The sequence below is a fragment of the Alosa alosa genome, chromosome 23 (assembly GCF_017589495.1).
Source record: "Alosa alosa isolate M-15738 ecotype Scorff River chromosome 23, AALO_Geno_1.1, whole genome shotgun sequence".
Classification (NCBI taxonomy): Eukaryota; Metazoa; Chordata; class Actinopteri; order Clupeiformes; family Clupeidae; genus Alosa; species Alosa alosa.
Window position 1 is genome coordinate 6,389,922 of NC_063211.1, and position 70,022 is coordinate 6,459,943.

At 42.6% G+C, this 70,022-nt stretch overlaps 5 protein-coding genes, 1 long non-coding RNA gene and 1 other non-coding gene across 11 annotated transcripts; 4 read left to right on the forward strand and 3 right to left on the reverse strand.

The window, feature by feature from the left end:
* Window positions 1-3,661: 3,661 nt before the first annotated feature.
* On the forward strand, window positions 3,662-8,458 carry mtrf1 (mitochondrial translational release factor 1). Its single transcript, XM_048235024.1, has 9 exons — window positions 3,662-4,400; window positions 4,569-4,666; window positions 4,770-4,851; window positions 4,972-5,079; window positions 5,401-5,573; window positions 6,580-6,697; window positions 6,948-7,084; window positions 7,275-7,373; window positions 8,033-8,458. Exons 1-9 carry the CDS (start codon window positions 4,031-4,033, stop codon window positions 8,180-8,182), a joined length of 1,335 nt encoding a protein of 444 aa, XP_048090981.1. The 5' UTR covers window positions 3,662-4,030; the 3' UTR covers window positions 8,183-8,458.
* Window positions 8,459-8,782: 324 nt separating this feature from the next.
* On the reverse strand, window positions 8,783-13,654 carry wbp4 (WW domain binding protein 4). The gene is made up of 10 exons (XM_048235025.1): window positions 13,512-13,654; window positions 13,209-13,281; window positions 13,059-13,121; window positions 12,628-12,751; window positions 12,115-12,300; window positions 11,772-11,845; window positions 10,809-10,878; window positions 10,243-10,433; window positions 9,773-9,975; window positions 8,783-9,489 (listed from the first exon to the last, which is right to left on the reverse strand). Coding segments are annotated over exons 1-10 (1,194 nt in total). The 5' UTR covers window positions 13,514-13,654; the 3' UTR covers window positions 8,783-9,281.
* A 207-nt stretch (window positions 13,655-13,861) lies between these two features.
* Window positions 13,862-13,933, forward strand: trnae-uuc. The gene has a single exon. It is a non-coding gene; the product is annotated as a tRNA-Glu (tRNA).
* A 1,848-nt stretch (window positions 13,934-15,781) lies between these two features.
* LOC125288750 (SLAIN motif-containing protein 1-like) lies at window positions 15,782-30,514 on the reverse strand. Of its 4 annotated transcripts, XM_048235358.1 has the most exons (11): window positions 29,857-30,514; window positions 28,175-28,311; window positions 22,525-22,674; window positions 22,039-22,149; window positions 21,236-21,385; window positions 20,501-20,845; window positions 19,980-19,991; window positions 19,211-19,360; window positions 18,342-18,624; window positions 18,180-18,230; window positions 15,782-16,836 (listed from the first exon to the last, which is right to left on the reverse strand). In XM_048235358.1, the coding sequence occupies exons 1-10, from the start codon at window positions 30,303-30,305 to the stop codon at window positions 18,218-18,220; spliced, it is 1,800 nt and encodes a 599-aa protein (XP_048091315.1). In that variant the 5' UTR covers window positions 30,306-30,514; the 3' UTR covers window positions 15,782-16,836; window positions 18,180-18,217. The 4 variants fall into 4 exon arrangements, with proteins under 4 accessions (XP_048091315.1, XP_048091314.1, XP_048091316.1 ...); XM_048235357.1 differs by lacking the exon at window positions 18,180-18,230 and having other exon boundaries at window positions 29,857-30,511; XM_048235359.1 differs by lacking the exons at window positions 18,180-18,230; window positions 22,039-22,149 and having other exon boundaries at window positions 29,857-30,510.
* Window positions 30,515-30,888: 374 nt separating this feature from the next.
* LOC125288141 (cell wall protein DAN4) lies at window positions 30,889-38,427 on the reverse strand. The gene is made up of 20 exons (XM_048234256.1): window positions 38,159-38,427; window positions 37,075-37,138; window positions 36,855-36,948; window positions 36,592-36,642; window positions 36,412-36,444; window positions 36,260-36,304; window positions 35,721-35,789; window positions 35,548-35,610; window positions 35,323-35,406; window positions 34,430-34,507; window positions 34,118-34,162; window positions 33,627-33,710; window positions 33,107-33,187; window positions 32,928-32,969; window positions 32,631-32,705; window positions 32,437-32,514; window positions 32,146-32,217; window positions 31,847-31,955; window positions 31,430-31,532; window positions 30,889-31,218 (listed from the first exon to the last, which is right to left on the reverse strand). The coding sequence occupies exons 2-20, from the start codon at window positions 37,106-37,108 to the stop codon at window positions 31,202-31,204; spliced, it is 1,257 nt and encodes a 418-aa protein (XP_048090213.1). The 5' UTR covers window positions 37,109-37,138; window positions 38,159-38,427; the 3' UTR covers window positions 30,889-31,201.
* A 2,347-nt stretch (window positions 38,428-40,774) lies between these two features.
* fbxl3b (F-box and leucine-rich repeat protein 3b) lies at window positions 40,775-46,917 on the forward strand. 2 transcript variants are annotated; one of them, XM_048235141.1, is made up of 5 exons: window positions 40,775-41,049; window positions 42,701-43,173; window positions 43,724-43,846; window positions 45,185-45,356; window positions 46,078-46,917. In XM_048235141.1, exons 2-5 carry the CDS (start codon window positions 42,724-42,726, stop codon window positions 46,716-46,718), a joined length of 1,386 nt encoding a protein of 461 aa, XP_048091098.1. In that variant the 5' UTR covers window positions 40,775-41,049; window positions 42,701-42,723; the 3' UTR covers window positions 46,719-46,917. The 2 variants fall into 2 exon arrangements, with proteins under 2 accessions (XP_048091098.1, XP_048091099.1); XM_048235142.1 differs by having other exon boundaries at window positions 42,723-43,173.
* Window positions 46,918-56,986: 10,069 nt separating this feature from the next.
* LOC125288679 lies at window positions 56,987-60,094 on the forward strand. Its single transcript, XR_007192516.1, has 3 exons — window positions 56,987-57,655; window positions 57,784-57,857; window positions 58,995-60,094. It is a non-coding gene; the product is annotated as an uncharacterized LOC125288679 (long non-coding RNA).
* The last annotated feature ends 9,928 nt before the right edge of the window (window positions 60,095-70,022 follow it).

Genomic DNA, 70,022 nt, shown 5'->3' on the forward strand with positions numbered 1-70,022 from the left:
TCTTTTTTTTTTTATAAAATTGACAAAATCAGACTCAACATATCTGCTCAATTACAAATTCAACAACCTGAACTTCCAGCAACAAACAGAGGGAAACTAAACTTGATGTCAGAGTTCAGCTTGATAGACTACGAAACACTTGAAAAAACGGTACAGAATCTCAGCCCTTCCACATGTGTCTTAGACACTCTGCCTACCAATTTCTTCAAAACTGTTTTTCACCTCATAGCGGCGGATGTCCTTCAAATTGTAAATGTATCATTGCTGTCTGGCACTTTTCCTAAGTCACTGAAAACAGCTGTTGTAAAGCCACTTCTCAAGAAGAATAACCTGGATGCCTCCATGCTAAACAATTACAGGCCCATATCCAATCTACCTTTTATTGGCAAAATTATTGAAAAAGTAGTCTTTAATCAATTAACCACCTTCCTAACATCAAATGGGTATTTTTGATTACTTTCAGTCTGGTTTTCGGGCAAATCACAGCACTGAAACAGCTCTCATTAAAGTTTCCAATGACATACGCCTCAACACAGATTCAGGTAAAACATCAGTCCTAGTGCTACTGGACCTTAGTGCAGCATTTGACACTGTTGATCACAATATTTTACTACACAGACTAGAACACTGGGTTGGATTTACAGGCATAGTTATCAGCTGGCTAAAATCATATCTACAAGAAAGGAGCTTCTTTGTTGCCATCGAAACTGTACCTCAACACCAACGTCCTTGACCTGTGGTGTTCCCCAGGGGTCGATCTTGGGGCCACTATTATTCAACCTCTATATGCTCCCACTTGGACAAATCATTCAAAATAATTTGATTTCATATCATAGCTATGCAGATGACACACAAATTTACTTAGCTCTATCACCAAACGACTATGGTCCTCTTGAATCTATGTGTCAGTGTATAGAACAAATCAACACCTGGATGTCTCAAAAATTTTCTTCAGCTGAACAAAGAAAAACTGAAGTAATTATATTTGGTAAAAATGAGGAAAGACTTAGGGTTGCCACTCTCCTTGACACAAAAAGGGTTGAAGGCAAAGGATACTGTTAAAAACCTTGGTGTATTAATTGACAGTGATCTAAATTTCAACAGCCACATGAAAGCGATAACTAAATCAGCTTTTACCACCTCAAAAATATTGTCAAACTCAGAGGGCTGATGTCAAAACATGACTTAGAAAAAACTCATTCATGCATTTATCTCCAGCAGGGTTGATTACTGCAATGGACTGTTCACAGGCCTTCCTAAAAAGACTATTAAACAGCTTCAGGTGATACAAAATGCAGCAGCTAGGACTCTAACAAAAACTAAAAAGAACTGACCACATTACTCCAATTCTTAAGTCCTTGCACTGGCTTCCAGTAAGTCACAGAATTGACTTTAAAGCACTATTGCTTGTTTATAAATCAGTAAATGGAGCAGGACCTAAATACTTGTCAGACATGCTTCAGCAGTACACACCTTCTCGTCCTCTCAGGTCCCAGGTGAAAACCTGCTAGTAAAACCTACAGTTAGAACTAAACATGGTGAAGCAGCTTTTAGCTGCTATCTGCGACTCAGCTGTGGAACCAACTTTCGGATGACATTAAAAGGCCCCAACTGTAGCCAGTTTTAAATCTAGACTTAAGACCAAACTGTTCTCAGACGCTTTCTGCTAACTGTGCGAAGTTACAAATTCTGAATCTGCCTCGATAATTATTCTACTTTGTCTTTTATTACTTTTTTACTACTTTTGCCTTTGTTTTTGCTTACTAATTATTCTTTATTTTTAAATGATTTTACCTTGTGTTTTATGTTTTCTTTTTATTATGATCTTTACCTTTTAACTATTCTTTGACTATATTGCCCTTCTATGCTTTTATTTGTTATTATCGTTTGGTTTTGTTTATGTAAAGCACATTGAATGACCTCTGTGTATGAAATGTGCTATATAAATAAACTTGACTTGACTTTACTTGACTACATCAGAAGTCATCCCGCGACTTCTAGCTTTGGACCACATGCTCAGAGTTCCAATGAACAGCTACCAAATGCAAATCAAAGGAATGAACTCCAGACTTGGTTTAATTTGTCATGCAATAACACATGTGTACGCATGTGCTTTAGTGTGTGGGAAGGCTGAATAAAATAGGCTTAGGCAGGAAGTGATCTCTAGTGTTATCGCCATAGCAGGTAATAATAATAATAATAATAATAATAATAATAATAATAATAATAATAATACGTTTATTTTATATAGCGCCTTTCTCAAACCCAAGGTCGCTTTACATAGTAGGAAGGCAGGGAAACACAATAACAACAAACAAAACAATACAACAAAGACAAGTTATCTGTATGGAGCTATGTGTTGGGTGTGGAGGAGAAGTGATCATTAAACAGAAAGGTCTTGAGATGTGCTTTGAAGAAAGGAAGAGAAGGACAGGAACGAAGAGGTTGGGGGATGGAGTTCCAGAGTTTGTGGGCCAAGGCACTGAAGGACCTGCCACCCTGGGTGGAGAGTCTGGAGCGGGGGATAGTCAAGAGGGTCAAATCCAGCTGATGAGTCTGGAGCGCGGGATAGCCAAGAGGTTTTGGTCAGAGGATCTGAGTGAGCGGGAAGGAGTGTAAGGGGTCAGGAGGTCGCGGATGTAGGGGGGAGCAAGGTTGTGGAGGGCTTTGAAGGTGAGTAGTAGTACTTTGTATTTGATCCGGGACGGAACTGGTAGCCAATGGAGTTGATGGAGAATGGGGGTGATGTTGTTGTGATTTAGTGGGGAGACCAAGGAAAAGTGAGTTGCAGTAATCTAGTCGGGACATAATGAAAGAGTGAACCAAAGTCTGTGCATCACTAGCAGAGAGGAAGGGTCGGAGGCGTGCAATGTTACGGAGGTGAAAAAAAGGCAGTCTAGTGAGTGATTTGATATGAGGATCAAAGCTAAGGGTGGAGTCAAGCTGAATGCCAAGTTTTTTAACAACAGGGGTAGAGTGGACAGGTGAGCCATCAATGTTGAGAGTAAGGGCCTGTCCACACGGAGACGCTTTTTAGGTTAAACGCATGTTTAAGACGGGGAGATTTGGTGAGGATGCTTTTAGGTAACCTGGCAATAGCCAGATGAATTTCGCTCCGCCTAGCTCCACTCATCCATCTGGAACCGATCCATTGAAGTGTTGCTTCAGAAGGCTGGGCCTAATCAAAAAATGCTTGCATATGATTGAATAAGCCACTTGTCCGTCATCTATTGACGTGCTACTTCAACCACTCACATCGAAGCCAACCCGCGGACGCTAATAACAGACTCACAGTCGCTTCACGCTATGTCACATCTATGAAACTCCCGCCCTGCGTCCTGATTGGCTAAACCATAAAGTTGGTTGGAGAAATCACTCTCAATGGAAGAGGTCCCAGATGGATGTGAGTGAAGCTAGGCGGAGCTAAGCGGGTCAGGTTAGCTTTTAGGGCCAATCAGCAGAATTTCAGTTTTGTCTGTGTTGAGCTTGAGAAAATTGTTTTGCATCCAAAACGTTGTAGCCTAAGTATTCTATTTAATTTGGGTGAAACTAGCTATCTCTTTCTATGGCTCTAACCTATATGAAACTGTCAAAGTTCTCAATGCATTCCAACCAGTAATGTCATGAGTGAGCTACAAAGAACTACATATCCCACAATTCTAAACCGGCGTCTCCTTCTCTTCCTGAAAATGGCAGAACAGCTTTCATCACACTGCAGCATGGTGGAAACATTCGGCTACTAGACTGCAAGTAAAATCGTGATTTGTAGTGTTTGGAGATATTCAGAAAGCTCCAAGCAGACGACAGCCCGTGCAATTTATAAAAATCTGGATGGACTTAGAAAGCAAAAGTTGCCTTTTGTGTTTTACGCGTAGCCGAGCCTACACCAGTCCTCAACGTTAGGTTGTCGTCGAGGGGCATTTATCATGACCTTCAGTAGGCCTAAGTTGTAGACAAACTCCAAGAGGTCCTGATACTATAATGTCTCAAGGAATTTGTTGTTAGACTTTACATAAGCCCTATACTCCTGATGACATTAAGATGGACCATATTCTGGAAATCGTGTGTACCGCTAAGACACCACGGCATCGCTGTCAAATTGACTGGAATCCTGGGTAATCAGCTGATCTCCCGTTCACAAAACCACAGACTCCAGCCATATCGGAAGAATCATAAAATGACAGTACATTTGCTTAAGGATGAAGCTGTACAGAAGTACATACACAGGCTTAGGAATGAATACAAAGTTGTCACTGGCACGTTACAAAACGCGAATCTAAGTGATTCTGACAGGCGACACTGTCACCAAAGACGAGTGGAACTGTTGCCTGTGGTAAACGCATTCACATGCACCGAAGACGCTGCAAAAGATCTTCAAGAAGTGGAGTCCTTTCTTCAAAGTACGTAGGCTAGGCCGTCGCCTGATAATCTCATGTAAAATATTAATCTGAACACCCAGAAGTTCGCATCATAGGCTTGTGTTTATGGCGAGGATAATAATCACCCCAAGGTGGCGCTGTCTATATAGTGATAGTCGTCTTGACCTGTTCTGTTCTCAATTTTGAAAGGTACTATAGCGGACCCTACCCAAGACGAGCAAATGGTTGAGCTGCTTAGAAAAGAACAAGCTGAACTCACCAGAACACTCCAAGACTTAAATAAAGAAGTAAGAGTTTTTCTATAGCCTACTATCCAACTCTAATGTAGTTTAGTTATCACCTAATTTAATAGCCTCTAATTGATTAGCATATTTGTTTGAATTTATCCAGTTGATCCAGGCTCTGGTTCCACTAGATGAGCATGACGACAGCAATGTCATATTGGAAGTAGCATCTGGCAGGACTACTGGAGGTAACTGAAAGGCTATTTAACTGAACACACTCTCTGACAATAATACATTTTTATGTATTATAGAGTTATACATTTGTGGGCTTTTCTTTCATAATTATGTCAGCCTGTTGCTGTCACCAGGTGACATTTGCCAGCAGTTTACCCGTGAGATCTTCGACATGTATGAAGGTTTTGCCAGCTACAAAAACTGGCACTTTGACGTCCTTAATTACGCTCCTGCAGACTATGGTAAAACTCACATCTCTCATACATTTTACACACACACACACAAACAACGACAAGGTGCTTGTGGACCTTCTGTGAGTAAAGTACTTAGACTTAACGTCCTTTGTTTTTCCCCTTGCTTTGAATACATATACAAATAGGCCTACAGTTATGTGAACAAGGTTTCTTCCAAACATCTTGCTGCAGGGCAATTTCTCTCAGTTACTGTGCATCTGAACTTGCATTCTGTCCCTGTCGCTGTGTTGTGGTTCCTTGTGTAGTCCCTGTCACAGGGTTGTGGTTCCTCATGTAGTCCTTGTCACAGGGTTGTGGTTCCTCTCGTAGGTGGACTGCACCATGCGGCAGTGAAAGTGTCTGGTGAGGCCGTTTACAGATGGCTGAAGTTCGAGGGGGGCACCCACCGGGTGCAGAGGATCCCTGAGGTGGGGCTGTCCTCGCGCATGCAGCGCATCCACACGGGAACCATGATGGTCATCGTGCTGCCTCAGCCCAACGAGGTAACTACACTTCATACTTTTACTACACTTTTCAGCTAACATATTCACGCCAGTGGAGAATTACTGCAACTATGTATAAGTATAAGTGTATATATACTCTTTTGATCCCATGAGGGAAATTTAATCTCATTTATCCCAATCCGTGAATTAGTGAAACACACTCAGCGAACACACAGTGAGGTGAAGCACACACTAACCCTGGCACAGTGAGCTGACTGCAACAACAGCAGCGCTCGGGAGCAGTGAGGGGTTAGGTGCCTTGCTCAAGGGCACTTCAGCCATGCCTATTGGTCGGGGTTCGAACCGGCAACCCTCCGGTTACAAGTCCGAAGCGCTAACCAGTAGCCCACGGCTGCCCCTCTAGAGCTGCATACAAAATTGGATATGTTGCAAAAGGGGTTTCTGATGAGGAGTTACCCTTTGAGGGAGTCGAGAGGTTGGATTTGAACTAAAATGTGGATGTAATAACCAAATTAACCAAATAACAAACAAGCAAACAAAGAGTGTGAGATGGCATCATGTAAGTTGTCAGTAGTGCATGGATGTATGTTTGCAATGTGTCTGAATGCTGTGTTGCAAAGCAAGAATGGCCCTCTCAAGGTGAGAGGAAGCAGCCCTTTAAATGTGGACACCTGCAGCTCATTAGCTCCTGAGGCTTCCCGACACCTGTAGACACAGGCCATCACACCCACATAAATATTCCATTTAATATCATCCATTTCAAGCTGCAGTAGTCTACATTAACATGTACCTACATGTCTAAGCACTTTTAGGTTATTTCAATGAAAAGGTGTGAAATAATACAAAGGCACTCTTGAACTTTTGAAGTACGTGGTGGTGGGGGTTTGTAGAAAATGTAGAAGTGAGTGGTAATATTCCTAGTTGAGATTCTCCTATCAAAGATGATTTAGTTTGAGATGTTTCTGTAGTGCTGTATTGTATAAAAATGTATATGATTTGTTTGAAGTTGTGTTAGCTCAGCTGTGGTATCAACTACATTCTTTAGGTGGAGATTCAGATTGACCCGAAAGATTTGAGAATCGACACTTTCAGATCAAAAGGGCCCGGGGGTCAAAGTGTGAACACGACAGACAGTGCTGTCCGAATTGTCCACTTGCCCACAGGTAGGAACATTTCATCATTCCTTGTTTTATTTTAAGTCAGTGTCATCCTGCCATCATTTAGATTTAGCTTTAAATAATGAATAAAATGTACTGATGACCTCACTGACTCAAATATCTGAGAGATACTGTACGAGACAGAAAGCCCATTTTTGATGGTTGCTACAATTTTCTTCACAAGGACTTTGGTCACTAAAGAGTTTCTGTTACAGGAGAATGACAAACCCTCTCTCTTTGTATGCTGCATCCTCAGGCACAGTGTCTGAGTGTCAACAGTCCCGTTCCCAGATCCAAAACAAAGACACAGCCATGCGGGTACTCAAGGCCCGTCTTTACCAAAGCATCATGGGAAAACAAACAGAACAGAGAGACACAGCACGCAAGCAACAGGTACTAGCGACCACTGCACAATACACACACAACAGGTACCAGCGACCACAGCACAACGCACACCATCACACACACACATACAAAAAGACACAGTGCACAAGCAACAGGTACCAGCGACCACTGCACAACGCACCTAACACAAAAAGAAAACAGCGCTGAGTGACCACATCCATCCTTTTTTCTCCTGTAGGTGGGCACTCGGGCCCAGGCTGAGAGGATTCGCAGTTACAACTTCAGTCAGGACCGAGTGACAGACCACCGCATTGGCTACATGACTCGGGACATCAAGGTGAGACCGGTACTTACCTTTCATCCTCCTCTTAGTGCATTCAAACTACATCTCAGATGACCTCTTCAGAAATCAACACAGACTATGAATGTGTGGTATTAAATGCGTATGGAAGTCTTAACTATAAAAGATTTATCACTTAATTGCCTCTTTGATGTGACGGATAATCTGGAGTTGATATCCTCTTATGTGGCCAATCTGAAACCTCTCCAGCCCTCTATTGTTAAAGGTGCAGTCAGTAATTGTGCAGGAAGTCGCGTTTGTTTGTGTTTATATTTAAATTTATTAGTAGACGCTTTTGTCCAAACGAATCACAGCAGAGAAGTAGCCCACCCCTACCTTCATTATTCCCAGAGAAACTCCACGCAGGGTTTTGTTTTTTGGTTTGGAGGACAGGCTGCCCCCACTTTATTTGTTTCCAGTGTTCGGAGCCTGGGCTGCCTACAGAGACAGTGTACTCACAGAATGGGCAGGTTGTGAGGAGATGATTGATAAATGTGAACAAAAAAATCTTATGGACTTGATTGTTATGAATCGTGTATGATCACAGACTGCACCTTTGTAAGATATGTGCTTGCCGATCACTGACTGCACAAGACTTGTGCGTGCTTGCTTGCTTGCTTGTCAGTATGTGCTGTTGACCAGCTTCTGTGGTGCAGGAGTTCATGAGGGGTGGAGAGCAGCTGGAGGAGCTGATCTCAGCACTGCTGGAGCACAGTGACCTCGAAGCCTTGCTGGAGCTGGTGGAGAGCGACCGGCTACCGAGGAGGGAGACTGACCCAGGATCAGCTGCCGAGGAGGGAGACTGACCCAGGATCAGACCCGGTGGGCAGCTTCAACTGTTAACAGTGACAGACTCGTATGAAGTTACCGGACAGGGAAAGGGGAGGTTACTACTATACAGTCTCCAGTTTTCCCTTTACCTGAGAGACCTACTTTAGACAGCTGATGGCATGACCAGGACGTTGTTCACAGATCAGGAAAGTCTGCCTTTCAAATGTAACCGGCTGGAAATGACTTTTGAATCTGCAGAGATAACGTTAAAGTAAGCTATAAAATGAAATGAATAAAATGTAATGGCAGCTGCTGTGGGTGTGGCTGAATGTATCTGAAAACACAAATGGGCGCACACACGGAGGCAGGCTCAGAGCCCTATCTCACACTAACATGCTGTTGGCAAACCTGGCAACCTGTAATGGCAACAGTATCTCTTTGACACACAGTTGATATGAGACAGCTGCCCAAATGAGTGGGCCAGTTACCCAATTAGTCCTGACTGGGTCCTCTATCCTCCTCTCAGACATGTTGAGTACTGAACTGCATTAAACTATGTAGCCTCCCCAATCAAATTAGTATTTAGGATGAAGATGAGCCTGTAAACAGACCAAGGGCTATTAAATAGGGACAGCTTTATCCACAAAGGGAGATTTTACTTTGACAACATGAACTAAACAGACTAATGTCACTTTTCAAGCCAATCATAGAAAAATACCTTCGCATAAATACATGACACACTAATGAATCTATAACAGGGGGGGGAGGGTTGATGCCAACCAACAACAAATAAAAAAAAATACAAATAAAAACCTCCATAATCAAACGTGTAGAGGAATTAAAGATGTGAAAGGACAAAAACTCCTTATAAAGAATGTGTACTTATTAGCTCTTTGTTTCTCTGTGAACAGAGCTTTCAACCCTGGATGTGGCAACTACTCCTGGAAAAGCTGCTTGAGCTCATCCACACATAAGCAACTACAATTTTGCAAAGACGTTTGAGTTGACACTACACAACTCACACATAAACATGCGAGACTCCAGGGTGTGCCAAGAGAGCAAAAATAAATGTCAGCCTGCTGATTTCCTGAGCGTCCTCCACATGTCCCGTATAAAAATGTCCAGCGGAGGCTCCTAGTCGTCCTTCCCCCGCTGGCGGAGGCTTCTGGACTTGCCATTGTCTGTCTTCCTCTTGCGGAAGGTGGCCCCCGCACTCCCCTCGTCCCCCAGGGAGGTGATGGTGCGCTCCCTGAATTTGGGCTTTGGCTCAGGAGGCAGCTCTGTGGGGGGGGGTGCACCGCCCCCTGTGTCCACCTGAGGCAACTGCAGATCCACATTCTCACTGTCGGAGAGGGGAAGGTGGTTAATGTAACAAGTGGTGGTTAACACCCCTTCCAAGCAGTATATAATATGTACACTAAAGCACCAAGATACTGTCCTCCGTGACCCCTAACGTGACATATCCACTTGATCACAAGTACAACTGCATCAAAACAAATACTGCAAGCAGACAACACTGACATGGCCCATGGTGCACAGCATTTTATGATAAAGTAAAAGTTGTGGCTTTCCCATCACTAGTTGTTGTGTTGTGTGCTGTATATTGTTGTGTGTGTTGTACTCACTATGGGTCCTCCTCCTGTTGGATACTCTCCCATAGTCCGTAGGGATTGATCCGGGGTTTCTTGGCGGGCGTTTCCTTCTCTTCTTTTGCAGGGTCACGTTCGGTAGAGCCTCCCGCACCTTCCTTCTCTCCTTTGGCACCAGCGCCTCCTTCAGCTTCGTCTTCCTCCTCGTCAGAGGCCTCAGACTTCTCCTCTTTTCTTTTCTGGGGAGAAGGGTGTGTTTATCGTGATCAGCTCAACAATGTGAGGAGTTCTCACATTTGCTAACACACAATTTAGATGAAAAACAAAAACGCTGTACATGCTGTCATTTCGAGACTATGACCACACATACATGGATGTAGGCCAGTGTGTGTTGAACTCAGTGCGTGTGTGTTGCTCGGATGATGCATAGCTGCTGTGACAAAGCAATTTTCTGTAAAGGATTAATAAGGTATCAATCAATATCTAGTGTCTGACGTGCATCTCACCCTGAAACTGATTTTGGGGACTCTGGGCTGTTTGGGCTCGTCAGCATCCCCAGAGGTCTTCTCTCCGTTGGAACTGTTCTCGTCCTCAGACAGGGGCTCTGGCTTAGGGGCAGACGGCTCATCCTGGTCCTCCACCTCGGCTGCGGCGTTCCCTTCTGAGGGGAAATCTGCAGGTTTTTCCCAGCTTGACTCTGGGTAGCGAGGCGAAGAACACAGAGGAACAAGTATAAGTATATATGCTCTTTTGATCCCTTGAGGGAAATTTGGTCTCTGCATTTATCCCAATCCGTGAATTAGTGAAACACACACAGCACACAGTGAACACACAGTGAGGTGAAGCACACACTAATCCCGGCGCAGTAAGCTGCCTGCAACAACAGCGGCGCTCGGGGAGCAGCACATGTTGGGCCACTGCGGTCATTCAAAACCATTATGATTCTGACACACGGTCAATCTTTATGTTATGTTGTGTTCCACTGGTCTCTTCAGTTGTGCTGCCCTAAGTACAGTACTTTCAGCTTTACACAGATCTTTATGCCACTGAAGGTCATGGTCACTAAACTCACCACCGGTTTCTGTGTTGTAGTAGTAAGTGAATCCATCTGGACTCAGTGCCTCCATCCACGGGGAGCCCGACTGCATAGTGAGAAAACAAGATGAATCCAAAGAAAAATAGATTTTCACAGACCTGTGGCTAGTGGCCCTGTGGCTACTTGGTTGACTGATAACTAGGGCTGTTACCTCATTGAATGCCAAGCTGTTTTCTGAAGCTTTGTCCTAGAGTGCCAGCAATCTAGACCATTGTTGATGATTTTTGTACAGCCACAGCATATTCTGTGTTATAGCTATGAACACATACAATGGCTCGTTTAAAAGGTGAGACTTAAAGCTCTCAGTGGGTGCAAACCGTGTATTTCTACACGCCTCTGTTCCTGAGAAATCCCAAGCTAAATAGTGGCTAGTTTTCATCAAAATCGCTGTTTTTTTCTAGAAATGGAGATATAACGTCTTTCATGAAATATTAAGTGTTGCCTGTAAACTTTCCGGGAAGTGATCAGCGAGACCTGGTGAGACTACCACCTAGTGATAGACCCACGAAAATGGCCTGGTTTTGAGATGACGTGCATGCGTCACTGATTCGACCCAAAGCGGCAACCGAGTTATGATAAAATGTCTAGATAAAATGTCTATATATACGATAGTCATATATTTCATTTCCATTCATCACAGAGTTCCCAAAATCACATATCAGGTGTGTTAGAGTGTCTAGTTTCGTAATTTAAAAAAAAAGCTAAAAACGTAATATTACGTTTTTGGCACTCAATGAGTTACTAACAATCATTTTCATAATCTCGATTCTCATTTTCTTGATTAATCAACTACCAAAATAGTTGCCAAATAATTTAAAAATTGACAACTAATAATTGAATCGATTAATTGTTGCAGCCCTACTGATTACAATAAAACTGAATACATTCATACGCGTGTACTCGTATCACATCATATGATATTTGTGTGCTCATACCAACCTCATTCTGTTGTCCATCTTGGGCTGAAGCCTCACTCTGACCTTGGAATCCTTCTGGCTTATCCCATTGCGAATCTGCAGGCACACATACATAACCATTGATCTGTGGTTGAGCCTGTGTTGTAGTAACAGACCCTCACCTCCTGTGCCTGTGTTATAGTAATAGACCCTCACCTCCTGTGCCTGTGTTGTAGTAACAGACCCTCACCTCCTGTGCCTGTGTTGTAGTAATAGACCCTCACCTCCTGTGCCTGTGTTGTAGTAATAGACCCTCACCTCCTGTGCCTGTGTTGTAGTAATAGACCCTCACCTCCTGTGCCTGTGTTGTAGTAATAGACCCTCACCTCCTGTGCCTGTGTTGTAGTAGTAGATAAGTCCGTCATCAGTCAGGCCTTCAACCCAAGCGGCTTCACGGTTGCTGCTGGCCTCTGGACTTGGCCTCCTCTGCTTCTTGCTTTGTTGTTGAGGTCGTCGAGTTTTACTCTGAGGCTCCATGACTGCTTTACTCTGAGGCTCCACTTCAGTAGCACCTGTATCATCAAAAAACAAAAGACCACTGAAACTGCTATTTGCATATCATGATTATATCATCATATGAAATTTCAGAACAGGTTCTAGCCATTTCTGTTGTACTATTTCTTGTATGCCTTTTTTACTGATGTCCTGTGATCTAGGGCTAAAAAACAACACACAATACACACAAAATAGCCTTTGTAACAAAAATATGACCTAATCCAGGACTGTGGAGCTAAGAAGGCTATTATGCATTATAATAATAAGCTATATTTGTATGCATTTTACATTCCAATTGTTTCATACATTGAGAACAGTTGGTTTTCAGTTTGTTTTTATATTACCCGATTCTGTCTGAAGTCTTTTCATGTCCTCCTCGTATGCTTTTAGAGCTGCCTCCTCCATGGCTGCAAACTCCTTTGACATGCGATCCTCCTTCTTCGCCTGGTCAATGCTCTTCTTTTTAATCTGCATCAGCACAGGGTGGAGGGTGGGTATAGGGCGTCATGCACCAATAAAGTTGTCTGCGTAACATGCCAACTCTTATCTCCACCGAACTCAGAGCAGATGGCACGTCAAATTGAGTTTACTTTTTTTCCCCTTATCTGAGACCTCAATGTTTTTTATACCAGAATACAGCACCATCTGTTGGTATTTATAAGCAACATCAAGCTAAATATATTTTTTATGAGTTGCTACCAACTTCTGGACAAGTAAATTAGTATTGAGTGCAGGATGAGGAACAGAACAGCCTACGAAGGAAATATTACTTCACCTCTTCGATTTTTGCAGCCACATTTTGCTTGTGATTCTTCCCCCTTTCGTGAAATTCAACACTCTGTAGAAGACAATGTATAGAATACTCATATTTAGGATCAATGGCAAGACGTACTCTATCGTTATCTCTGACGGAAGAAACACTCACCGGTTTGTTGTCTGCTATCCAACACTTGCAGTACTGACAAAATTTCTTGGGCTGAGACTTCCAATAGTCAGCCCTAAGGTTTGCGATTGCCACCACGTACAAGGATAAAACATGCATTAATTCATACAAAACAGGCGACGGTTAAATATTTCAAAACGGTGCGTTTAAACAAACTAGTAAAGAAGGTGTGATGTAAATAAACTAACAACCAGTGTTCAACAATTAGGCTAGCCTAACAGTAGCTACTGTGAACAGAGTCGTGGTGGTATACAATCATTGTTTAACATCAGTAATGTTACTTACATTTTATATTGTCTTGGTCCTCTGTACTAAAACAGTCTTATTTGCAAAAATTACTCAAACGTTTAGAAGAATGAAACTGAAGTCACCCCTTTTGGCCATGGAGCTCGAGAATTTCTGTCGCTTAAACATGACGTCACTATGCAATGGCTTCGCGTTTTGAAGTCATCACACAAGAGAGACTCCTCAGTCTTAATGTGCAGCAAAAATACGTTTTTTTTTACTACCATCATAGTGATAAATGATGCTGTAGAATGATACATCATATGTTCAACAGATTGATTGACTAAATGTGGAGTATCTTTTTGATATCCAAATATTCTTATAGTCTTACTTTTACATGTTGTGCTGTGTCCCATATGGTCTAGCGGTTAGGATTCCTGGTTTTCACCCAGGCGGCCCGGGTTCGACTCCCGGTATGGGAAGCAATATTTTTCTTGTCGGGAGTCTCAACCGACAACTAGAGATGCCGAGAAGTCTAAGTTAGAGTCAGTCAGTAGATGGCCCAATTGATTGCACTTTGAGACCATACTGTGATTATTTTAGTGTTGTTTATTTTAACATTGACGCCTGTTCCCAAACTAGCCATTTTACTGCTTCCACTGGTGTAACCAAGTGAAATTAAACTTAAATTTGTGCATTAAAGTCTTACAAAATCCTTTCAGAAGTGCAGCAAACATATATTTATTTTTAAATGCAGTTGTTTACTGAATTCTAAAGTAAATAAAAGTAAAACATGGGCTCCTTTCCAGACCAACTGATTCAAATTTGCAAACAGGTTAGTCTTGGTTCACCCAGGCTAGTGTGTGTGTGTGTGTGGTAAAGTATGTACTCTGCAGTCTGCACACAGATGTAAATGCCCACTTCCAGAAGCTGTGATCAGGTGTTAGCAAGCTATTGAAATGTCGACATTATGTCGTTGCAGCGCCCTGGATGCAATTTTAAGAAATTTGGCATGCATCTAAAAAATGTGGTAGCAATGCAACATGCAGTTAATTTTGAGCTTTCACATCACAACATATTTTGTGCGTTCATTTTCAGGTAGCTGCTTACAACGCTGAGCATGCTGGGATTGACAGGCTCATTTTTTATGCAGATCTGGCTCAACATGATGCATTGCACACTGGTTTGAACACAATGCATGGTTAGAAATACTGTACATGACCTTAAGACCTTGTGGGAGCAAAACATCTGCAGTCAGCTTGTACAGTTGCTCACCACAAACTGCATCAGACCTCATTAGGCCTACATCAAAACATTACGCACAATGCTGACCTGATAAATGTGTGCTAACAATGGTTTATCAAAACATCATAATGATTTATTTTGTCAGTCATTATGCTAATTTTAATTAAGCTAATAGGAAGGGCATTTAAACTGTATTTAATGCAAACAAATTTCTGCAATACCTCCTGTGAGTTACGTCAGAGACGACTTCGTCCATAGAAATGCATGGGGTTAGTTTGCAACGCCAATATGGCCGTTGTCTACACATATCCCACCCGTTCCACGACAAAACGTCGACATGTGAATACATTGAGCCAATCATGTGGTGTGATGTGAATACATTGAGCCAATCATATGGTGTGTTGTGCAGACATCGTGCCAATCATGTGTTGTGAACTCGCCGCTGGAGTAAGGTTGGTGTCGTGAAGCCTTGCGCACGCGCATTTCTGCCAAATAGGATGCCCGATGAGTGCCCAAAAAGTGTTGCATTATCGCCGCCGAGTGGAGGGACTTGCCTAAAAGGACTTTGGTTATGTCAAGTTTAGACTGCAGCTGGAGTGTTCAGGCAGCCTGCCATCTCCTCCTGGCCAACACTGGCAGATCAATACATGTACATTTACATTATTCATTTAGCAGACACTTTTATCCAAAGGAATCACATAACATAAGATATAAAATCATATAAAATCACGTTTGAATGTGCTTAATGCCAAAATACATTGTATGAAGGACAACATACATTGCTTTAAGCAGCTACTTGCATTGGTCAGACAGGCGACACCGAAGGGTGATACTCCAGGAATTTGCTCCCAAAAGAGTCTATTCTTTGTCAGCAGGCCTTTGAATAGGCCTACATGCCCATCAGGTTTCATGTGCATCAGAGTTTCAGTATCCCAAGAATAGTTGATCAAAAATTGATGAAAAAAGAAAGCTTTGACAAAACCTCTAAGAGCGCAATGCGCTAGTCTATTGGCTTTATGTGTGTCTCTGGCATCATCCGGTCACAAGAATCCAGCCTGCACCAATAAGGCTACTGTACTAGTTGCTGAAAGTTTAAAAAGCCTTTATTTTTAAATGAAACACACAAACTTGTTTCAATGACTGTGCTTAAAAATACAAACAAATAAACAAACAAAAAAAGTAATACCTGTATTTTAAGTGCAATTGCAAATATAACTTTTTGTTATTCTTGTTGGACACATTAAAACCTTTTTAATTCAGTGCTACATTGGTCATAGTGAACTTCTATACAGTGTCTTTTCCAAACAAACAATATTGAAAAACAAATAATTTAATAGTGAAAGTGCAGTACCAAAACACTTCATTGACACATTAACAATAGGTGCAACAATAACAAAGATTTCTTACTTCATCTCAGTGTTCCATGATTTGAAAATTAAGTGTATGTGTGTGTTTGTGGGTTTAAAAACATCAACGTGTTAGCAGTTTACTCACCTTTACCTGTATGTAAACACTTTCAAGCTGGTCAAATTTGGTTAAAGTTTTCCATTACAAAAGAGTATTAATAGGACAGACATTACAGTTCAATCCCTTAAAAAGCGTCACGCAATTGCAACGACTTCTTTCTCTTTTTCTATGTAATATTGTTTAAAAACAACTTAAGTGGAACAGCAGAATAATGATTAGCAGCATGTTTGGAGTTCCTCACACATCAAAAATGATTTGATTAAAAAGAAGCTTTACAGGGCAGTGAGTCGATTATTAGTAACTAAGTCCTGGTCAGTGCATTAGAGCAAAGCTGGGGGCTTTATGAATGATGAAAACGTGACATGAGGATTACCTTTATTTTTTGCATAATACATAGATGCAAAAAACACCCCCTTAAAAAGGAAGCACTAAGTCCCAACTCTGGGCTTTTCTCCATAGCATGGCAACTTCCAGTCATTCCCGTTCACATTCTAAGATTGCTTTATCAGTGGTAGCCCACCCCAACCAGCAGGGCGGCGACATGTGACCAGATCACCACTGAGTTGAGCTGTGCCCTTTTCCGATGTTTGCCCATTTCTAGTAACAGCCATCCTTCCAACTGCCATCACGCAGGGCACTGAGGGTAGCCAAGCTCTTTGGCGGCGTCAGTAAACTGGTTGGAAAACACAATCGTAAGTCATAGATATTCTTATATGAACTGGAATTTACACACAACAGTGACTATATGCTTACGTTGTTACATATTTTATACTACCAAATACAACAAATCTACATGACATCACAGTGTTGGTTTCTAGGACAAAAACAGTAAACAACTTTGGCTTAATTTTTAATATAAAATGAACAGTGAAAATGACAGTTGAAACTATTTGAATTGATATCTTCTGTTTGGCCTAAATATCGACTTTGCTCAGGAAACCAGCCTGTAAATGTTTCAAGTCCTTAAAAAAAAAAGTCACTATAAATAGACCTCTAGTTGGCACAAACTGCACTCAATCTAGAGCCTACACACACAGCACAGAGCAATACAACTTACTTGGGTTTGCTCTATTAAACCTGGGTCTACACACACACACACACACAGAGGAATACAACTCACGTGGGTTTGCTCTATGGCAGGGGTGTCCAAACTTTTTGGGTTTTGAAAATTGGCCGGCGGGCCACACACACAAAAAATAATATATATATAAAAAATACTGTTAATTTGATGCTGTTTAATTCGTTTGTAAATGGTGCACTGTCACTTTAAGTCTCTTTTGCCAGCTCTACTCAAATATAGCCTATGGCTAGAGCTGTGCCTATGGCTGCGCCCTCTCACAGTTTATAAATGGTCAGTAGTGCTACTGTTGCCATCGCAATTTCCTTTTAAAAGTTTCTAATAAAAAGGAGATATCAATTATCAACAATGACAAGCCAGCTGGAACCTGCCAGGCTCTCTCCCTCTCGTGCGCGCTCAAATGCGTTCCAAATTAGCATAACATACTTAGATCTGCCGCAATGGAGATACTATGTATCTCAATGTAACAAGCTGTTTTGACATTGACATCGTAAACATTCTCTAAGAAGAGTGTAAAGCAGTTTGCAGTAGCCTAAAGTTAACCACAGCGTCGTCTATTGCTGGAAAAAAATAGCGAGCGGCCTATAATAACCTAATTAATTGCTCGGCAGGCTGGATTAAAGTGCGTGGCGGGTCGGATCTATGATAAACGAATAAATGCTCGGCGGGCTGGATTAAAGTGTGTGGCGGGCCGCATTTTGCCCGTGGGCCGTAGTTTGAACACCGCTGCTTTATGCTAACTGGGCCTACACACACACACAGAGAGCAACGTGTGTTTACTCTATGGTAACTAGGCCCACACACACACACACACACACACACACACACACACACACACACACACACACAGAGAGAGAGAGAGAGAGAGAGCAATACAACTAACGTAGATTGCTCTATGGCAACTGGCCTACACACACACAGAGAGCAATACAACTCACGTGGCTTTGCTCTATGGCAACTGGTGAGGAGCATGTTATCAAGGTTCATCCCTTTAAAGAGCATTTCAAGATGATGTTTACATTTCTCTCTCTCTCCGGGCCATTTAAAATGCAATCATATTTGTGATGAGGTCTCCGCATCGTCCCATCTCACCCTCTTACCTGCGCACAGGTTGGGCTATCTTGCTCCGGGGAGTAGAGCTGGTTCCTATGAAGGAGGCTGGGCGAGGGAGGCCGCTGCGTCCTGATGCCTGGCCACTGCCTGGTTTGCTGGGTAGCGGGATGCCACTGCTGCTCAGGGACTGTAAACTGGTTGACGTCGTCACGGTAGCAGGACCCTTGACCGTGGGGCTGACGTAAGCAGTGGCCTTCAGGGGTTGCCGGGACGACACAGAGAAGTTCCCCACACTCTGAACGCGGTTCTGGAGCTGGCCAGGTGATGGGACTAACAGACACAACCACATGGTGTTAGCAACATCCACATTTGAACTCTTATTTTTGGTGTTAAACAACATCCACATTTGAACTCTTATTTTTCCTCATATCTCTATGACGTCCAGACCTGTGTTGATTTGACATGTTTTGATTGTTATATGTGGTATTAAGAATTTGTTATCCTAACACTTATCTATTACAGATGTTCAGCATGGTCAACAATAGCTTTCGGTATTGTAATGGATAGGGCTGTCAAACGATTCACAGAATCTCTATAGTTAATTGCGATTCTAGAATCTTTGCTAGGAAGTGTTTGTGGCAGTTTGAGGACAAGAAATGGTGCATCAGAGTCAAAATAGTAGCAGCAAAAGGGGATTGTTGATAACAGAACAAGTGACAGTGTAAAATAAAAAAATCATTGGCGGCACACGATTAATGCGATTCAAAAAAATGCACGCATTCTGCTTGGTCCTTATTCGCATCGTGATTAACGCGTGAACGCTGACAGCCCTAGTAATGGAATATAATAAAACATATCCAAAGCCAGGCTTGGGACACTCAGCTGATGTTTGTGCAAAGGAAGTCAGGTGTCTTACTAGCAGACTGCAATCTGGCCAACCCGTTGGAGGAGTCAAAGCTCTGGCTGTTCCGGATGGAGGCAGGAGAGCCCATGTGATTGGTTGGAACGGGGACACTCGGCATGCTGGGAGCCCTGACCAGGTTGGGCATACTCCTCCGCAGTTTATCTGAAGTGGCACAACTCATGCCGTTAGTAATGCTCCTCATCCTTCCCAATATATTTTAAACAGAAAACACCAAAACCGCACACAAACTCGGAATGAGAATGTAAATTATTAACGCATATTTGAAATGCATGCAAACCTCTCTCTCTCTACCAATTTTCCAGAATTTGGATTCAATTTGCATCAAATTATCCCACCAAAATGTCAGAGTCGTTAAGGGGCATGAGTATTTGCCGCTTATAAGGGGCATTAGATATGCAGAACATGGCCTAAGTCCTCTCACACAAGATCTGGTGCCTGGCATATAGTCAGCACTCTAAAAGGAGCGGACGACCTAATGAGAGCTTACAGCCCTGGAAGGAGCTTAGCGGTTTAGGGAAGTCAGATAGGGAGTGTTTTAGCAGTGGTCAAAGCGGAATTAAAAGGGTGGTCACATTTTGGTCTTTTTTTGTTGCACCACCTTGTGTGTTGATGATTATTGATTGAAGGTATGTTTATGTTAGCCATAGCAAGTGGTGGACAATAAGGTCTAGGAGATAAATGGTGACAGGTTTGAAGGACTAACAGACATATTTTCACAAACATATCATGTAAAGACAACACTAAACATTATCTGACTTACTGTCAAACTCGACTGGTTCCAAACAGGTTCCACAAGTTATGGTCACACAGAGATATGTAAATAAAAGATAAAACATATTAAATGTGGCATCTTTTAAAAAAATGCATCAAGCCTTTTTTTCAGCCCTCAGAATCCAGAATCTCAAATACATAGGTCCTACATATAGTGCCTATATACATTTGTAATTATTGCTGATGAAATTATTTTTATAATTATTTAACATTATTATTATTATTATTATTATTTAACAGCTATACAAATAAAACATAGCCATCATGTTAATATTAAACAGGTCTTGCTGTGTTATCCTATCCAATGTTTGTAAATGATTTTAATCTGACTAGAACACCTTAAAAGACAATATTTGTGATCCTCCATAATCCTACAGATCATCAGAATTCTGAGCTTGGCAAACCTGTATTACTAGTCCCTGATTTGATCTGCCATTTTTGACTGCTTAGGAGGAGTCCAAAGGGAGTAGCCCCATCCAGTGCAGAGGCGTCTCCCCGTGCGACGCTCACCTGAGCTGTGCCGGGGGCCGTGCTGCTCGGGGGCGTAGCTGGGCGCGGGCTGGGGCTGGGGCTGGTAGGGGAAGGTGGAGGGGTAGTGGGGGGTGGAGGGGGTGGAGGTGCTCCGGCGCCAGTCCCGCATGCTGGTGAAGGTGTGGGAGTGGGACAGGCCGCGCTGCAGGGGCCCCCCCGTCCGCGTCAGCCGGGGCTGCGGAGGAGGCAGCTGGCCGTAGTCTTCGTCGTCGTCATCCTCCTCTTCCTCCTCCAAGTGAGAGTCCGCTCGCTGGCCAAACTGGAAGGAGAAGCTGGCACTCCGTCGGTTGGTCGATGTGGTGGTGGCGTAATCTTGACGCAGACCTGAGGGGGGAAAACGGCTATACAGATCAGCAGAAATGCATTCCTACTATTGCCGGTGCCATGTCACTGACATGGTAAATCTAGAATCCCCCTCTGGTACAACAACGACAGAATAAATAGATAATTCTATTTGACAAATGCTATCCTCTTCTACTAGAAAAATCTGGATTAGTCAATGTTCCAAACCAAATTCCCAGTTGGAAAAAGAATGTCTTCACAAAAACGCAATCTATTCCTGGACTAAGGACTATGGATAATCCATGTCTGGGAAACTGGCCCTGAAATACCCTGTTGCTCCCAATTCTGGTGCCCTGGACAGAGCTTCCCCCCCCTCCACACACACCAGGCCCCTTCCCTTCCCGCTGGACTGAGGGTTTGTTGGCGACTTACTCTCCTCCTGTAGTCTTGCCATCACCTGGACGTCTGTGAGGTCCTGCAGCTTGTAGCCCAGAGAGATGGATTCGTCCTCCAACTCGGACGCACTCAGTTCACTGTCCAGAGACGACTGAGGACTGAAGGTAGTCCGTCGGAGGCTGCGGCCTTCACACACAAACAAAACATGGTTTAATTTCCAAACAATGCTTCAATTGATTTTTTTTAGGTTCTATTCCATTATGTCCTAACATCCAAAGTAACAGCAATGAAATTGTTTCACTAGCTTACTTACTATTGGTAGTAAAATCTGTCTTAGACAATTTTGTGAACATAAACTACTGATAAACAATGAAATCATAACTGACCAAATGATCCTGCTCTCTGTAAGAATTACACTCTGGAGTAAATGGAGTGAAGGTTGATCCTATCATACGGGTATATCATCAATTATTCAGGATCAAAAAGAAAACAGCAAATCAATACTTTCACCCAACCCAATCCTGTGTCATTGCAGTACAATAGAATTCAAAATCCAAAAAGCTTTAAAGCCATGGAGATATGTACAGACGACAGATCGAACCGACATGGCAGTAAAGCAAGCATTTGATTTGATTGACACCCAAGCAGAGACTCCGTTAGCATGTAGTGTTTGCGTTTTAGCGCGTTAGCGGCTGAGCTGAATTATACATTTGCAGGCACCAGCCCCTTTTCTGCTGCGACATGACCAATGGCTGCATGGAAGAATACGGCGCGAGAGCCGGTTGCCATGGAGCGATGGAGGAGTGTTATGGGATGGCGGTGAGCTCAGCGAGGCTTACTGCGATCGGCTGGGTGATAGAGGAAGGTGGGAGTTCTCTCAGCTAGAGGAGAGCGATCCTTCCCAGGTAGAGTCAGGGAGAGCGAAGGGTGAGAGGATGGAAGGAATGAGGCTACAGAGAGGAAGAGAGAGAGAGAGAGAGAAGAGAGAGAGAAAAGTGAAGAGATGACAGAAAGATAGGTTGAGAAATGAGGGAGGTGATGTACAAACTCTTCATTCAGGTCCATCTGCTTTGGGATTTGACATGTTTAACAATCTGTAGGATTACACATGTGTCCAAATGAGAGCCTAAGGGGCAAGTTTTCAATCCAGTTGCACACCATAAAATTACAAAGGGACTGAGATAAAATATACTTGTATAAATATACATCTTTAATGTAAATTTCACTCACAATCTCCATGTGATGGCCACAGAACTCTGTCTCTAGGTGACAACATTGGTGTGTGTGTGTGTGTGTGTGTGTGTGTGTGAGTGTGTGTGTGTTACCTTGTCTCTCAGAGGAAGGTGCGCTAGGGGGAGGAGAAGAGCAGGACTTGGAGGAGGGAGAGGAGGTGCAGAGTGGGGAGACTCCAGCTACTCGACTGTGAGGGAACGCGGGAGACGCAGGAGAGGAGAAGACGCCCCTCCACCTGTGGACTAATAAGGAGGAGGAGGAAGAGGAGGAGGAGGAGGAAGAGGGTGGAGGGGACAGAAGAGAGTCCAAAATGGTCATCTTATTCCCACACAATAAGGCGTTGATTAGAGGACACGGCGTCTACCTCTGGCACACAAGGGGCTAAACATGGATACTTTGTGGATGTAGAAATAGATATATAGTGTAGTATTGAATTTCCCCTTGGGGATCAATAAAGTATCTATCTATTTATCTATCTATCTAGATACAGTATGTAGATATAGGGCCTTATCATGATAGTCAAAAGCGCAGAGCAAAGCGTATAATCAAAGCTTATTCCTATCGTACACTCGATTTCACCTTGGGGATCAATAAAGTATCTATCTATCTATTTTTTCACCATGGCCATCTCTTTTATTGAGCAATGTGCCAAGGGGTGTGGCAATTAACGACCTAAGAAGGGGTCTAACGCATTATCTAAAAATCGGTATTGTACACTCCGTAAATGCATTGCGTTACTGACCAAGGGAAACCTGGTCAGAAATCTGTGGCGAGTTGTTTACAGTATGTGTTATTTTAAGAGCATTATCAACAGTGATATGGGCGGGTGCACCAGCGCACAAGGAACGTGCACCAGCGCACACCCATGCAAAACATTACAAATTACATGATTACAATGGTAAACATCTCACAATGAGTAGTTATTCACCATCATTTGCAAATTGGTGACGGATAAAAGTGATCAGGCGTGAGGCGAGAGGTACATATGAAGCACAGCTGAAGACGCACTGTCACGAGATGTAAGCAGCAACGCCTCTGCAGAATAAATGTCCTTAGGTTTTTTATTCAGTCATTCGAACATTACTGGGTAAGTGTTGCTTTGTTTTGGGGTAAGTGGGGGTAAGTGTGGCTATGTTTTCTATGGTAACCCATTGTCAGTCAATAGTGAAAGTAATTAACTGTGTATAACTGTTTTGTCACACCACAGTGAAGTTAGTTTCACTTTGCCAATGAGTTCAAATAATAGACGAGTGCAGATGGGCTATACATGGTTTAGTGGAATACCTGTTCCATATGGTCTCGTGTGCAAGCAGATTCCTTCAAATGCACCGCTGACAATCAAATTACTGATGCGCTGTTTGAAGCTGCGCTGCTTGCTGTTAAAGGGAATGACAGATGTCATTCTCATTTGTTTAAATGATGTTACGCCCGATGTTACACACCCAAGGCTGATTAAGAAACATAGGAACACCTTGTTGCGCCATCCGCCCGACGTTTGATAACAAAACCACTTCAAACGTGGACTGGACAACTCACTAAATTTAATAAAGCTATTCGCTAGTGACCATGCGTTTTAGATTGCTAAAATAGGGGCCATAGTAGATATAGATTTAGTATTGTAGATAGTATAGTACGTAGATATAGCATAGTAGATATAGATATAGTATGTAGATATAGATAAAGTATAGTAGATATAGTATAGTATAGTAGATACAGTATAGTATAGTAGATATAGATATAGTATAGTAGATAGCTATATAAATATAGGTCACCCAAATGGACACAAATAGATACAAGGATACAAATACACAGTTACATGTCCTTAGAGAAACACAAACTAGACATTCATCCCAAACACATGCACGCACGCACACACACACACACACACACACACACACACACACACACACACACACACACACACACACACACACACACACACACACACACACACACACACACACACACACACACACACACACACACACACACACACACAGTAAACTGCCTAGTCACATAAAGCCTCCAATCCTCAGCCCAGGGTTTAATGCTGTTATCACAGCCAGGTAGTCTGCAAGACGTTTATGTAAGTACAACCCGTACAGGTGTCTTAGGCAAAAATAGAACAAGGTACAATGGAACTTAGAGATGCATTGTGGGTAATGGATTAGAAATAAGGACAGCAGTGTAAGAACCACATCGCCGCTCAGATATCCCTGCTATTCCCAAATTGTACACCCAATGACAGAGTAAAGGTACTGATCTTGTTAACCTTCGAAAGGTGTTTTTCTATTTCTTGGTGTTATGTAAGAGCTGAGAGAGAGAGAGAGAGAGAGAGAGAGAGATCTTCTTCACAGCGGAGCTACCTCAGGGCAGAGTGGTGGCATCAGTCGGGCACTAAACTGCCAGTCACTGGCCGCCTGGGCACACATCTGTTTCCCCAAAGCCTGGCACACAAAGGGGGCATTCAGGGCTGGCACGAGGGTAGCGTGCTGCTCAATGCAGGCCTTTCACTGGTCAGTTCAAGCACAAACTGCACCCAATAGCCCCAACCCAGTTTAACCCCAGAGCTGGCAGCCAGTAGACCAGCCAGCCAAATATTTTAACTCAATATTTCACATGCACATTAACACAAAATCACACACAAACACACACACACACACACACACACACACACACACACACACACACACACTTCATCTAATATTCATGAATGTTTGAAGAACTTAGCCAAACAGTGAATTATCTATTGGTCCTTCAAGGAGTACTAGATTTAATAAAAAACACACACACACACACACACACACACACACACACACAGCCAAGAACATAGTGCACAGAGGGTATACAGTGTTTCCCACAGAATTGAATTCTATTTGTGGTGGTAGGTTACTAAGTTCGGCTGGCACCCAGGCTAGTGGTAGGTGGTAGTTTTGAACAAATCTGTTTAGCGGGGTTATGATGCCAATAATGTTTTCTTTAATGCATGCATGCCCGTAGAGAGACAGAGAGACAAGGAGAGGAGACTGTGCAAAGATGCACATAGCTCTACAATGAAAGGATTTCATCCCATTTAAATAGTACAATATGGAAAATCATTGTGTGGTGGTCAATGTTGATATTGTGGTGGGCCGCCACAAATAAGTCAATGTGTGGGAAACACTGGTATATACATGGAATTGCTGAGCCAACTGCTGACATATATAGGGCTATGCTTCATAGCAACGAAGTTATAAGCCACTTGGCATGAAGCACAGAGTCCTTTCATGTAAACACAGTTTCCATGGTTACCCCTCTGGTTGCCCTGGCTTTTGTGATCCTGACTAGAACAAGCTTCTAAGTATGGCAGACTGCAGGAGGTCTACACTGCTGCACTCAGTGCTGCAACGGAAATAAATATACATCTGGGCCAATATCATGAAAATAAGCAGGTCAACAGTGGGCTCTTTTGGTGAAATATGTGTCAATAGACATAAATACCCATGGACTTTATGAAGCCCATCACCTGAGAGTCCAAAAAGGGACGTTCATGTGAGGTAACCGAGTGATTCAGTCTCCCGTTACAGGCTAATGCTGCTAATCCCTATTAATGCTTTACTACCTTCTCAGGAGTCTCAGTCACAATCATTCACATTTACACACACGACTCTCCCTCCCTCCCTCCATCCCATTCCACGGCCACCATTCTGAAGGCACGTTGGTGAGCATCGTCCTCACATTAGTGACTGCGTTAACTGCACGCCCACCGCTGGGAGAGTGGAGCCATATGCTGCTCTTCTGACTGAGCAGGAGGCATGATGTGAATTGTAATTAGGGCTTTACGCTGGAAGTCATTGAGGCCCTGCAATCTACATGCTGCAAGTGAGCCAGGAGGTGTGCAAGACGTGATGCAAGACGTGCGCAAACGTGCACCACTCTGCGTATGTTCTTCACTTGTGCGCCTACCTACTGCTGTGTGGAACTGGCTAGACATGATGTGGTACATTTGCTGTGGTGGTGGTGGTGGTGGTGGTGATGTTGGCATCTGTTGATCATCAGTAACAGTCCCACCATATGACAGTAGGACTTCTTGAGAGCCGATGAATGGCTGTTTGTGTCAGCTGAGTGTGTTATGGTCAGCTGTATGTCATGGTCAGCTATGTGTGTTTGTTTACCAGCTCTGTACGAGGACTGGCGCAAGTGTCTTTGTGTGTGAGTGTGTTTACTCAACTACTTGGACGCGTCCGGAGTCCTAAATCGGGCAAGCTGGCAGATTTCCTTTTTTAATCCTCAGGAAGAAAAAGGCCAGCTCACAGGGAGGGGGAGTAGCAGTGAAAGTACCGGATCAGTTACAGAGGTCTCTGATGCAGACCACCTTACCCAAACCTCACAGACCAACACAAAGACCGCAATCACAGCATCACTGGACGTGCCGGCTTATGAGTGACCGCTCAATCACAGCATCACTGGATGTGCATGGTTATGAGTAAACACCCAATCATAGCATCATTGGACATGCCTGTTTATGCGTGACCGCCCCCTCACTTATTAATAGTCACAACTCACTGAGAATGTGAGGCTATTGAAATCAATCCAGTGGTAATGGTATGTGGAAATTCCTCAAAAAGCGTCAAAAGCATCATTTCCCAACCATGGGGTCAGGACCCCATGTGTGGTCCCCTGAAATCCTCATTAAAAACCTTAAAAACCCCATGATATCCGAGTTAATTAACAGATCCTTCATTACAATCTAGCTAAGTAAAAATAAACTTAGACAGCCCGCATAAGATGCTTGTTTTGAACATTGATCAAGCATAATTCCACCAATCAAAATAGTTAAATAACCAGACATGCATGAAAATCAAAGTACCACTATCGTCTGGATGTGCTGCGTTCTCTCTCCCTACACATGAATGATTGGGGTCACCAACATTTTGTGACATCAAAATAGGGTCACCTGCCAAAATAAGTTAGGAACCCGTGGTCTAAAGACTCTGTTTACCTTGGTTTGTATGTAGGTACGTGGTTTGTATCTGTTTATGGTTGTTATTGTTAATGGTTACTATTCTATTTTTTACTGAATAAACGGGAAGCAAATCAAGGTATGTGGAGGATATAAAATGCACATGCGGGGCTGAGGCAGTACACTTCCATATGCAGGGGCATCTCAAAAAATTTGAATATAATTGAAAAGTCCATTGCCCTGCCCAGACTTAGAGATTAACTGCTCAGGAAACCATTGCTGATATTTTGACTTAATTAAAGCTCTTCTCAGGTCAACATGTCTGTATTATAAATTCTTTATTGTAATTTTTTGAGATACTGAACTGGCTTGAGAACTGACTTGATTTCCTGTAAACTGTAAACACTAAGATTAGAATAATCAAGATTTTTTTTAAAAAAGCTTGAAATGTATTTCACTGTATGTGTAGAATGTGAATCTAGTTAACATGAAAATTTCACTTAAATAAATTATGGGAATTTTTTATTTTTCTAGGATATCCATTTCTATTTGATGCACCTGTAATGTATACACAACCAGACAATCTCAGCAGCCTGGAGAACGGCCACAAAAAAAACGGCTACTTATGAACTCTGGAACTCAAATCACAGCCTGAGGTGCAACCCAGGGTTCAGTCTGACCCTTTGTTGTGGCACATTGTCATCATATCATGTTACTCCATGTCCCTAATAACACGGCCAGCTCTACCTTCTCATATCATATGTTACGCTACGACCACAATAATGTGGCCATGGCTCTACCTGAGTCCAGGCGATGGCAGAGGGCCCGCTTGGCAGCCTCCATGTCCGGCCGGGGGTTGTCCAGAACCTGCCGGCACCATTGTAGTGGCGTCAGACTCCCCTCCACCCATAGACAAGCCTTAGGGGAGACATACAGCCTACAACAGAAGAGAGGGAGGAGAAGATGAGAGATTAAAAGGACAAGAGGTAGAAAAAGAGATGAGGTAGGATCGTGAGGTCAGAGATCAGCATTGTCATGAGTTGTTCTGTGAAAATGCGCTTTGGCGCAGCAGGCCCGTACCATATACGGGTCCGAGTGCCCACGGCAACCCAGGTTCAAATCCAACCTGCGGTCATTTTCCGATCCCACCCCATCTCTCTCTCCCACTTGCTTCCTGTCACTCTCCACTGTCCTGTCCAAATAAAGGCAAAAAAGCCCAAAAAATATACTTAAAAAAAAAGAAAATGCAGATTTTCAAGTGCAGCACCCACTTGTCTTGGCCTTGGAGGACAGAACCCCCAACACTCACACACACACACACACACACCAGCCCAATCAGCATGACCTATGGGTCAACCTGATCATAATTAGCCATCCACTTAACCTTCCTGGCCTGACAAGCTTATATAGTAATACTAAACTTAGCTACACTAAACATCCATGAGGACCGGAGCTTTATGTAAACAAAGGCTATATGGTGTATTTCTCTTTTGCACTGCCAACAGCATGTATCCTGCTTCACTGAGTGCATCTGTCCATGTAGCATATTTTAGGCTACTTTGCTGTTGACCTCTATGCAATTCACTCTTATTTTGTGTGTTGAGATCAAATCCTGATAAAAAGATTTCATGTCCACTCTTTCAACAAACTGAATCGTTATGAGAGGCCTGCATACACACTGAGCTTCACGTGGAAATGGAGCGATTATATTGCAGAACTGAGCGATTTAAATGTCTACGACCGCCGCCCCCACAATAACAGAATTGGGCACATTGACTGTATTTTTTTTATATAAGTCAAATGAAACAGGATTTGGTAACAAAGCGATCACTCAAGGATGGAGACTGCAATAACTGTATTCGTCTTTAGAGTATTGGATGACAGTTGTAGGTCGGCGAACGCATTAGAACACTTGCCAGTGATGGCTGGTGAGGACACCAAAACAGCCAAATAATCGCTTAGGCCAATCCGAATTATATGACCGCCCCAATAAGGGAGAGAACACTGGCTATGTACACAAAAAAAAAAACAAAGAAAGGCTGCCGAACACAAGGAGACATAGAGGGGCGGGTACGGATGTAGGCTATGTTAAATCATCCACGGCGATGACTGCAGACCCAAATCTGGTTCAGACATCTTGACCAGAGGAGATAATCATGTATCATTTATCCCTCTACATTCGACAGACATGCCAAACGGTTCTGAAAACGCCGTGCGTAAAATGGCACTCACGCCCCCGTGTCAATACTCGTATGTAGTGGAGCTGGCCTGATTACACGGTCATTAGTGTCACATTCGCATAGCTTAAAATGAACAGCAGTGCATAAACTAATGCTCTTCACTGAAATAGTTTGGCCTTGTTAAGTTATAACGCCCCGGTGCTGTGATGAAGCCGACTAATACATTATTTGTCCATCCAATTCAATAGTAGAATCGGTGTGTTTTCTGCACAAAACAGAACAGACAGACAGAATGACCATACCAGGTTTCCTCTGAATCCTGATCACAAGGTAACAGGGAATCAAGGTTCAGTATCTCAATATCGTCAAAAACCGTAGGTTCAGTGTAGTCGCCAGACACATCATCTGCATCAGATGCGGCGTCGTCGGGGTTGTGAGGTTGGAAGTAAGGGAAAGGCTCCTCATTGTATAGTCCTAAGGATGCCGGGCACGACAGCGTCGGTGGCGGACTCGGAATACAGTAGCTACTACTAGCAATTGTATTCCCGAGTAAGCAAAGCGGAGAGGACGACAAGATGTGAGGGCTTGTGCGCCCGTTTACTGCATTTGCCCGTGTCCGTAGCTGCTCGTTCTGCATTTCCAGTTTCCTAACGAGCTCTTGCAGCTTTTTCACCTCTAGCTCTGCGTTCATGGCACTGTTGTTGCAGTTGACATCCGTCATCATCTGAGGGTTTAGAACCGCAGCCTCCATTGAACCAAATTATTTCCAACAATATTTGTATAAATCCAGACTACTTTGCCCTGAAAATGGAGGACAAGGTAGGCTTTGCGATCCTCACTCATCCGCCGCCCTTACTGAGATTTGTGATGGCAAGTTTTCCCCCTGCACCTACGTCCACTGGCCCTACACCGCACTCGACTGCTTCTCGCCAATGAGCGGAGGAGAAAATGAGTCTCCTCCCTCAACGTACAATCGTCTTCGCTACGCGACTCGACATCACCATTACGGCCGACCAGCCTAATCAGAACCAGCAGCAGGTGGTCTCCTACCATAATTAATACTCATCGCTACAGCTGTCGAAAGACAGCTATCGTTTGTGTTAAAACACAGAAAACATAACAATAACACATGACTTTACTCCAGTTCACGATCTCGCGGTTACTCCCATATGAGTGTAGGGTTTAAAATGTTGTTAACGAATATGCTTATCTTATATTTTCAGTTGAGCTCATATATCATAGGTCTTTATCTATTCAAACCTAGATTATTTAATTTATGGTGGCTCCTGTATTGACATGATTCCACATAACAAGACATTCACTAAACACACCTCTTTAGTAACAATAGCCTACCTTTATTGAACATAATCATAATTAACAGGCAAGTTAGTTGCATTTTGATTAGTTATTTGCGCAAAGAAGATTACTTGTTTTAAATGAATTTGTTTCCATCTCTTTTGTAACATAGAGAAATAGAGAAATACATTAAAACAATTCAAACATTATATTGAATGAACTATATGCAGTTTTAAGTAGAAGGAATAATGCATAGTTTATGTTGATAAGATTGTTAATATATGTCCATTTGATCAATAGTGTTTAGAATCCACAACGCTGACTGCATTCATGTCCATGTTTTGTCCATTCTCAATGATACCAACGATCTGTAATAGAACAAAACATTTTGAATGACTGAACCTTAAAACCATGGAAAGAAAATCTGCAAGATTTGATTATTTCTTTAAACAGTTCTTATTGATTCACTCTGAATCATTACAGCTTGACTGTACACAATTGTATACAAGTTTGCATAATGATCCCTAAATATTATTAGTAAAAGAATGATAATCTATTCTAATGGTAATCCCCACTAACCTTTTATCTTCATATAGCAGTTGTCACAGTTCACAGCGTCCCTGTAAACCCATAGACTGTCTCCAGCCTCCAGTTTGCTCAGCTTACAGTGACACCCAACACACTGAAAACATAACAAAACATAAATGGGGAGAGAGAAAGAGGGGGGGGGTAAAGAATGGGTTAAATGTCTAAGAATGTTAAGTACTGAAGCAGAATTTTTATCTTTAATCCAAATCTTTTTCTTTCTAAGAAATCTTTAGAGATCTCTTTTCGTTAAGAGCATCAGTGCCGTTAACGTCTGCAGAGTGAGACATGCAGGCCTGAGGCTGAACAGAGCTGCATCATGTTGTCCCACAGAAGGAGGGAGAGCAGCTCTAATCCAGGGTGACCTCTGGCTGGCATGGGAGCCTGATGGGACTGACTGAGACGGGTCACCTTAAAGCAGTCGGCATGGCTGAAGATCTTTAGCTCGTCCAGAACCATCCTGATGGACTCTGTGATGGGCTGATGGCAGAAGGAGCACACGTTTCTGTCCGACACCGTTCTGGATTAGAGACAGAAGGGGGAATTCTCATCAGCTGTCACCGTCACCAGCCAGTAAACTAATAAATAAGTCTGCACTCATGAAGACAACTGGGAGGACCCATAATGGATGTATAAAGTTTGTGCCTTGAGTTGCACTGTAATATCACAGAGGCAGGTATGCCCTGCTGTAATCACATTCACATATATACCTTTTAGACATGGATTGCACGCTTGGAGATGTTTTGGAGGAAATTAATGTATCTCCAGAGCTGTACTTGGTGCTGTGGGGAGATGAAGGGTCAAAGGAGAACAGTTCAGATTTTGTTCTAGGGAACTCTTGAGCTGGTTGTTGTGCGGCCCGCCAGCCAATTTTCAAAACCCAATGTGGCCCTTGAGCCAAAAAGTTTACCCACCCCTGATCTAAGGCATGTTAGAGATGACCATATGACCATATTCAAATGAATCCGAGGAGAGACAGAGATATGGTAAGAGATACAGACCTCTTTGTATAGGATGTCTCCGTCTTAGTTGACTTAGTTGGGGAAGACAGAAGTGAATCAGAAAGGCTGTCATATGAACTGTTGAAAAACAAGAGCAAGTCCCAGAAAGTAAGATTAAAAACCAGCACAACTTTTTCAGTGCAGAATTAGAAACGTTCTTGGGGAGATTGCATAATCTGTGTTGTTGTCCCAACCTGCCACGAGTTTTCTCTTGAGGTGTTGTGGTGGATGAGAAGGGGTCGAGTGTATCTGCAAGGCTGTCCAGATGTCTGAGAAACAACATGAGGGACAAAAAATCATTGGGTTGTGACTACTGTGTACAAACAGCTCATGAGATGGCACAGCTGCATGTTAAAATGACACCACGGTTGACCCAGCCAGATAGCAATGGACTCTGGAGCAGCAGGGCAGGTCCAGATGTTACTGGACCCCCAGCAGGATCACCCACGGCCTCTCTAAGTTTGTGTGTCCTACTGTTAAAGGTATCTAACCTTGCAGGGATGGAGTCCACCTCACTTCCCTTCCTTGTGATGCTAAATAACATGAAACAGAGAGAGAGAATGAGCACTCTGAGAGATATGATGGTGGGAAATAGCATTGCAATTGCACATTTTTACTATTTTGTTTGTTCATAAACTAAATGTTCTAGTGTGTTTTTAGGGATACTGACCTTGTTCTGGTTTTCACAGTAGTAGTGTCTGCGGGTTTGGTGGGAATATCAATCAGTGTGTCTGCCAGATTGTCCAAAGTGCTGAAAAGCAAACACAAACATGGGACTCTTGCAGATGGGTCTGTCACCTGGCTGAAATGCTCTGTGTTGCCAGTATTTGGAGAGTACAGAGCATGCTTAAGGATTCACAAACACTCCATATAATGTGAGCACTGTTCCTGTGGTGATCCAACCACTTATGCAACAAGAGAATGAAAGCAGCACTGTCTCACAGAGAGACAACTCTTCTTCTAGCTTTGTCTTTTGTTTGATTGTGATTTCTATTTATTTTTTATTCAAATTCAATGGCTGAGTTTCCGCTCTTGTCATAAGTATCTGCTCTTATCTGCATAGAATGCTCACCTACCCACTTTTAAACATAGATGGCATAGTCTGAGATGCAGTGAGAATGCAGTAATGAGTGTAATCTATTGTTTGTGGGATGAATGAACCATATAGTACAGATAGTTGTAAAAAGTACCTTGATTTGTAGCTTGGAGACTTGGATCCTGACAGTGTTGGTGATGGGGACTCTGTCACACTGCTTATTGTTTTGGAACTGCTCCTGTTTTTTTTACAAAGGACGAAAAAGAGAAGAACAAAAATACAGTATTGTGATGTTAAGGAAGTTTTCAAATATTATTTCCTAGGAATGTGTGTGTGTGTGTGTGTGTGTGTGTGTGTGTGTGTGTGTTTGTAGACTCAATAGACAATGGGGGTGGCTGAGATTTATCAATAAAAACAAAACACTCATAAGAGATGAAAAAATAAATACCCCACTTTTATAACTATATCAGTCATAATTCATCTACATAAATTCTCACATTCATTAGTGAATGCAGATGTCTTAATTTGCTGCCATAGATGTGCTGTTAGAAGTGCATAGAGGTGTTTCACATTCACTGTAAACTAAGGACACTCAGCATCTGGGAAATCAAAGTTATTAAATGATCAGATTATCCATAATCTCACCTTGTAATTGGAACTGGTGCAGGAGATTTGGGGGTGCTCTCCACACTGAATGAGGGAAATATGCCAAGTCAAAACAGGACAAAGTAAAGCCAATTCAAAACAGGACAAAGTAAATCCAAGTCAAAACAGGACAAAGTAAAGCCAATTCAAAACAGGACAAAGTAAAGCCAAGTCAAAACAGGACAAAGTAAAGCCAAGTCAAAACAGGACAAGTTCCTCCACATACTGTGTGTGTTGATACTAATTATTTTCCATGGTAGGAAACGGTATTAGACTCTTGGAATACACATCTAAATATTGATAGTTACTCACCTGCTCTTGACAGGGGAGGTGGGGCTTAAGATCTTGGTATTGACAGTGGAGGTGGGGCTTAAGATCTTGGTATTGACCCTAAAATAAAAGAATATGAATTACTTATTGCCTCATTCTTATCGCTAGATGCTGTGAGCACTTCAACAGTGCTTGAGAACAGCAAGCAGTGTGTGACTGTTTCTCCTTAGGGTCATTATTCTAGTCAGAATCAGCCTCTGTAGAGATGTATGTTCACAGGATTGATTGCTGTCTACATCTTGTGTCATCTGTCAAATTATCACCCTTTTAATTTGGCTCTCAACAAGATTTTGTCACAGAAGCCTTTGAAGTACGCTTGATTGATTGATTGATTGATTGATTGAAGTAAGCTTGTGAAGATTATTTATGTGTCAGTCAATAGCTCAGATGTATTAGTGCATGAAGAATGCCAGGCCTGGCCCATATCCACACATTACCCGAACCCCACCCTCCGTCAGCTATGAAGCTGCTGTCTCCTGCAGCTGCATGCTTCTCATACCTGCCTTTTTACACTACCTAATGTAATTACTCCTCCTGGAAATACTGCCATTTTGTTGTGCAGGAATAACAGCGCCACCTAGTCTGAACCCTTTCATAACTATCAGTAATCAGATTCAGTACTAAAAGCTTTGGGCTTTGGATATAAAGCTCTGGAAAGAATTAAGAGACCACATTTCTGATGTCATCCTACGGTTGCTGAGTGACATTTGAATGAGTTGATGGTCATATTCAAATTTTAATTCGAATATCACTCAGCAACGTAGGATGATATCAGAAAAATGTGCAGTGGTCTCTTCTTTTTTTCCAGACCTATATATTACATTGTAATATGATGTGTGAAATGTTCACTGATATTATACTAAAGCATAACTTACCCATTGGTTGTCTCGGTGTAAGTGGTCTTCCTTGACACGGTGGTAGTTGTGGTGGTAGTACTTTGTGGAGATGTTTGATCACTTCTGTGATGGAAATAGATTAACTTTTTGAAGTGGCTCTTGCTGAATGTCAAGCTTGAGTTCAGAAAGTGCTCTTGTGGCAATGAAGGCAAATGTTATCATGAGAGTATAATGGTGACACTTTTCTCTTAGAGCTTTACTTACGGTTTGTTGGCAGAGAATACTCTGTCTGTGAAGCTACTTTTTCCTCCTGGACTCGAAGGCGGTCTATTAAAGCACATAATACAAAATTTTAGGATAAATTAACAATATTAATTATCCATTCCATTCACCAAAGCAAAATCAATTAAATTAAATTATTAAAAGTATGTTTGTACTTAGTCTGGAGTGCAGGTTTGGTAGGTGTGACTGTTTTGGTCTCTATTGTCGATGTTGTTGTCTTGACACTGGGGGATAAAAAAGAACAACATAATGCCATTTTGAGATTTTTATTGAACAAAAATGATAAATGCAACATGTTATTTTTCCATGAGTTTAGTAAAAGATTTAAAACAGCTTCCATCCACACAAAAGGTTTATTTCACTCAAATTCTGTTCAAAAAACCTGTTAAAACCCATATTACTTTATTGAGACTTAACCATTCAGTCCACTTTGGTGGACATGCCCACTGCCAGTCCCCCAAACTTGTGACATCAGTTTGTGATAGCTGCAAATTTTAGTGACAATATTTGGCTTTTGGCCTTTTATCAGCATCTTTTGATATCACACCTGTCAGGAGGATGGATTATCTTGACAAAGGTGAAGTGCCCAATACACTGAACAAATGTGGACACAGCATTTGAGAGAAATACGCCTTTCATGACAAATGGGACTGAAGTGTTACATTCATGTATTTGTTCAGTATAAATTAATTACCCGGAGCCTGAGTTTGTAACTACTGTCTTTGAAGAGGTTTGATTTCTGTAACAGAGAAGAGGTCAAACACAATTCAAACCCAAAAGCAATATTCGGACCTATTTTATGCCACTCCAACAGGATGGCATTGATTATCACTGGCTAAGACTAACCTGCTTTGGTCAAGATCTTGGCTCCCACCAAATCTGTAAAGGGATATATAAAGGGATATTTAAAAATGTGCTGCATCTAATATCATATAAAATAATCTTCAAATATGTACAGTATGAGCTTAAAACAACATAAATAAATATAAATAAAATGTTATTTTGTCATTTTATCCCATAATGTACCTCTTAGTGAGGTTGCTGACTGAACCAGTCTTGTGTGCCAACTTGTCTTGACTGCGTAGACAGGATGAAAAAATAGTTTAAACAACATCAGTACAAATGTGTGTATTTATAAAGTGAGTAATGGACTATCAGGACCTTATCAGGGGGTTCTGTGCATTTGCATCCTGCTAGCAGGTTAGCATCCTGCTAAGTGATGTTTTCTTGTAATTGATTGTGTTTTTGTGCCTCTGCATGATATTATGAGAATATAAGAGTTTTCTTACAACACTGAATCGTCATCGTCATCTCCATCCTTCTTAATCCAACTGCTGTCTTTCAGAAAGGATCGTTTGGCCGCGGATACCTGGCTAGGGCTACCTAGACACAGATGAACCGTACAAAAAGGCAAACAGAGAGATAGTTGGTTTCCTGGTGCGACACTTGATGCCAGAGCAAATAGACCAGTAATCAACAAACACTTCACAGCTTCACGAAGCATCTCACTTGTTTTAGAAGAGTAAGGATTGTTGTAGGACATTGTAGACAGGCAGTGTTTGGTCTGCTGACTCTGAAAGAAAGAGTGAGAAAACAAACCACAGTGGTTTTGAAGTCATGCCAAGTTCTTTATCATTCCTGACAGTATCCCTAGAGGAACTTTATACTGCAGCACGGGTGTGTTTGGACCATTGGACCTATCAACAAAATACCTCCCATATCTAAGCACTGCCCACATCATAAATATGAACATTATGAACAAAAACCTTTTACAAAATCATGACATTCCACCAAGTCTGTCTGGGTTATTTTGGGTGTGTGTTGGTGCGTATGTGTAACATTGTTTTGGGTGTGTATTGGTGATAATGTGAAATGTTCCCTGGGCACCATGCCTTGCATATTTGAGTCCCCAGCCAGGTCCCCTCCCTTGCTCTCAGGGTGTGACCCAAAGCCACCTGTCCTGATTAACCAGGAGGGCGCACACTTGCTCCCAGTCCAGTGAAATGACCGTGTAATATCCTCTGTGTTTAGCATACACACCACTGGGCAAACATAAAGGTCCCTATAACTGCTGGCGTCGCCTCCCGAGCCTTTGTTTGCTTGCTTTTCAGTTTCTCATGCAATTGTTCATAGATTCTTTTCTCAATTGTCACCCTTATAATTGGCATAAATCTCCTCCTTACATGAACAAAACACCGATGTATAGAATATATACAGTGCCATAGAAATGACAATTAACATCACAGACAGGACCCAAATTTACTGTATTTTATATTCTCCGTTTACACAATTTAACTGCCATCAGTAATAATGTCATGTTCAGGGCACTGACACCAGACTACTAATGACAGTGGGAATGTAGGCTTAGTAACATGAGTTTGATAAATGCCAAACCAAAATAATGTCTATACTATGCTGTCACACACTGATCTATTACCATATGGCCAAGGTTTTCTCTTGTGTGATGTATATAAATGGAAATATCAGAATCAATGTATTACCATAGAATCAATATATTACCACAGAATCACTATATTACCATTCACACCGTTAAAATGTTCAGAAGGTATATGATGATAAGCGGTCGCCTTACCTCTCTTTGTGTAAACTCAGGTGTGTCTTCTCCTCTGATGAGCTTTGACAGATCTACTGCTCTGCTCTCTCTCCTCTCTCTTTCTCTCTCAGGGCGAGTGATTCACCCAGCCCAGGGGGTGTGTCCCACGTCATACCTGTGCACACCTTGAACCAGAAAGGTGAGTTTTCCCAGGCAGCAAATCATCAAGGCATTAGATGGAAAAGAAAACAGGCTTGTGAATGTGTTCACCCTTTTTCAGAAAGATTTGCTGTTGCAGTCTTGTCATAGTAGCAGCACGTAATGCTTCCCCTCCCTCAGATACATTGGTGTCTACCTGTGAAAATAGAAGCCCCGATCTTAAGGCAACATGGAATAACACAGTTATGAACCAGATTATACCCACCTGTCTACGCAACATAGGACTTGTTGCTCAATATCAACTTAACTTATTAACAAGCTTGAAAGAGCATTGGTTTTCAAAGATCTTGTTATGTAGTCGGCCTATAGTTTATGGCATGCCATAAAGAGGGTTTCCAAAAAAGTATAGCACTGCAGTTCTAACATTTTATACAACTGAACTGAAACAACAAACAGGCGTTTGTATCATATTGTGGAGTAGGATTGGAAGTAAAACAAATGAACAAATCGGAACAAAAAGTAAATTATACAAAAATGAAAGAAACAATATAAAATAGAGCATGAATATGGGAAAAGTAAATGTAATAATTATATTTTATTTACAATTCTCACCTTCTTTGCGTGTCTCCTTAAACAACATGCACTCTACTACACAGAGAAACACACACACACGCACGTGTGCGCGCGCACACACACACACACACACATACACACACACACACACACTCAGCTTGTTCACTACAAGAGACAGGTGTTGAGCTCTAATGCTATGACACATGACCACTGTGCATTCCCAAAAGCTGAGCAGGCATTTTCCGAGTCAGAATGATGTGCATTTTACAGACTTCAGCAGTTATCTGTTGCTCTCTCACTTTCTCCTTTTCGGTCTGTCACTTCTGTGCATCCACACGCGGTGTCTTAGCCGCAGCTGCAAAAACAAATTCAAAGACCATGATGCAGCCATGGGCTGAGATCTTTGGTTGGTCCATGATGCTGACATGCCGAGACCTTTGGTTGGCCTATTAGCCTTTTGCTGATGGAGGAGAAAGACGCCCGGTTTTAGAAGAGGCATAGTGCTAATGAAAGAGTTATTCATCTTCCAGATCTCAAAGGCGTTTACTTTTCAGAGTAAGCAGACATTTCTTGAAAAACATGAAAATCGCCAATAAATTGTCATTACACATTCCGGAAATAGAAACATGATGTATAGGCTACACTAGTACTTTCCAAGGAATAGGGGATACACTATCAGATAAAAAAGATTAAAAAAAAGCACCTACACCTACCTATATCACTGTCAGACAATAACCTGTCAGACAAACACCTTACAATCAAAGAAATCTTCTTGTGTAAAATATGATGATACATGAGGCAACTTTTTGAGCAATATTGCTGAGCAACACTTAACCGCTTCCATGTGTTCTGATAATCATAATTTAACCTGACTCTCGCCAGATGAGTGGAGCTAGGTGGAACAAAATTCATCTGGCGAAAGTCAGGTTAATCCTAATTAGCCTTATCTGATTAAAGTTCTCTTGGAAAAAAGTTGCCCAACATCATTGGGTGTTCCAGCCAGAGAGAGAAATTAGAAATCAGATCACCCCTTTAGCCTATTTGAGACTAAATTGAACTCAAATCAACATGAGATTTTCTCATATTTTTTCATGTCAACTCCTGAGCCCTCCTCACAAGTCCTCAAACCCCTACTCATATATTTGCTTCTCATTAAATTATTCTGCTCATTGTTTCCCTTAAAGGTGGTTTAGGAGAAACAGGTCTGAATAAGAGCTGATTTGTTTCTTGTGAGAAAATACATTTTCAAAGGAGAGGAAAGGACATTTTGAAATGAGATCTCTTTGCCTGGCCTATTCCTAGACATAATTGAGCTTAATTTAACATCAATAGATATTGGCCATTTTCTCATATTTCAGGCTGCTTTCTACTCCTAAAAAAATCTAATTTAAATGTGACTTCAGATCTCAAAATATTTTCCCTTATCATTCTATTACTTTGCTCGTTTATAACTCCTAAGGAGGCTTAAGGAGAAGGTTAGGTAGGTTAGGTTAGATAGGAGAAATCTATCTATCTATTTACATCGATCACATATGGATCTATATCTGAGAACCTTTTGGATAATCTGAGTTTAGTCCAATGTATGCAATGAACAATCTTAAATTGTAATAGTCCATGCCTTGCACAAATTGATGAGTTGTACTCTGCTTGAGGCGGCCTCCCAAGATGCTTCGGGGATAGGCTCCCCCAGCTCCCCTTCCCAACATTTCTCAAAAAGTTGTAAGTCTATTGGGTATCATCAGCTTTTGTCAACCGTAGATAATAATAATAAAAGCAAAAGGCATCTTAAAGATGAAAGATTATTTGTTATGCTTAACTAACTCAATAGTGGTCTGTATGATTTGAACTTAGAGGCTAGTGTCCCCCCACAGGCTAGAGAGTGAAGTGCACTAAACGCTATTACCCACAATGCCCTACTTTCTCGAAACACAACACAACGCCATTTTCAGCGAGCTTGGAGCCCGAAGCTGCGTGAATCAGAAAACTAAATAGGTCACAAGACTGACGGCAAAATACGCAAATAGATTTTTATTATAAGAAACGGTTTGGATTCGCCAAACTTTCCGTTCGCCACATATCGGCTAAGACCAAATGATTGTGATCGGTTGGCCATCTCTGATGTGGTATTACTGTCCAGGGCCTGGTTGATGTAAAAAGTGATCGCCTTTTTCACTGCGACTGCAAGCTAAACAAACCAGGTAGGAGGGGAAGAGGGGTGTGGAGGCGCAACTCTCAATCTGTCTAGTCAGTTATATTAGCATGTTCATTGAACTAACAGTAACACAGTGATCGAACGATTTAACACAATATTCAGTTGATCAAGGTATTACGCATTTCTTCCGTGCCTCAGGGACCTAAATAGTGAGTTCAATTTTGCGGCTGAGTTGCTAGCTCGTTGGCTAGGTACTTAAAACAGCTAACTTGGCGCAGGCGAGCGAACTGGCGTAGCATGTTAGCCAGCTAGATTGGACAGCAATCCAAATATGTGTGGACGCAGGATCCGAATGTAGCCTAACTTGAGTAATCAAAGCTTGATGTCAGTGTAAACAAACCACATGAAAACACAGTAATAATGTACATATCAGAAACATTATAGTGTTGACTAATCTGTGAATATGCCGCCTCCATGTTAACCCTCCTGTTGTGTTCGTTTTATGTTTACTAGTTTTGTGTTCCCGTCAAAAATGACCGCAGCATTAAAACTTGCTATAAATCCATAGTAACACACATTATCATCTAATGTTGTGATAGAGCTTTGCATGAACTTGTGTTCTATTGGATATAACCAGTTTTGTACTTCCATTTGCTATTTATGGCCTGCAGGCCTCACTGACCTGAGCTCATCCAAGTCAGAAAGGGGAAGATTCTATTGGGAAAAGGTTCCAGTGGGGGCTAGAATAATAGCAAAGATGGGGAGTGAGGGTGTGTTTGTGCGTTCTAATGTACAGAAGCACATATAGGCCTACAGTCCATCTGATCAATAAGTATGTGCCTGGACTCAATTTTATACATTGACCATTTTCTTACCCATTCATTTCTAATGGCCGGTCATTTTTGACCAGAAACAAACATGGGTGTTCTAAAGTTAAATAAAACACTCAAATTGTTGTAAAAAATATCAAAAACATTTTTGTGTGTTCAGATGCCCTGTGTTAACAAAGTCAAGGAGCCTCATGGTAGTGAGAATAAGTTAACAATATTTTTGAGAGAAAATAATTGTCAATTGGTCACATTTGACCGCGAACACAGGAGGGTTAAACATTTTTTTTGCTAATGTTACATGACCAGAATCTAACACAGACACTTAAGGAGGTGTGTGTGAGGGTGTAAACAAAATTGTAGCTTTACAACACCTTAACACCAAGTTATTGTTCGTCAATTATTGCCGTAGTCTTATAATTTGCTTATCCTGTTTGTCATATTTAGTTAACATAGCCATCTTAACATTACGCATAGCATGAAATGAACCAGACTAGATCATTTTACATTCACCGCAGGAATTAAAATAGCTTCTCACAGTGAGGCTATTGAAATGTAAGTGTTAAGTGGCCATACATTCTTAAAGGCAATGTTTTCATTTAATGAGTATGCATAAGCTTTAAATCTACTTAAAAAATCTAGCACTTTGTTTAATTCCATTGTTTTAAAGTCGATCATTCAGTGTAGTTTTAGTACTTTTAAGTGGTCATGCATACCTTATGTTGTCTTTTACCGGTATGCATAAACTTTCACTATACTTTTATCATCTAGCACTTTGTGCATTACTGTAATATGCCATGTTTATTTTATTCAGTTATTCAGTGCCATATTACATTATATTAAGACTATAATTTAATTCCATTCTTCCAGAACTTTACTTTGTGCTTTTTAGAATGAAAAGGACAAAACTATGTGATGAAGAGCAGGAAGGAGTTGGAGGAGGAGGAGGAGGAGGAGGAGGAGGTGATGGTGGCTGTACGAGCCCCGGCCCCTTAGAGCAACGCAAGAGGCTGCGTGGACGCGACTTGGACAAAGACACCCAACCGAAGCAGGACCAACACCAGGAGCTTGACCCAGAGCAGGATGAGAGCACCCCCAACTGGGGCCTCCTGCCCCAGGAGATCCTGCTCCAGATCTTCCAGTACCTGCCGCTGCTGGACAGGGCCTTTGCGTCGCAGGTGTGCCGCAGCTGGAACCAGACCTTCCACATGCCGGAGCTGTGGCGCTGCTTTGAGTTCGAGCTCAACCAGCCAGCCAGCTCCTACCTCAAGGCCACGCACCCAGATCTCATCAAGCAGATTATCAAGAGGCACTCCAACCACCTGCAGTTCGTCAGCTTCAAGGTGAGGAGGATAATTGTGTGTGTGTGTGTGTCTCTGTGTCTCTGTCTGGCTGTGTCTGTAAAAGAACACCAGTGGGTGAGGCAGTAAGGGAGGTATGATGGTATGATAAGCGTGTGTGTGTGTGTGTGTGTGTGTGTGTGTGTGTGTGTGTGTGTGTGTCTGGGTCTGTGTCTGTCTGTAAAGCAACCCCACTGGGTGAGGCTGAGAGGGAGGATTGGAGGTGCGATTAGTTTGATTGCCTCGCTGTTATGAATGCATATCTTTCCATCTAGTCACACTGACACACCAAAAATGATATTCACGCAACACATACTAAGAATGAACCAATGAAAGCCCTCCGGCTGGTTAAACAAGAGGAATATACAATCACTTGAAATGTACAGTATCTCAGTACAGCACATTCTTCCTATTGTTTACTTGGAGTCTTATGGTAAACGGGTTGTCAATACCAGGGTCATGGTAAGGAGGAGTGGTAAAATGCATAAGAAATCTAGAATCTAAATTGTATTTTGTGTGTGTGTGTGTGTGTGTGTGTGTGTGTGTGATGTAGGTGGACAGCAGCACGGAGTCTGCGGAGGCAGCCTGTGACATCCTCTCTCAGCTGGTGAACTGCTCCCTGAAGACCCTGGGCCTCATCTCCACGGCCAGGCCCAGTTTCATGGAGCTGCCTAAGGTACGGCCACTCCCTGCCCCGCCCCGCCACGCTACGCCACCTCGTCCCACTGTCACCACAGCACTTCCTCAAGCATGCAGACACATGCAGGGAGTGCCACTCGCCTTGTCTGACTTGAGTGGAAGTCATTTGGTTTTTAGTGTTGTCAGGTGGCCAAGACCAGTTCTGAATTGGGCTTTGTGTTGCCGTCCAGAGTCACTGCACCAAACTTTTTTTCTTCTTTCATTCCAGTGTTTCCCATACATTGACTAATCTGTGGCGGGGCGCCATTAAATCAAAACCGGCCGCCACACATTAATATTCTATGTTTAATTCAATTTAATTTAAATTAAATATAAGATCAAATCTTTGCAGCTGCGCTTTTTACGCACGCAGCCTTTCCTTGCCCAGCCGCGCTTTCTCTCGTAGCCCGCTGCTCCTCCTCTGCATGTGCATTTAACAAAATATTCACGATTGTTGAAGGATTGTTGTTGCCACATAGAAGCATTGCATAGAAGACGTCTGGCTAAATTGCTATTAAATCCGCTTAGCATCGTGACCATGCTGTGCAAATTTGTTCAAAACTGCTGCATTGAAGTTAACTCTGCTAAGGTCTTATCACATGTAGGCTACATTGAGGAGACTAAGTTAAGTTATGCAATCAAGCAGTATCTCAAAGCTAACATTAGAATACTGTTTGGATGTCTTAGCATGCTTAGCCTACTTACAGCTGCTTGTGAATTTTGTTGAAGGGCTCATTTTATTGACTCTGACACTGAATGTTTGCAAAATCCCGATGTAAATGGAAAAGTGTTTTCCAAAATTCAAAAGTGCTTGTCCCAAGGAGAAGTACGAACCTTTATTTGAACTATGTAGAAAACGTTATGAATTGCATCATCCACACATCAGCAGCCTTTTAACTGTTACAATCATAATTGCAAGGGTTCCCTCACGAACGTCTTAAAGTGACAAGCACTTATTCAGACCTATACACTACCAACATGACGATCTTAATACCCCCCCCCTCCGTTGTCCAAGTCAGCTACCGCCACACATTGAATCCAATTCTGTGGGAAACACTGCATTCATTTATTTTTCCAGAAATGACCGGTATAGCCCTGCCTACCCTCATGCTGTTTAACTTGTAGGAGTGTCCTGCCTACCCTCATGCTGTTTAACTTGTAGGAGTGTCATGCCTGCCCTTGTGCAGTTTAACTTCTAAGAGTGTGTCAGTTTCTAATGGGTTTTCAATCTGTTTTTATAATTTTTGTGGTCACGGTGCTCCATTTCTGGGATTAATAGCCTGAATATAGAAGAACTGCATGACTAGCAAAATATTTCTCTCTCTCTCTCCACCAGTCTCATTTCATCTCAGCACTCACCGTGGTCTTCGTCAACTCCAAGTCCCTGTCCTCCCTGAAGATCGACGACACGCCAGTGGACGACCCGTCTCTGAAGGTGCTGGTGGCCAACAACAGCGACACGCTGAAGCTGCTGAAGATGAGCAGCTGCCCACACGTGTCCCCTGCAGGTCAGATTCAACATCCCTTTATTTGTCTTTTTTATTTATTTTTTTTATAAATGTGTTTCACACATCCACCAATTCAGTATTTCAGTGGCAACTAAAAACTGTGAAATAATACACTAATAAAAAAAGAGCATTTGTAACTGAACTAAATGAAATAAAAAAACAAACATATACTGAGATAAAACAAATCCTGAAGCCATTTGTGGGAGTGTAGTTGGTTAGCAGCTGTCCACAAGTGTCTGAGATGCAAGATCCAACATAATGTAGATGGCAAATCAGATTTGTCCTGGCCCCTTGTATACACTTACAAGCCCAGAAAAGTCACTTTTACACAAAACTGTTAATTTATTACAATTATTACTGTAGAAAGCTCTTTATGTTAGTAGCCTCCAGTTAGCATCAGAGGTAAGCTGCGGACCAGTGACAGCCATCCATCTTGCCCGACATGCTCTTTAACTTGCCCCGGGCCAGCAGGCCATTGGTTATGCTGAACCCTGGTTGTGGGAGTGGGGGTTATTAGAACGCTGGACTAGTGAGGGCTGGTACTGACTGATGCTCATGTCCTCATCACATGATCCTGATGTCGGCCGCCATTTTTAAAGATGGTGGCGGTCTGCTAGAATGCAAAATCAAAATCCCCGGTTTTGATAACCATCTCCCAACCCCTGCCCCCCAGGTTTTGATAACCAAATTCTCCTAAATCTGCTTTTTCCTGTGCGTCCAGGTATCCTGTGTGTAGCGGACCAGTGCCACGGTCTGCGGGAGCTGGCCCTGAACTACCACCTGCTGAGCGACGAGCTGTTGCTGGCGCTCTCGTCCGAGAAGCACGTCCACCTGGAGCACCTGCGCATCGACGTGGTCAGCGAGAACCCGGGCCAGCAGTTCCACACCATCAAGAAGAGCAGCTGGGACGCCATGGTGCGCCACTCTCCCAAGTTCAACCTCGTCATGTACTTCTTCCTGTACGAGGACGAGTTCGGGCCCTTCTTCCGCGACGAGATCCCGGTCACTCACCTGTATTTCGGCCGCTCGGTCAGCAAGGACGTGCTGGGCCGCGTCGGGCTGCACTGCCCGCGTCTGGTGGAGCTGGTGGTGTGCGCCAACGGTCTCCGCCCGCTGGACGAGGAGCTCATCCGCATCGCCGACCGCTGCAAGAACCTGACGGCCATCGGGCTGGGCGAGTGCGAGGTGTCCTGCAGCGCCTTCGTGGAGTTCGTGAAGATGTGCGGCCGCCGCCTCTCGCAGCTGTCCATCATGGAGGAGGTGCTGGTGCCCGACCACAAGTACGAACTGGACGATATCCACTGGGAGGTGTCCAAACACCTGGGCCGTGTCTGGTTCCCCGACATGATGCCCACCTGGTAGACGGGAGGGAGGGGGCAGTGCTTGTACGCTCACCTGTGGCCCAGGTGACCACCTGCACACCTCTCCTCCCATCTCTCCCCTTCCTTTTTCTGCTAGAATGAGACGATCACCACGTAGAGTAGTCCGCTCCACTTCAAAGACCATCCTCCCGAGTGTGTTCTTCTCGACACGCAGACACACACACACACACACACACATATAGAGAGAACAATTCATACTCAGTCATGCTGTCTTGGTGTAGCTTGGCTCTACATCATGACATTTGTGTGTATGTTTATGTATGAAGTAGACACCTGCATTGCTGTGTCTGCAGAGGCTCGTATGAGCGTCTGGGCGGACTTTTTAAAAAAGTAGTACGAGTGTCTGGGAAAGGAGAGATGGGCGTCGCCGCTGAGCAACAGGATCTCAGATGGACCAATCAAACTTCATCATCAGACAGGTCTCTCGGCTCATTGGTCAGGTTGGAAGATCTCATGGGGATACAAATCAGTTGAAACTGAGGGAAGGAGGACCGGTTCAGCAGTCCCGCACTGTGCTGTGATTGGCTGAAATACTTGTCTTTCATTGGAATGAGTTTTGATTGATTAGCAATTGGTGTGGAATTGATGCTTGTGTAGGGTCTCAGTTAGCGCAGTAAGTTTCACTTCTGGGAAGTATCTGGAAGTTACTTTATTATCCATTTGGATATTTGGATGTCTAAATCACAATATAGCACTTTTAAAAATAAATGAAGAAACAATTTAATGAAAAGCAAAATGTTTAATTGTTTTGTATATATTTTAGGTTAGCCTAATCCTTGACTCTGCAACAGATCCAGATTGGTTCTGAAACATTTTTAGCAGGTCGGCAGGACTGGCTAACAGATCCAGATCGCTTCTGAAATGTTTTGAGCAGGTCGGCAGGATAGCTGCAGGAAGCCAGGAGAATGTCCATGAACACCGAGGGAGTAGAATAGAACTTGATTATGTGGCACCACCATTACCCTCCACTAAACCATTACCCTCCTCTCAAACGCTTGAGTCTGCATCAGAGACTTACCTGGATTTTAACACGTTTGTGATGAACTCACGAGAAGCTTTTCGGCTTTTGTCTCCCTCTGTACGTCAGCCCCATCTCCCCTCGTTAGTGGTTACTGTTCCTTTTTGCTGATGTGGAAGATGTTTGGCGCCTTGTCTCCTCTCGTTAATGGCGTTCCTTTTGGCTGATGTGGAAGACGTTTGGCGCCTCGTCTCCTCTCGTTAATGGCGTTCCTTTTGGCTGATGTGGAAGACGTTTGGCGCCTCGTCTCCTCGTTAATGCCGTTCCTTTTTGCTGATGTGGAAGACGTTTGACGCCTCACGCCGTCTACTCACACAGTTTTTATAGTGGACATAAATAATATGGGTGGACTCTTTTATTTGTGTCCTGGAAGAGGATGAAAACTCAAATTCCTGTCCAGCTGAGGTGATTTTCCTCGCAGATGTGTATCCGTTTTTCATTTCTACTTACAAAGATATATGAAGGAAACTCTGTGGGTTTTTATTTCCTCTTTCCCTTGCCCCAGCATTCCCACCGCATCCTTCCTCCTGCTCCTCAGTTGCCCCAGCATTCCCACCGCATCCTTCCTCCTGCTCCTCAGTTGCCCCAGCATTCCCACCGCATCCTTCCTCCTGCTCCTCAGTTGCCCCAGCATTCCCACCGCATTCTTCCTCCTGCTCCTCAGTTGCCCCCGCATTCCCACCGCATCCTTCCTCCTGCTCCTCAGTTGCCCCAGCATTCCCACCACCATTCTTCCTCCTGCTCCTCAGTTGCCCCCCCCCGTGATTCCCACCGCATCCTTCCTCCTGCTCCTCAGTTGCCCCAGCATTCCCACCGCATTCTTCCTCCTGCTCCTCAGTTGCCCCCGCATTCCCACCGCATCCTTCCTCCTGCTCCTCAGTTGCCCCAGCATTCCCACCGCATCCCTCGTTCCCATGACTGCCCAAACTTGGCTTGATCCCGTGTAATTTATTTAGCGTAAAACTGCTTTTTGTATTCATCAGTGGTTTGTATTGATGATGATGATGTATAGTTTCCAAGTGATGTACATGTGTACGTATGTCTGCAAACAGTCACAGTTGTTGTGAACATATAGGCCTGCCTAATATGAGAAGAAAGCTTGTGCAGCTTTTCCCACTCACCTCCACTAGAGGGAGCATGTGTGCAGGTTTTGACTGCTCCTGTCAGAACAGAGTAGCTTTTCTCTTGTAGAAGTGTGTGGGTTTCCTGACATCACTGTAAATAGATGCTACATGTACATTCATACACACTACACTTTCACTGTGCTGGGATGCTGTTATCCTTTTTTTTGTCAAGCCTACATCAAAGACGTACAAAAATGTTAACACCATTTCAAGGTGCTGATTTATTTTTTACCTTTTTTGTATTTCCATGTAGGCTACAAAACAGAAAAATCTGATCTAAGAAATATTCTCAGATGTAATGGACAGAAAATGGTATTGTGAATCTTTTCTAAAGAATTCAGTATAGAAATAGTCGAGTCAGTCTTGTGGAAATATGGGCTGAACTGAGACAAAGTTTATCTCCTCTGGCTGACCTTTGATTGTCCAGGATTAAGTGCGTCTCCATGGCTACATTGGAAGTGTACATCGGTCATGTTGACTTCATTTACTCTGTTCCTCTGACATATCTGTCCATCTGGGATACAGCCCCAAAAAAAAAAACATGACCATTCAAGTTATACTGATGATTCTGATTTTAAAAATGGATATGGATATGCATTTTTTTGGTTTTCAAGTGGTTTAACCCCTGCACTTTATATACAAATGTATTCCATAAATGTACATAATATATTACAGACTGATGTATAATTATATTAGATTCGCTCTCAGCTGTTTTTCCTCATCTGCTGCAGTAAGTGAATAGTTCTGTTCGAGTTTGTACTAAGGCTATATATATAAATATTTTTGTTCATTATTCCTTTTGCAGTCCTTTAATTCTGGCTTGTTGATTGAGCTCTTTCTAGTATGTTACATAACAGAGATCTATCCAGAAAAAGCGCTCATACAATATTGTTTATTTTCATTTTGCTTTTTTTGATTTTGAATAAATTTTTTGTGAATGTATTAAGAGATTGGAGTCATCTTTTTATTTCTCTGTGAATAAAATCAAGAAATAGTACCAGATAGAGACAAACACACGTGCCATTTCTGTAACTTTTATTCAATAGACTACATGCACGACAGGCTCTTCCTGTACTCATTGTGTACCATGTCCCTGCATCTTCTTTTATATTCTGCTACAGACATCTTCACTCCGACACTGAATATCGTGTTTGTCCAGTAACAATTTTAACACACGCATAAATCTTTTTTATCGTAACGTGCTGATTCCCTAGTGCAACACCCAACCGGGTCCGTGTAGACACTAATTACATTAACAATTGAGGCAGGATCAAACACAACAAACAAGCACACAGAGAGCCTTTTGTGCACGCAATCTATTACTATCTCAGTGTTAAAGTTCATGCTGAACATCATGAGCCATGCAAAGTTTTTCTCCATTGCCTTCTAGCTCCCTCTAGTGGCCTTCTAGTATTCATGCAAATCTCTACCGTTGCAACTGAAGAGGAAACCACACATAATTTGCTTAGTGTCGTAACCACTTGGCTCGGGAGTGAGCATGACATGAAGGGGAGACCACACCAAAGTATATTTTAAACAAAAGTATATTTATTAAGTGAGATATTTACAGTCAGTATATGTAAGGCAAAGCAAACTGTCGTGTAGGTCAGCATGTGGATGTGTAATGCAATAAAGTAAAGTAGCAGAGCTGCAGCCATCCCTGCCAAGAGTGTGTTCATAAGTGCCGTGCAAGAGAGACAGCCAACTGGAGAACACTGGTTTTATCCACCCTCCAATTAGGCCATCAATTAGCCACTTAAGTAGAACCTCCACAGCTCCTCCTGCAGGCCAAGAGAGGGACAGACAAGAACAAGCCACAAACAATACCATGGCCAGCAAAGGAGAAAGAGGCAGACCCAGCAAGGTAGAGCTGGGGCGTCACACTTGGCAATCTGTCCTGACAGGGGAATCTGTCCCCTAAACACACCTGCGGTGTATTCCAAGTAGGTGGTTAAGTGACATATCTGTGTAAGTTAACCCAGAGGAAGTGGTAAACCTAATAGAAGAGCCCTTTGGCTTTGTTTAGTTTCGAGATTGAAGCCACTGGGCTATTCTATTATCAGGTTTACAACTATCAGGTTATCTTACCAAGGCCACTAAACCTACTTGGAATCATGGCCTGTTTTCTGCAGACTTGAGCTTGAGTTCAAGATGGACAGAACATTGCAAAGCGTGTTTAATGCAAACAGTGTTGCTTTCTTTTCCAAGTCTATGCTGAGCCTGATGAATCAGCATACATGTAGAACTTTTCACTTCTTCATCTGTAAATGACTTCAGATGGATATGCTGTGTTCACATCCCTTTTTGTAATGCAGTGGCTTTCGTACTGTATACATGTCAATTGGCAATATAACCAAAATCATTTCATATTGGAAGACAAACCGTCTCAGATCGCTCACCTAGTCAGACTCGTTGTCGAGCAAGGCTGAGGCTAAGACTCCCGCGATATATTAAGGTCATGTGACATGGTGTCACGGTGGTAAGTCCCTCCCCGGCTGACAGAAGTCAGACAAAATTTCTAACCAATAAGCATTGCGTCCATCCCAGTATGCATTGTGTTCAACCCAGCATGCATCACATCAAGTCAGATCTGCACAGATCTGCCTCAAGTCGAACACGCCTAATTTCACCCTTTGATTACGTTGTTTTCCCGACTGTCAGCATTCATGTGCTTTGCTGTCGGAATGTGTGAAAAACATGGATGCCACAACAAAGGTTAAAAAATATGCTCACTAATCTTAAATAAACAGTTAAGTGTTGCTTTTTTCAGGCTATGTTTTAAGTAATTAACTGTGTATAACTGTTTTGTTGTTGACTATGACACCACGGTGAAGTTAGTTTCATGCCTATGAGTTCAAATAATAGATGAGTGCAGACATGTGTACATACTCTGCTAGTCACAAACAGGTTTTAGTCAAGCATGATTTAGTGAAATACCTGTTCCATACAGTTTCACATGTAAGCAGGTTCCTTCAAATGCGCCGCTGCTGCTTGCTGTTAAAGGGAATGACAGATGTCATTTTCATTGGTTTAAAGGTGCTCTAAGCGATGCTGGGTAACTTCACTTCTGTTGACATTCAAACAAAACAGATTTGCATTGAGCTCAATGAGCATCAAACCAGCTAATAGGCTAACTGAAATAACACCATGCCAATCTCTAGGTATGGTAAAGGGTATGTGATGATGTGGGGCTATTTCAATTCCAAAGGTCAAGGGAACTTTATCTGCATAGTATCCTGGATCCATGAAATAACTTGCCTTTAAAAAATACAAATCTTCCTGCCTCTATGGGAATTTAACAAGACTACACAAACGTGTACCTATGTCTCATAAGAGTAAAAATAATGAGTCTTGCACACTGCACTGTTTGTAACAGTACTCTAGCATTGCCCATGATGGGTTAAATGATTGCAAAAGACATGTTGAGGTGAGTTTAACAAGTGTCATTCCATGTGCATATTATTCAGGCCTATACTACAGTAGATGGCTATATTTGGCAACTACCAAAATCTACATATTTTATTATCACCATTTCTATCTATACAGTAGTCAAAGTCAAAGTCAAAGTCAGCTTTATTGTCAATTTCTTCACATGTTCCAGACATACAAAGAGATCGAAATTACGTTTCTCACTATCCCACGGTGAAGACAAGACATATTTTACCAATTTTAAGTCCACAGACAAACATAACATTCAGTAAACAAAAAAGTAAGTAAATAAGAGGGCACATATAATAATGAAAAAATAAGAGCAGCAAAATTTTTGTTGAAATTGTGCATAGACAGTCAATAAAAAAAACTAGTGCAAAGTCAGGCCAATAAGAGGCTTGGGTAGTTCTGTTTGACCTGAGTAATGAAGAAAGTGGCATAGTGGTGCAAGTTATGTAAGAGCAGCAGAAGTGTTGTGTTTTCAGGACAACAACACCAAGTTGTAAAGTGTACAAGTGTGCAAGTGTTCAAGTGTGCAAGTGGAGTAGTGCAGGCGGCCATTGTGGGTCCAATGTCCAGGATGTTATGTAGCTGAGGGTGGAGGGGGGAGAGGAGGGAGAGAGAGTTCAGCATCCTTACAGCTTGGTGTATGAAGCTGTTGGTGAGTCTGGTAGTCTTGAGCCGCGGGCTTCTGTACCTCTTCCCAGAGGGCAGTAGATCAAACAGATTGTGGCCGGGGTGACTTGCATCACTCACAATTTTTGGTCGCCTTTGGGGGTGAGGTGGGTGGTGTAAATGTCCTTCAGGGAGGGGAGGAAGCACCAATGATCCTTCCAGCTGTGTTCACTATGCTGCAGTGCTTTCCTGTTGTATTCAGTGCAGCTTCCGCCCCACACAGCGATACAGCTGGAGAGGATGCTCTCAATGGTGCCTCGGTAGAATGTGGTCATGATGGCTGGTGGAGCACTTGCTCGCCTGAGTTCCATAGGAAGTACAGGCGGCGCTTGAGCTCTCTTCGCCAGTGATGCAGTGTTGGTGGTCCAGGAGAGGTCTTCGCTGATGTGCACCCCAGGAATTTGGTGCTGCTCGCTCTCTCCACCACAGCACCGTCGATGGTCAGTGGCAGGTGTTGGGTGTGACCTCTCCGAAGTCAACAACAATCTCTTTGGTCTTGCTGACGCTCAGCAGGAGGTTGTTTTCCCTGCACCACGTGGTCAGATGGTCGACCTCCAACCTGTATTGAGTCTCGTAAGCCCTTGGTGATGAGACCCACCAGAGTTGTGTCGTCCAGCAAATTTCACTATGTGATTGTTGCTGTAGGTTGCAGCAGTCATCGTCAGCAGGGTGAAGAGCAGCGGACTGAGCACGCAGCCTTGGGGGGCCCCTGTGCTCAGTGTGATGCTGCTTGAGGTATTGTTGCCAACATCGCATTACTACTTGGGGCCTCTGACAGAGGAAGTCCAGTAGCCAGTTGCAGAGGTAGGTACTGAGTCCCAGTTTGTCAAGTTTGCAGATGAGTTGTTGTGGTATTATGGTGTTGAATGCAGAACTGAAGTCTATAAAAAGCAATCTCACATATGAGTCTCTTTTTTTTTCCAGGTGGGTGAGGGGGCTGGGTGGAGGGCAGAGCAGATTGCATCCTCTGTAGACCGCTTGGCTCGGTATGCAAACTGGAAGGGGTCCAGGGTGGGGGAGAATGGCTTTGATATGTGACATGACAAGCCCGCTCAAAGCACTTCATGATGATGGGTGTCAGTGCCACAGGGCGGTAGTCATTGAAGCAGGATGGAGCAGTTTTCTTCGGCACAGGTATGATGGTGGCAGCTTTGAAACATGATGGGGACGATGGCTTGCTTCAGGGAAGTGTTAAAGATGTCTGTGAAGACATCCTTAAGCTCCCCGCGCAGTCCTTCAGCGCCGCGACCTGGGATGTTGTCTGGACCTGTTGCCTTCACGGGTGTTGATAGCAGCAAGTGTCCTCTTCACGCTGTCGGCAGAGAGGCACAGGGGCTGCTCATGTAGAGGGGGTGGGTCTTCTGTGGGCAGGTGCTGTTTTGTGCTTCAAAGCGAGCAAAGAAGCGGTTCAGGTTGTTGAGCAGAGGGATGTTGCTCTCACAGCTCTGTGGCGCGGGCTTGTAGTCCGTGAGGGCCTGAATGCCCTGCCATAGGCTTTGTGAGTTCCTGCTGTCTTTGAAGTGGGTGGTTATCTTGTGAGTGTATTCCTTTTTTTGCTTCCTTGATGCCACGGGACAGGTTGGCTCTCGCTGTTTTCATGCCAGCTTCATCCCCAGCTCTGTAGGCTTTGTCTCTGGCCCTCAGCAGCCTGAGGACATCCCCTGTCAGCCATGGCTTCCAGTTAGCCCGAGTGATGATGTCTTTTGTGTGGGTCACATCATCGATGCACTTGGTGATGTAAGAGGTTACAGTGTCTGTATACTCCTCTATGTCTGTCCGGTTGTTGTAAGTGGCTGCCTGCTTAAACATTTCCCAGTCTGTTGTGTCAAAGCAGTCTTGAAGAGCATCGGAGGCTCCCTCAGGCCACACTTTTTACCTGCTTACGAACCGGTTTGTTAAACTTTACCCTTTGTCTGTATCACGGGCATTAGCATAACAGTGATATGGTCTGAAAGTCCAATGTGGGGGAGGGGGTGGCTTTGTATGCTCCTTTGTGTGTGTGTGTAGACCAGGTCCAGGATGTTATCTCCTCTTGTTGGAAAATCAACATGCTGGTGTAGCTTTGGAAGTACAGTTTTTAGATCAGCATGGTTAAAATCTCCAGTGAAGATGGTGAAACCGTCTGGGTGTGCCGTCTGTTGTTCACTGACAGCCTGGTACAGTTCACTAAGAGCCGCGTTCTTATCGCTGTTGTTGTTGGTAGGCGGGATGTATACTGCGACTAGCAGAATCGCAGTAATTTCCCTTGGCAGGTAAAAGGACGGCACTTTATGATCATAAACTCTGCCAGTGGTGAGCAGTGTTTGCATACTACTACAGTGTCCCGGCACCATTCGTCACGGATGTAAACACAGATTCCTCCTCCTCGTGATTTACCTCCCTTTACAATGGCCCTGTCTGCTCGATAGCATGCTAGCTGCTCCAGTTGTACAGCAGAGTCCGGAATGTTGTCATTTAACCAAGTCTCAGTGAAGACGAGCACACAGCAGTTACTTACTGTCCGGTTCGTTGATCTCAGCAGTCGTATGTGATCCATTTTGTTGTCCAGTGATCGTACATTTGCCAGGAGAATGGATGGTATGGCTGGGCGAGTTGGGCTGGCCGCTAGCCTGGCCCGGACGCCTCCGCGCTTGCCCCTCTTCTGCTTCCTCGCACACCGCTTCCGACGCTTTCTTTCCGGGGGAGGAGTAGCAGGCGAGTCCGGTGTTGTTGCAGGCCGGAGTAGTCCGAGTTCCTTTAGCGTCTCTGTTGCAAAGTCCAGAACGCTGCAAAACTTGCTTTTGCAGATGTCAATTAAAAACTGCCTGCTGTACTTGTAGTACGACGTAGTAAGACAAGACGAACACGTAAAACTTTCGGACAAACACTTTTTAAACGAACAAAACACCGTACGGTTGGGACAGAGAGAGGTCGCTGCGTGTGTACGCGCCGCCATCTGCGTTCCTTATTTGGTGTACTGACAAGAGACAATGAATTAACAAACATAGGCTATTCATCTGTGTTTCAGTATCTAAGTTGGGTAAAGTAAAGTATTTTTTAAGCTAACCGAACACAAGTCACAATCAGGATGAGTGAGATAGCTTTATGTCCAGGAGGATGGTTTCAAGCATGTGTCTGTGTGATCAGCTTAGTAGACTGGTCATGTGCCTGTGCCATGTGATCTTGTTCATGTGTATTCAGGTCTTGCGTAACAGTTTTTGTAGGCCTACCAAAACTGAGCACCAAGGACCATGATGTCAGCAGTCAGTTTTGTACTTTCTGGAGTAGCTACTGTATAGCACAGTATTGACCATTGAAATTAATGGAAGTGGTAAACTCTCTCTCTCCACCTCTAAATTATACTAGATCATACCACAACAGCAGAACTTAGCAGTGCATCTGTTCAAAGTGAAATATAGTGCCACCTGGTGGCAGATTGAGAAATAACCGAAAGCATGACTTGCACTAGTCAAGAGCTGAAGAGCAACAGTATGGCATTATGAGAAGGGGCAGTGCCCCCCTTTAACACCCCCACTCCCCATGTGTCCTTGTGCTGCATGAACAGATACATGTCAGCAGCGCTGTGTGTGGGGACTGAGTAGTATTACAGTTGTGACCAAATATTACCAAAATAGGCCTATTTAAAAAAAAAAAAAAAAAAGTGTATCAGAAAGCAGCTTTATGAAAGTTGATCCATTGATTTAGTTCTAATTCACAATCAGAATCAGAATCAGTTTTGAAATTGATATTTTTGGCTGTTGTAATAACTGCCACTAAAGTTAACAGAGGCCACTGGAACAGGACACGAGCAGTGGTCATCCATCAATGCCACAAACTTCCACTTAATTCAGTCTGATGCAACGGGATAGCATCTCATTTTCATTAGGTTATAACTATAACTAGGCATGCATTTCCTCTGGTTTCTGAGCTTGCTGTTCAGCTCTGGAGTATCAGGTAGCTTGACCAAGATAGCAGTGGAGTTTGGACAAAATGTGACTCTAAACTGTTCTCTTGCTGAAGAGGAGATTTATTGGTTCATACAACGCCAGTGTGAGCCTCCAGTGCACATACTGCAATCAGTTGGAAGGACTAGTGCTCACTCTGTCTTCAACACAAGGGATTTAGAAAGAAATACTCCCTACAGACATTTAGTAGGCTAGTTATACACAATGTGACCAGGACTGAGCTTGGATCATACTATTGTAGAATAGAGGAGCATGTTACATTCAGCAATGGCACCACACTCATTATAACAGGTACATGTAAGTGTTTGTGAATACGTGAATATGTCTATATGTTTAGAGCACTGCCATTTGAAGAAACAAATTCCTTTTTGAAAGAGTTATAGAAGGTTTCTACATTTTCCATTTTAATGACCATGATTTTTACAGTTTAATGCCACAGGTGGTATTGTGTGATCAGCTGTTATGTGCTGCTAAGCCTTGGTTTTATGTCAATTTATATGTGGATTAAGAATTTAAACTGAACCTGCAAACCTGTCTTTGTGAGTGTAATATATACTACTCATGAAAACATTTTCTTTTCTAGAGGACCATCATTCTCCAAGCAATTTGACGAGGATAGAGCCTCAGCAACCTCAACAATGGCCACAGGACTATCTAAAATCAATGACGTCTTTCCCCTTTGTTGTGTCGTGTCTTCTCAACTGTATCCTCATCACTCTACTCTCAGGTGAGTACTGTTTAATATGTAAACAAAATATGTAAACAAATGTAAACAAATGTACTCAAATAGCGGCAAGATGCATGAATGTCTGTACAAGCTATGCTTTTTCTTCTGTACAAAATTAAAACCATCAGTGGCGGTAAAGAGATGTTCAACTCTGAAGAAAAACAACACAAGTGTGGAGCCGCCCCATGACTCTGACCCTCACGTATGTACTTCTAATACTTATATGGACCCTTTCAAGAGTGTTCCATTATCAGCATCATAGTTGGCCCCACAAGACTTCCTTTTTAAGATTCCATGTTATCTTAATGCAGAGGAAGTAGATTGGGGCCCAAATAGAACGTTCAAGCATTGTTTTTGTTTTATTGTTGAAAGGGTCCATAGTTATTATTACACGGCTCTTCAGAGTGCTGCAGAACGTTCCATTCACATGAATGGGCCTTCCCAACGTTCGGGCCTATGTTAAATCTACATAAATCACCGGCAAAGCATTTAATCACCGCTGTCAATGGCAACGGGTTTTGTGCTTCTGATTAATGTCTTTCATATCACTACGCAAGGACTGGAACTTCATTCAAACGTGAAAGCAGACGGTTGATCAGCAGCTGTGTTCTAAAGAATGTTTTATTCAAGTTCAGCAGCGTGTGTTGCGAACTAGGCCTATTTGTTTCTCAGCAAATGCCACGATGAACGGTAACAAATAGGCTAGGTTATGTAGGCTAAAGTCATATCGTGGGGAGTTTATTATTTCGTTTTGGCAAGTAGTCAGAGAATAAAGCGGGATATCGTATAGAACACCCGGTCATTACTGTGAAAATAAGTACCTTCAGGGGTGGAACAAGACCCCTCCGCTGCGCGTCGGGGTCCGGTTCGCCCTGTCGGGACTTATTTTCCCAGTAATGACCGGCGTTCTATACATTATCCCTTACATAATGTTATTGTTATTTTTACTATTTTACTTAAAGTAAGCTTACTAAAACCCTGTTCATTTGAACTATATTGCAATGTTTATACTCTATTTGGCCGAATCCAAAACCAAATCCCATTAATTGCTGTGATGCATAATGCAGTAATGAAGCTGTAGATGCATAAATAACCTCAGATGTTTGTTGTGTGTTTTCTTTTTAATTATAATTCCAAAAAAGCAATATTTTGCACTGAACTGATGCTTCGGTGCATCCCTAGTGTTAATACAATTGTCCTTAATATTGCATCAGGTGTTGTATGTGAATAATTATTAATGTTGCATCAGGTGTTGTATGTGAATGCTTATTAATGTTGCATCAGGTGTTGTATGTGAATGTGTGTGAATGGTTATTTCTGTTATTTTCTGTTTTCCTAGAATTCTGAAATGATGTTGTCCACAACACCAAGAGCAACACGGATAAGAAACCTTGACAGCTCTTACACAGAGATACTATACTCTAAGGTTTAGGATGGGTTTTGCACTTTTCTATAGACATAATCTATATCACAATGTACTGTTTTTAATTGTGGAAGACCAAAGAAATACTGCAATGGCATTTCCATATTCTTACATCATTTTAGTAATAATAATAATAATAATGATAATAACAATAAAAATGTATTTATAATGTGCCTTTCAAGACACCAAAGCTCGCTTCACAATTGAAAAAAAAAAAACACAACACAAAACACAAAAATAGTAAGTCAAGGGCATTGGTGATTCTCCTGGCAATGGAGAACTTTAAACAGCAAAATGGTATTCTTGAACAGTCCAATCATAGCATATTAGGCTGTAACATAGGTCAGGTGTCCTTGAACGTCCAACCAGGCGCCTTCTTTTAGCACTGCATTATCAGAGAAAAATGTGGAGGAGTCACATAAAGTCCAAAAGTGAAACATAATCACAATTGACATTGCATGCATTATTCACATTAAATATGTCAATGTAAATGTATCACTTTCTCTGTGACTGAGATGCTGTGATAAATTGAAGTTTTTGTATCTGTCAACTCAAAGTCATTTTTGTGAGTGTTACTGCTGTGCAGTGTTCATGAAGTCACTGTTTGACGTCTTTAACAAGTCAAGTTCAAATGAAAAACTGTTTTCACTATTTACATTTCCTGATTTTATTCTTTTAGTTGGGGCGAAAATGAAAATCAATTTCCTGAAACACTGAACGTATGTTTGCACACGTGTGACAGATGCTTGCTGATTGTATTTATTGTTTTGTTGTGTTTACTCTTGTCTGATTTGGGCCTGTTTGTCATGTGACAACAGATCATTCCTGTGTATAAAGTTTTCTTTGGAAGCCGACATTGTAAACAATATGCAGTGAGTCAGTCAGTAGATTTGTGAAACCTTAAAGGTGTAGGTTTTTATCTGGTGAAGCAATGACTGGACATTATCATGTAATTGCTAATGTAGATGTATGGGAAGATACTTATTTCTTTATGGTGCTCTTACATCACCTCACCATCCGCTAGCTGCCAGCAACTAAAAAAACTTGGTCTGGACCATAAAAAGTAAAAACATAACTAACTGTTCTAGTCAATCACCGACGAGATGCACGTTTAGGAGAGTTTCAATTGCACGGGAGGGGGAGGGAGTAGTAAGCTAGCTCTCTGTTTTGTTTGAACGTCAACAGAAGTGACATTACCCAACATTGCTTAGAGCACCTTTAAACTTGAATGGTTTTGTTGCACAGCTTCAAAGATCATTCATTGCATATAGTTTTGAGTCTGTAGGCACATCATTCTTGGCCATCACTCATTTTAGAGTAAATTAGTTAAAGGTACATCTCACAGTTGGGCCAGGATGGTGCAAGTTGTCTACTATTTGCATTTTAAGTAAAACATATCAAGTAGTAGTATAATATGTTGTTGGTGTGTTGTTCTAAAGCAAGTATTGAATGTCCTTACACAGTTATAACTGTGGGTTTAGCGCTTGTTTCCTGTGGTGCTTGCTTCTGCTGCATGCTAAACATACTTTTCAGTGAAAAGCCACAAGCCTGTTCTGCATAAACCATATTTAGCCGGATTGGTGTTTTCAAGTGAGCCATTTTACTTAGCACCTTCTACTTTAGAACAGGTAATGATATAGAGTGATACGGACCAAAATAGCTTTACTTATAACAGAAACAGAGGCTGTGCAAAAATGATACATACATACACAATACATACATACACACATACATACATACATACATACATACACACAAACATAGGCTACACATACAGAATGCTGGAGCTTTTTATCCCTTAAATGTGTAATTTCTGCAACTTCTTTTCATTACATTACATTACATTACATTACATTTGGCTGACGCTTTTTAACCAAAGCGACTAACAACATGGTAAACAGTAAGTTTTTAGAACAATTCTCACAATTTTAGGACAGTTTAAAAAAAAAAAAATTATTAGAGTACAGTAAGAATAAGTGCGTGTTGGTGAGTGCTGTTTTTAACAGTTACTTGTCAGTTTAAAACGGCTGGTGAGTGCTAGGATCAGTAAGACTTGTTGTAAGTGTTGCTATGAGAGTAGATGTTCTCTAAAGAGCTGGGTCTTCAGGAGTTTTTGAAAGTGGAAAAGGATGTCCCTGCCCTTGTAGGAACTGGCAGTGTGTTCCACCAACGAGGAACAACAGATGAGAAAAAGTTTGGATTGGCTTGAGCGCACGGTGGGTAGAGCTAGGCGCGGCTCGTCAGAGGAGCGCAGCGGTCTGGAGGTAGTGTAAGTCTGTATGAGGGCATTCAAGTAGGTGGGAGCAGAACCGAGACTACTTTGTAGGCAAGCGTTAGAGACTTGAATTTGATGCGGGCCGCCATAGGTAGCCAGTGTAGCTGGATGAGCAGCGGGGTAACATGTGCCCTTTTGGGTTGGTTGTAGACCAGGCGCGCCACCCGCTTCTGGATCATCTGAAGTGGTTTCACTGCGCAGGCTGGGAGACCTGTCAGGAGGGCATTGCAGTAGTCGAGTCGTGAGATGACTATTGCCTGAACCAGAAGTTGGGTAGCATCTTGAGTCAAGTAAGTCCTGATTTTCCGTATGTTGTAGAGTGCAAAATGGCATGCCCGGGCGACTGAGGCAACATGATCCGAGAAGTTTAGTTGGTTGTCAAGAACAACTCCTAGATTTCTTGCAGTCCTGGTCGGTGAAACAGACAGGGAGTCAAATTTGATGTTGATGTCGTGGAGTATGGTAGGTTTAGCTGGGATGACCAGCAGTTCAGTCTTTGAGAGGTTCAGCTGGAGGTGGTGTGCCTTCATCCATGTAGCTATGTCTGAAAGGCAATCCGAGATCCGTGCTGAAACCAGGGGGTCGCCAGGTGGAAAGGACAGATAGAGCTGTGTGTCGCCTGCTTAGCAGTGGTATGAGAAGCCGTCTTGAACGGATAATCTGTCCCAAGGAGGTGGTGTAGATAGCAAAGAGGAGGGGGCCCAGCACTGAGCCCTGGGGACCCCTGTGGTTAGATGGTGAGGTGCGGATAGCTGACCAAGCCATGATACGTTAAACGAAAGGCCCTGTGAGGTAGGATTCAAACCAGGAGAGAGCAGAACCGAGATTCCCATGTCAGCGAGTATAGAGAGAAGGATACGGTGATTAACCGTGTCAAATGCAGCCGATAAGTCAAGCAGAATGAGTACTGATGACCGGCGGTCGCCCTGGCTTCTTTTAAGGCTTCTGTTACAGACAGCAGAGCCGTTTCGGTAGAGTGGCCGCTTTTGAACCCAGACTGATTTGGATCCAGAAGGTTGTTCTGTGAAAGGAAGTCAGAGACCTGTTCGTTCAATGCCTTTGGATAGGAAAGGCAGTAGTGAGACAGGGCGGTAGTTCTCGACTTGAGCAGGGCTGAGAGAAGCTTTCTTAAGTAACGGTGTTACCCGGGCCATTTTGAACGCTGTTGGAAATGTGCCGGAGGTTAGCGAGGCATTGATCACATGTGTGATAGCTGGAGCGATGGTCGGGCTGATGGACTGAAGTAGGCTCGTAGGTATAGGGTCCAGCGAGCATGTGGTAGGACGGCTGCATGTCAGGAGTCTGGACACTTCACTCTCGGAGAGAGGCGTGAATGCTGAAAAAGATGTTCCAGTAGTCCCTAGAGGTTGTAGGAGTGCGGTCTCTGAGTCAGATGCATTGAGTGGGCATGTAGAGAATTGACTGCTGATTGCCGCCACTTTGTTTGTAAAAAATGAGGCGAGGGTATCTGCAGTAAGGCTGGATGGAGGAGGAGGCAGCTGAGGGTTGAGTAGCGATTTGAAGGTTGAGAAAAGTTTTCGAAAGTGTCTGTAGCTGTTGATTTTGTCATGGTAGAAAGCAGTCTTAGCAGCAGTGATGCTGGCTGAGAAGGAGGTCAGGAGTGTCTGGTAATTTTTGAGGTCGTCAGCTAGTTTGGATTTGTGCCATTTCCTCTCCGCGGCTCTGAGTTTGGTGCGCTGCGATCGGAGGGTATCATTTAGCCATGGATGGTTTTTTCAAATAAAGTTCTTACTGTACGTTGTGAGTCATGCACTTTTTTCCATTAGCTCCCTCTATTCATGCAAGTCTAAACTCTACATTTGCAGCTGAAGTGGAACCAAACATAAAATTAGCTTATATAGGAAAATTGTCCTGTGAACCACATATGATATCTGCAGACTAGGTTTGGGCTGAGTTTTGTAAACATGTTGATGCTGATGGGAGAGCACGTACTCACATGCCATTGGTGTGAGTAAAACAGAGCAAAACACGTACTCACATGCCATTGGTGTGCCTGTGTGGTGCTGTCAGCACACTGGTCCCTGGGTTTGGGAACCTGATGGTCAGGAGTAGCTTGAGTCTAACTTAACTGAATGCATCAACTAAAGCACATACACAGACACACACAGACACATGCACACACACACATTGTGTGTAAGCCAGTGATAAGTCAAAGGAGAAGTTTTCACTCCGTTTCTCGAGGTCACCGAGTAGCCTACTGTCAAAAAAACATTCGGTTTTACCTAGCTCGAGTTTCTACAGCCAGAGGCTAACGCAGCCAGGCAGCTACAGCGCTATACACTCTGGGGGCATGTACATGGGAGCTCATGGTAAAACCGAACATTTTTGTTTTCCTCACCTTCGAGGTGTGTCCAGTTATACGGAATTAATGGACTCGGGCGGAGGATCCGCTGCGTGTCGGGGAGTTTTTTGCCCCTCGCCCTCGTCCATTAATTCCGTATAACAAGACACCTCGGCGGCCGTTATCCTTAACGTCAGGCCTTTGCTAACGTCATACCGTAGTGTTAACCAAAGATTCTAGAGTGCTACGCTCATTTTTAAAAGATGCATTTAATCCAAAGTCATGTCTAGTGAGACAGCTCTCTATGTAGGGAGGAGGGCAGTAGGCAGCTGTCTCCCGTTTCGAACACACCCACTGTCCACAACTTTGCCTTCCTCGGTGCCTGTTGCACCTACGTGAACCTACGTATTGGTAAGCCATTACAGTTTTGATGAGGATAGTACCGTTTTTTGTCAAACACACCTCAAACACTCTGGGCCAAGATAAGCCTGTTATGGCATAATTAAAGTATCATTAACATCAACGAAGCCAGACACTGGACACTTTATCTTGGCCAAGTGTGTTTAAGGCATCACACAGAGGGTTCTCCCCTTCTCCATCACTGTCTGAAGCAACGCATATGTTACTAACTAGATGTACCGCATAGCGGTACAAAATATGACCGCCGCTCAGTCCTGGACATCCGTTCCGCGAAAATAAATCACACTTCAATTTGTCTCCATATTTTACTCCATCCCCCACTCTTGAAACTTTTGTGTATGCTTGTTTGGCATGCCTGAGTGTGTGTGTGCGGCTGCAATTGAAAGTAGCCTACTGGTGCTGAAAAGGTGAATAGATTGTAGAATAGCCAAAGAAGATGTAGCATTGTTATAAAACCTTTCTCTCTAAACAATCACAAGTAGGGCAGTTCATCACAGTTCATCCATTGCAACTGGATCGATGAAAGGTCACTTACACCTGTAGGCTACATTGTATTTGGGAAAAGCAAAAGGTATCAGCACAATGTTATTTTTTTTTTTTTTGTGTATTTATAAACAAAAACATCTCTGTCAGTTCCATGCCGTTTTCAACAGCTATCAAAAACAAAGGTCATTTTTGGATGGATGGATGTTTCTTCTTCTACATAAGATTTTAGTCATCTTTAGTTCATGTAATACTTTATTGTCAATGCACAAATTAAGTAACAGTAGTCTGAAACGTTATTGTTAATGCACAAATTAAGTAACAGTAGTCTGAAACGAAATGCTGTTTTACATCTAACCAGTGGTGCAAATAACTGACATGTCCAAATGGGCCTTGATGAAATGCGCCGCTAGACTGTTCATACATTTTAACGGGCCAAAGTTGAAGAGCTATTGTCCGTTATTGTTAGTTGCAAATATAGGCTGATTCATGTTCCCTTGCATTGTGTAACTGAGGTCCATGGCTAGTCTGGCTTTCATCAGACCAAGCTCAATCTTTTAAGAAATCAAAAAATAAATAGCGGGCAGATCAGGCTGGGTTCACCCAGCCTAGTCCATAGGCACCCGATATTGTTTAATTTTCCGATTGAGATATACACGCTCTGGCTATTCTAAATGCAAAAATGCATCAGGGAGTTATGACAAAACGGTAACTAACAAACTAGATCCTAATAGAAGTTGTTAGCTTCCCTAAGCTACAGGTAGGATTATAAGGTAGGCCTATTTACAACATAAATTGTCAATAGGCTATGCTGGCGACACAAATAAAATCTCCTTTGGAAACCAATGGCTTCGCCTTACAGTATCAAGCGGACTTAAACTGCCATATCGTGGTAGCAAAGTTGTAATAACATTCACGCAGCTCCATGAGTCAAGGAAAGCTGAAGTAGCCACTTCTAAATGGGACCCACTACACAGTAGCTTAAGGTGTGTTGCTAAAGCAGCCATAATGAAGGTGTCATTGTTTGGATACTTCACACACACGTGCTTTTTAATTTCACAGACTACAACTACCAAGCTGGAATAAAAGCACATCGATTCCCCTCTCACACCCTGCACGCACTTAAAACAAAATAAACAGGCGTCTCAGTCTCAAGCATGTATAGGCAAAACTGTATCAGACCGGTGTAACGTTGGTAAATCTTCCATTGCACAGAATGATTTTGTAGCACGTGCAATAAATGACAGTCGAAAGATACAAACAGTGCTGCTATCAATTTGCTTGGTATAACCGCATTTATAGTTTTCTACAAATGCAATCAATCAAATGGGCCTCCATCACTCAACCAACGCTAACGGTAACATTACCTAGGTCCTTATTGATATTACAAGATTAACGTACCTGCAGTAAAAACCAAGCATGTCCGATAAACATCCTCAGATTTATTTCGGCTTCAAGAAGAAATGGGAATTACACTTCATGTGAACATCGTCCTATCCTTATTAGATGTTCGCTGCGGTAAATTACAGTCCTTGTAGGAAGCGTCCATTGTTTTTCCAACCCACTTTTAACTTCCAACAAAATTACGTCTCACTGCAACGATCATGCCATCTAGTGGACAAATGACTACTTCTACCATAATACTGAAAATGCAGCCATGATGATGATGATGAATATTTATTTTGGCTTTCTTTTAATCCTACTGAATTTGTAATTATGTATCGGCCGTTCTAATACCGATAGTATGTGGGTGCCTGTGTGTGTGCACCACCATTTACAGGCCAATGAGTGTACAGTCACTAAATGTACACATAACCTAATTTTTTTAGACCCCCCCCATGGTGAAATTCTACGAAACTTGGCATACCCCCAGAGAATGCCAGGTCAATCATACACATAAAATTTGGTGCAGTTCTGAACATCTTTACTGAAGATAGGGGCGATTAAAGCAGAATAATATTGCATTTTCATTTTTTACCGGGGGGTGGGGGTGCAAATCACAAATGAGTGATTATGAGCCAGGTTGATGTGGGCCCTTGAGACCAACATACCATAAAAGATTCTTCATCCTCAGTGCCACGGTTCAGGTAGTTATTTAGGAAAAACTGTTTTTTTTTATGTTCAGGGGCCCAGCACGGGTGGGGGGGTGGTGGTGGTCCCGAGGGACCGAAATTTTCCGTAAAAGTCTAGTGGGGCTACATACCCACCAAATTTCATGTACCCGGTGGTTCGGTGTCCCGGTATCAATGACCAAAAATTCAGGGAGTAGATGACGGGAAAAATTCTTGAATTGTGTGCATGTGTGCATGTACAAATTTATGTTTATGTGTGTGGGTGTGTGTGTGTGTGTGTGTGTGTGTATGTGCGTGCTTGTGTGTTTGCCTGCGTATGTGGTAGTGAAGTGGTTAAGGAGCTGGGGCGTAATGGGGCGGTGGTAGTGTAGTGGTTAAGGAGCTGGGCTAGCGTGCTAGTAGCCTGAAAGTTGTCGGTTCAATTCCCGGCTTCCACCGTTGTGCCCTTGAGGCACTTAACCCCAAGTTGCTCCGGGGACAATGTGATCCCTTGTAATATAGCTGACATATGTAAGTCACTTTGGTCAAGAAGTGTCTGCTAAATGTAATGTAATGTAATGTAATGTATGTGTGTTTGTGCATGTGCATGCATGCGTACATATGTCTACTGTGTGAATATGTGTCATACGTATGATTACTGTAAATGTATGTGTGTGCGTGTGTATCTGTTTATGCACATGTGTGCACATGGAATGGGTTAACATGACCCCTGGAGGCAAACATACGGAAAAAATTGGTCATCCTAGGCCCTACAGTTCTCAAGATATTCATAGAGAACTGTGTCTTCCCTACCCTCCTTTCGGGGGGTCCAGTCCAGCGGGGGGGGGGGGGCTACAGATCAAAACGAAGAATGACGGTTCCATGCTATCCATGTGGGGGTACATGCCCACCAAGTTTTGTGTACCCCGGTCTTTCAGTGTCCCGGGAATCCTTGTTGGTGTATGCGCCACTAAATGTACACATAAATTATTTTATTGTAAGGCCCCCATGAACGAAAGTACACAAAACTTGGCATGCATTCGGAGGGTGTCATAATGATCCTACACTTTTAATTTCATGCAGTTTTGACCTTGTCAGCCAGAGATATTGTGATGAAAACACCTAAGTTTTTGCTTTTAATTTTTTTAACTAGGTGGCGCTATACATGAAATAAGTGGTAATGGGATGGGTTGACATGCCCCCTTAAGACCAACATACATAAAAAAAAGGTGGACCTCCTAGGCCCTACGGTTCTCGAGATATTCACAGAAAACTGTCTCCGGCCACCTACAGGCCAGTTGGTGTATAGTAACATAAATTAATTTATTGTGTGGCCCCCATGAACGGAATTCCACAAAACTTGGCGCAAACAGAGGGTGTCATAATGATCCTACACTTCCAATTTCGTGCAGTTTTGACTATGTTAGGTCACAGATACCTTCAATTACAACACCTCATTTTTACTTTTTTGTGTTTAACTAGGTGGCGCTATACATGAAATGAGTGGTTATGGAATGGGTTGACATGGCCCCTTGAGATCAACATACAAAAAAAAATGGTCCTCCTAAACCCTACGGTTTTCGAGATATTCACAGAAAACTGTGTCTGCCCTACCCTCCTTTCGGGGGGGTCCAGTCCAGCGGGGGGGCTACAGATCAAAACGAAAAATGATGGTTCCATGCTATCCATGTGGGGTTACATGCCCACCAAGTTTCGTGTACCCCGGTCTTTCAGTGTCCCGGGAATCATTGACGGAAATTTGGGCATGCGAAAAAAATATATAAATAAATAAATAAATAAATAAATAAATAAATAAATAAATAAAAATCTGACTAAACCTATATGACCGCCGCTTCGCTGCGCGGCGGTCATAATAAAGCATTTTATAACTTTATGTGATAGTACAGCAGTCCATGCACTCGTTCCACCTCTGTTCTCACAATCACTTTCAATGCCAGACACATTGTGTCACTGTCTGATAACCTATTCATGAGTGTGCTTCCTTCATGAGACAGCCGATTCTAGCAGTGAAATGTAGCCTTTTTGTCTAGCACACCCACATCAGAGCTCAACCACACAGGCCTGTGTGTACATGTTTCTGTGTGTGTGTGTGTATGTTTGTGTGTGTGTGTGTTTATGTGGGTATGTGTAAGTTCAGGGAAGGAATGTATGCAAGATGAAATCTGAGTGTTAGAATTCATTATCACAGGATTTGATCAAGTACCAGTCAAGTGTTGTTAAATGAGTTAGTGGTAGAAGGAAGAGGGAAGTGCAGGTTGTGTGCATGACCTACACTGTAAGAAAATTTCCCGTAACAAAACAGGAATCAACTGGCAGCAGAGTTTCCAGGAAGTTCCTGTTATTTAACGGTGCCCTGGTTTAACATTAAGTTAATGTAAAATAACAACATTAATTTCCTGTAAATTAACAGGAAACAACTGGCAGGATTTCCAGGAGCTTCCCGTTGTTTAACGGCAGACTACCATAACATTAAATTCCTGTTAAGTATATAACATCATTTTCATAACAAGAAAAAATGTGATCTTCACGTTAGTTACACAACAGGTCTTTAATTTTTTACAATTACAGGAAACAAGTGCCATATATTGAGTTCATCCACTCTCAAATGAACATTTTAAAGATAAAAATCCATTTTTTCACATCAGTTACTTATTTGTAGTTTAACAGATATTTTATTTCACAGCACTTACTTGACAGTCTTAACAGTAAAGTAATCTTTGAAAGATGAAGGGACATGAAGCAAGATAATAGTAAATAGTAATTCAGGAACATGTAGACTGACTATAATCGTATTTCAGGATCAGGGAATAAGACACAGAAGAATTATCATGGAAAATAAAAACATCGCATTAGGCTCGTGTATCATGTATGAATGTAAAATGTAGATACATAGTAGTATTTTGAAAATCGGATTTCAAAGAACAGGTAATAGGATACAGAGGAATTACAATGGAAAACAAATACATTGCATTAGGCCCGTTTAAAATGTAGACACGCTTATCTAGTAGTATTTTGAAAATCGTATTTCAAAAAAAAACAAGGAATAAGGTACAGAAGAATTATCATGAAAACAAAACCCTCAAGATTAGGCTCGTGGTATCAATATGAATGTAAAATGTAGACACATTGATCTAGTTGTATTTCAAAAAATCGGAAATAAGGTACAAAAGAATTATCATGGAAAATAAAAACATCATCGATTAGGCTTGTGTATCACTTATGTATGTAAAATGTAGACATGTTATCTAAAAGTAGTACTATTTCAAAATCAAATAAGATACAGAATAATCATCACAGATATTTATCAATTATCAATATCATTGCATCGCATTGGCCTTGTGTACATGTGAGAATGAATAAACTGACAGATTATGTCCAGAAGAATTTAAAGT

Excerpts from the sequence above, each read along its gene's own strand:
- mtrf1 (XM_048235024.1), top strand. The coding sequence starts at position 4,031 with ATGACATTAAGATGGACCATATTCTGGAAATCGTGTGTACCGCTAAGA. Across the intron at positions 5,574-6,579 it reads TGCTGCCTCAGCCCAACGAG|GTGGAGATTCAGATTGACCC; the intron begins GTAACTACACTT and ends TACATTCTTTAG. Across the intron at positions 7,085-7,274 it reads ACACAGCACGCAAGCAACAG|GTGGGCACTCGGGCCCAGGC; the intron begins GTACTAGCGACC and ends TTTCTCCTGTAG.
- fbxl3b (XM_048235141.1), top strand. The coding sequence starts at position 42,724 with ATGAAAAGGACAAAACTATGTGATGAAGAGCAGGAAGGAGTTGGAGGA. Across the intron at positions 43,174-43,723 it reads TGCAGTTCGTCAGCTTCAAG|GTGGACAGCAGCACGGAGTC; the intron begins GTGAGGAGGATA and ends TGTGTGATGTAG. Across the intron at positions 45,357-46,077 it reads CCCACACGTGTCCCCTGCAG|GTATCCTGTGTGTAGCGGAC; the intron begins GTCAGATTCAAC and ends CTGTGCGTCCAG.
- LOC125288750 (XM_048235357.1), bottom strand. The coding sequence starts at position 30,305 with ATGGAGGCTGCGGTTCTAAACCCTCAGATGATGACGGATGTCAACTGC. Across the intron at positions 22,150-22,524 it reads ACCTTCCTCTGAGAGACAAG|CCTCATTCCTTCCATCCTCT; the intron begins GTAACACACACA and ends TCCTCTCTGTAG. Across the intron at positions 20,846-21,235 it reads GGCAAGACTACAGGAGGAGA|GTCTGCGTCAAGATTACGCC; the intron begins GTAAGTCGCCAA and ends TTCCCCCCTCAG.
- wbp4 (XM_048235025.1), bottom strand. Across the intron at positions 11,846-12,114 it reads CTACAACACAGGCACAGGAG|ATTCGCAATGGGATAAGCCA; the intron begins GTGAGGGTCTAT and ends GTGTGCCTGCAG. Across the intron at positions 9,976-10,242 it reads TCCCCAAAATCAGTTTCAGG|AAAAGAAAAGAGGAGAAGTC; the intron begins GTGAGATGCACG and ends CCTTCTCCCCAG.
- LOC125288141 (XM_048234256.1), bottom strand. The coding sequence starts at position 37,108 with ATGTCCTACAACAATCCTTACTCTTCTAAAACAA. Across the intron at positions 36,643-36,854 it reads GACGATGACGATTCAGTGTT|TCAAGACAAGTTGGCACACA; the intron begins GTAAGAAAACTC and ends CTGTCTACGCAG. Across the intron at positions 33,711-34,117 it reads GCACCAGTTCCAATTACAAG|GAGCAGTTCCAAAACAATAA; the intron begins GTGAGATTATGG and ends TAAAAAAAACAG.